At 45.5% G+C, this 72,089-nt stretch overlaps 3 protein-coding genes, 1 long non-coding RNA gene and 1 pseudogene across 4 annotated transcripts; 3 read left to right on the top strand and 2 right to left on the bottom strand.

The window, feature by feature from the left end:
- The first annotated feature begins 3,660 nt into the window (after nt 1-3,660).
- Nucleotides 3,661-6,227, top strand: LOC103628619 (UDP-glycosyltransferase 73D1-like; annotated as a pseudogene).
- A 2,192-nt stretch (nt 6,228-8,419) lies between these two features.
- On the bottom strand, nt 8,420-9,879 carry LOC103628618 (UDP-glycosyltransferase 73E1). The gene is given in 2 exon segments (XM_020537739.1): nt 8,420-9,171; nt 9,174-9,879. Coding segments are annotated over 2 exon segments (1,443 nt in total). The 5' UTR covers nt 9,865-9,879.
- An 871-nt stretch (nt 9,880-10,750) lies between these two features.
- Nucleotides 10,751-11,640, top strand: LOC103627135 (uncharacterized). The gene is made up of 2 exons (XR_553403.1): nt 10,751-11,206; nt 11,294-11,640. It is a non-coding gene; the product is annotated as an uncharacterized lncRNA (long non-coding RNA).
- Nucleotides 11,641-40,785: 29,145 nt separating this feature from the next.
- On the bottom strand, nt 40,786-41,394 carry LOC109939558 (UDP-glycosyltransferase 73C4-like). Its single transcript, XM_023300155.1, has one exon. The coding sequence runs from the start codon at nt 41,392-41,394 to the stop codon at nt 40,879-40,881; it is 516 nt and encodes a 171-aa protein (XP_023155923.1). The 3' UTR covers nt 40,786-40,878.
- A 9,734-nt stretch (nt 41,395-51,128) lies between these two features.
- On the top strand, nt 51,129-51,668 carry LOC111589323 (uncharacterized; the record flags this gene model as incomplete). The annotated part of the gene is made up of 1 exon (XM_023300154.1): nt 51,129-51,668. A coding segment is annotated over one exon (540 nt), but the record flags the coding sequence as incomplete, so codon positions are not given.
- Between the last annotated feature and the right edge of the window lie 20,421 nt (nt 51,669-72,089).

Below are 72,089 nucleotides of genomic sequence, written 5' to 3'. Positions count from 1 at the left end.
GCACAGGTGGGTATGAGGGTGGAGGTGTCCATGTAGGTACATTGGGTCTTGAATGAATATCGTTATGTGCTGACTCCTCCGATTGGTGAAATGACTCAATCGGTCTTACCTGTAGTCGTTCTTCAGTAGGTGAGCAAGCTCGCTTTGCTGGCCGGTCATTTGGGTTGGCCTTCTTTTTCATATATTGAGATAATAACTGATCAAAGGTTAGTCTGGCTTTGACCAGTCGACTGGATGCCTTAAACGTGTTTGCCTTCCACGTAACTATTTCTAGGCATCGATGTTTGAAGGTATGTGGTCGCTGCTCCTGGGCAGTGTCGGACCGTCCGCGACTACGCGCCAGACTGTCCGCGGTGCACTGAACAGGGGGCTGCACCTGGCCTCTTTTGTGCACCTGCCGCCAGTGTTGGAGGTCGTGATGGTGATCTTTAATGTCTCCCCTCCATCAGGGGTCTTTTCTATCACCACTTTCATGCAAGAAATTTTGGCGTTTTCATGGACCTCTCGTGTATCGTCGATGATGATCACTTTGCTCTTTCCCTCATCGGTTGCGCTAGGCCGAACCAAAACTTTTTTATCATTAAAGTTGAACATATATTATTGGAAAGGGTTTAGTGTTCACCTGTATTCCCTAAAAATTCAATCGACCCTCGTTAATGCCCGATTGGACCTGTCATCGAAGCACATTACAATCATTAGTGGCATGAGAGCAAGAATTATGCCACTTACAATAAGCATGACGTTCAAGTTCGTCGACAGATGGAATAGTATGATTTATTTTAATGTTGGCGTTTTTGAGTTATTCATCAAAAATTTTGTCACACTTGCCAACATTAAATGTAAATTTATGCTCTTCTTACCGTTTCTTTTGAACCGGCTACAAAGAGAAACAAACTAAAGATTTAGCTTGTTTCGGCCAAACCAACTCAGCGGCATACACCTCTTGTGGCTCATCATCCGAGTTACTCTGGTTACAATCTAATGTATGGATGTTGTTATGAACTGCTTTAGCTGTGTCTTTGCATCGACTTTCGCAAGACAAAGCTCTCTGGTGTAATTGAGCTAGTGTAAAAAATGAATGCCTTTTAATCTCTCTCTTAAGTAATGAGACATTCCATCAAATGCTAATCCAGCTAGCTGTTTTTAAGGTGAATCTGGAAACATCGGTTCCTTGTGTCCTAGAATCTTCAGATGTAGTCATTAACCGATTCATCCTTCCCTTGTTATAGAGCTACTAGATCTACTAGGGTGTTGTGGGGTGTAACAGGAGGTTTGGTTGAGACGGGTGTAAAGATGAGGGATGATAATTAATATTACATTCTATATATTCCGTGCCGGACTGTTCGGTCTGATATGTAGACCGTTCGGCTGTGTGCGCGGACTATCCGGGGGGTATATCTGGACCGTCCAATGATGTATTCGAACTGTCCGACCATATGCGCGGACGGTCCGAAATGGTCTGTTAGGGTTTGCACAAAATGTGGGGGCCCTGGAGCAGAATTCGGTAACTCGGTTCAAAAAATGGGACCGACCACCACTACTCCGGACGGTCCACACTCAGGCGCGGATGGTCCGACCGTGCGGAGATCGGTGGATTTACCCCAACGCACAAGGTTGTGGTTGTCTAGGATATGTGTCCATCGGCATCCCATAAAGTGGTAGGTATTGGTCTTGCCAATTTGCAATCGATGAATCTCGTGTATTTTCCTAGTCTTACCCTCGTGCGATGGAAAATTAGCAACATCGGATTTATCAAATGCACATGCTAGCCTCTTATAATCCTCTTGCATACCCCCTAGTATTCATTGCATTTGTTCTCATGCTCGTCTACGTAAGATATAAGGGATTGGATTTCGTTTGTTTCACTTACTTTGGGGTAGTTACAATAGGTCGATGCGAAGCCAGAATAGTCGCCCACTGTCATATGACTTTTTGATTTCGGACCACCTTGAAGTTGGCGAGGAACTTCGCCTAGGCCTCCTTGATCAGCTGCGCCTTGTGCTCCTCGAACTCTCGCTGATCCTCAGCCGACAGAGTCTCCATTGTTGGCTCCATAATGTTGTTGGGAGAGATGTTGGAACTATCCTTTGAACCGGCCATCGGGACCGATCTGATAGATCTTTACATCTTGTCCCTAGCAGAGTCACCAAAAATGTGTGTTGGCGCTGATCTGGGCGCCAATCGCTACGATGTGTACCGACAGCGGTACTCTTTGTGGTAGCGCGGACGATCCACGGCCGAGGGCCGGACGATCCACGACATGGCATAGAGGCTAGGGCTTTTGCCGACGAGTTGGACGGTCCGCGCGTGCGCAGAAGCAATAAAATTTGCCAACAACCCCTGGGTATCGCTCTCGGGAGGGACCCCATCAGGGAGGAGAGATCCTAGGATTTGTCTTAGAATCGGCAGGCCACCCGAGATGCCTCTATACGATGTAGACTTAGAGAGGGGTGAAAATTAGAGAGAGAAAGCTATGTTACTGTCTACTCCTAGGGAAAAAGGTAAAGAACATAAGATAAATTGATTGTTGATTCGATTGTTTGTTATTCAATCGGTCGTACCCCTTCAAATATATAGAGGGTCTAGACCCGTTTCTAGGCGTTCTCTAACAGCTCTTCGAGATTAGAGGGATAAACACACGAGGAGATAGGAGTTTCATCGTCTGATCTAATCCTATCACGGACCGTCCGTGTCTATGACCAGACTGTCCGCAGAGCGGAGCGTTCGGGCCTCAATGGTGGACCGTGCAGCCATGTCCAGTGCCTTAAATGTTGTTCCACATATATCTTTTTTTGTCAGTTTCGTAAGCATACCAGAAGCACCTCTATAATATATGGCGTCCTTGGACAAAAGGTAAGTTGACTTCCATCTGAAAGGAGCATCTAGCGAGAGTGGTTGTGTTCAATCCACACTCCTGCACGTTATGATCTTATTTATTACTACCTCATTCTTAAGTATTTATTGTCCACTAGTTTATTTTTATATTAAATTGTGACAAATAGAAAAGAATGAGAGGAGAGAGTATCTCTAAGCCCTTAGTCCTAGAGATGGCCAAACGAGCCGCCCGACCTGGGCCCGGTGAAGCCCAACCCGTTTTGGGCCCGGCCCGGCCCGCCACGCACCGTTAGAAAACCGGGCCGAACCTTCTAAGCACGCGGGCTCAATTTCCTATCTGAGCCCAGCCCACAGCGGGCTTAAACGGGCTGGGCCGGCCCGTTTAGCACGAAAAAAGCGGGCCGAATAACGGGCTATGCGGGCCGGTAAGCACGTTTTAGTGTAAAAAAGCGGGCTTAACGGGCTTAGAGGTAAACGGGTCGTACTGGGCTAGCCCACCGTGCCTAGTTTCCTGTCCAAGCCCGGCCCGCTTATTCATGCCGGGCCGGCCCGGGCCCGCATAGTACCGGGTCGTGTCGGGCTCGGACCGGGCCCAGACAGCGGGCTTCGTGCCGGGCTCGCGGGCCTCGTGCTTATTGGACATCTATAGTCAGTCCCAATCAATGTCCGCATCTCTGTGGGACTAATCGATGATGATTAGCAGCCATCAACATTGCCCATCCAATCTCGCCGTCATAACCCCCATGTCGTCGGCTCCAAAGCAAGACCTTGTTCAGCCACACGCTCTGTCTTGGTCGGTCTAGGTGCTGTCCGCACGGATTCATGATGCCGCACTTCGTGCTGGTGCCTATGCTGGCCGCGGGCCACGCTAGTTCGATGCTCGACATGGCCCGCGCTCTGGCATGCTGAGGCGCGCTGGTCACATTCGTCACCACGCCGCTGAACCTGCTCCGCCTTGGCCACGCCCCCGGTGATGGCGCGCTCCCCATCCGCTTCCCATGCGCCGAGGCCGGTCTACCCGAGGGCTGCGAGAGTGCCGACGTGCTCCCGGGCATCGACTTCCTCAGGAACTTCCACGACGTGTGCACCATGCTCCGCGCGCCGCTCGTTGCGCACCTTAGGGAGGCCGACCCCTCGGCGAGCGACCTCGTTTCCGATACCTGCCACCCATGGACTAGTGCGAGAGCTCGACATGCCGTGTTTCATGTTGGAGACCTTCTGTGCTTTCTCCTCATTCTACATGCGCCAGATGAACATCCACAGCGTCTTCGAGGGAATCGGTGACCAGAAGCACCCCATGCGTGTCCCTAGCTTCCACATACACGTCGAGATGTTGAGGGCGCGATCGCCGGAAAACTTCTCTAGTTTTGGCAAGGTGTTCGCCGACGAGGTCATGGCTGAAAACGCGTGAGCCGATGGCCTGGTGGTCAATAGCTTCGCAGAGCTCGAGCCCCTCTTCGTTGATGTCTATGTGGCGGCGCTCGACAAGTGAAAGGGAAATAGGGTTAAACCTTTTCCTAAATAATTTTGGTGGTTGAATTGCTCAACACAAATAATTGGACTAACTAGTTTGCTCTAGATTATGCATTCTACAGGTGCCAAAGGTTCAACACAAACAAATAAAAAGAACAAGTTAGGGTTCAAAAGATAGGTGCAAAAAGGAAACCGAAGTGTTCCCTGGTCTGGCGCACCGGACTGTCCGGTGCACCAGGGGCCGTACACTCCAAACTCTTCAGCTTCAGGTTTCCAGGCGCAGTGCCGCTATAATTCACCGGACTGTTCGGTGTACCACCGGACTGTCCGGTGTACCAGCAGAGCAACGACTATCTGCGCGCAATGATCGACTCTGACGGATGAACAATGCAGCACAGTGTCGCGGCAGAAGTCAGAGCAGTAGGTCAGAACGGGCACCAGACTGTCCGGTGTGACATCGGACTGTCCGGTACCACATGAGGACAAAGCTTCCAACGGTCGACCAGCTCCAAGCCCTAACGACAGGGTGACGTGGTGGCGCACCGGACACTGTCCGGTGTGCCCATCGCCAGCAGCCTTCTCCAACGGCTATAATTTGGTTGGTGGCCATAAATACCACCCCAACCGGCCACTTCAAAGTGTGAGAGCCCAAGCAACATTCCAAGTCATATAGTTGACATATCCAAGCCCTCCCAACCACCTCTATTCATTGATCCATCCTATACACAAAATCTAGACCACTACAACCAACACAAGTGCCACAAAAGAGAGAGCAAGCAAAAGAAAGCTTCTCGTGTGAGTTTAGCACTAGTGCCTTGTGAGATTCATTGAGAGAAAGTGTGTGCTACATCTTGCGTTCATTTGTGCGTGGAGTTTTGACTCCCATTGAACTTCCTCCAAAGTTTTGGAGGCTTGTAAAGCTAGCAAGAGACATCTAAGAGTGTGGTGATCCTTGCGGGGTCTTAAGTGATCCTTGAGAAGAAGAAGAGCTCGCCGGTCTTGGTGATCGGTGGAGAGAGGGAAAGGGTTGAAAGAGACTCGTCCTTAGTGGACTCCTCAATGGGGACTAGGCCTTCGAGGGCCGAACCTCGGTAAAACAAATCACTCGTGTCTCTTATGTTTATTGCTTGTGATTTGTTTGTTCTCTCCATTTCTAAGTTCTCTTGCGCTACTCCTTGCTAATATTATTTTGTGTTGCTTCAAGTTAAATTCTCATTTAGAGAAGCAACTCCTTGCAAGAAAGAACTTGTGTTTATCTTCTTCTTATCTAAGCCCTCTTGCATTATTCTCCACTAACATTTCTAGTAGTATTGCTATTGATTAAATTCCACACTCTTTGAAAACAATACTCGTTGCAAGTAAAGGACTTAGTTTTATACTCCGATAATTGTGAATCTTGTTCTAACCACTAATCAAGGGATCTAGTTTGGATTTAGAATTATAATTTTCAGGTTTCGCCTATCCACCCCCTCTAGGCGACTTTCAGCAAGAAGATATGGGCCGTGAGGCCTCTCTTCCTCCAGCACAACATGTCGTTGTTTGCGACGTCTGGCTCTGATGACGCGACCGCCGTCCGCTGCGGGAGCTAGCTTGAGCAGAAGAAGCCCCGGTCCGTGGAGCTCTTGAGCTTTGGCAGCCTGGCCCGCTCGTCGCAGCCACAGCTCGTGGAGATCGCCCACGGGCTGGAGGCGAGCAATCACCCGTTCATCTGGGTTGTGAAGCCCACCAACCTCGCCGAGTTCGAGCGGTGGCTGTCCGACTCCGACAACGGCTTCGAGCGCGGCGTTGGGGACAAGGGGCTCGTGGTCACGGGCTAGGCACCGCAGAAGGCAATCCTGTCGCACCCGGCCACGGGCGCCTTTGTGACGCACTGCGGCTGGAACTCCCTGCTCGAGTGCGTCGCCGTGGGGTATGACTGACTGAGAACCCCTGAATACATTCCAATGAAAACAATCTAGTTTATTTACCTTTTCTGCTCTAGGAATAGATGTAGCATAGTTCTAGTTAGCCTTCTGCATATCCACCTCCACCCCTATTCGACTCTACGTCTTCTAGATCCGTCCTGGGTGGCCTGCCGACCCCAGGACGACCCTATGATCTTTACCCCTCCTGAGGGGCAAGATCTACTTCGTCTACTTCAATCAAGATCTCTTCCTCGAATTGATCTCTTAATTTCTAGGTGATTCTACGTCGTCTGAAGATGTCCCGGGTGACCTACTGATCTGGAGCACCCTAAGGTCTCTCCCCCAGGGGCGGATCTAGGTCCTGCGGGGAGAAGAAGATGACCCTACGCCATCACGGACCATCCGGTCTTGAGCGCGAATTGTCTGGACAGCTCGTAGGAAAGGCACCGCTTCTGCCGCCAGGTCACAGATCGTTCGGCCTAGAGCCGCTTACCGTCCGCGCCCCCGCAGTGAGCACCACCAGGCAACTCGGCGACCCAGTGACCCGTCGTGGACCGTCGCGCTGTCCAACTCGCAGAGCCGAACCCAAGGTACTGCTCATCATGAGAAGGCCCCAGGGTTCATTGCTGTTTAGTCCTAAATAGTTGGTGGCCATCATAAATGCGGTGTCCCATCTTCAGGATAACCATGTTAGGTCTTGAGACTCCACGGGCGAAACCTAGGGATCATCCCAAAGGTCTGAACTCACTACAAGGACGACCTAGGGATCGTTAGTGTTTGGTCCAAAAATTTGCCAACACACTTTTTGACGACTCTGCTGGTGAAGAGGTTGGAGATATACAAAATAAGGCTTATATGGCCGATTCTAAAGATCTCAACAGTGCTTCTCCAAATAACGACACAAGGCTGACTAATTTGTTGGCCGCTGAGCATAAAAGATTAAAAGATGACATGAAGAAAATAGACGAGGAGGTCCAGTGACAAAAGGATCAGGTGCTCAAGGTGGCGGAGAAGTGGTTCCTCTCGCACTTCAGGGTAGATTGTTACCAGAAGACCGTCCAAGAGAGGGAAATAAACGCCGAGTACATGTCAACCGTGCTACAATAGCTCGCCACGATAGGTGATGCCAGGTCAGCCGATGATATTCCATCTATTAAAATTTCTTTTGATAATCGGATTAAAAGTATCACAGAGGATATAGAGAGGATGGCACATCCATTAGGAAAAACTCACATGCCTAATTTTTTGTCACATAAATTAGGCACCAAAACAATTGCGCCTTCCCCAGCCATATTCTGGTATGCCGATGGACTCATATCCAGGACGACCATCACTGCCATCTTCGCTAAATGGTGGGTTAACTCTGAGCATGACCGGACCGTCGTCCGCACACGATTTCGTACCGTCGGACCCTCCGTCAGACCATCTGGAGTTATACAGAGCCCACCACAAGGGTCACAGGTATTGCCTGACGCGACCGGGCAGTCCGAGAATAGTACCGGACCATCCGATCCACTCGCAGACCGTTCGACTACATAGGTCGGACCATCCGGAGCACCAGAAGTCACCTGTGATCCGCCTAGTACGGAAGGCCGGCATAAATATAGTCGGTCACCCTACGCCATCGTGGACCGTCTGGACAGCCCGCAAGAAAGGCACCGCTTCTGCCGGCAGGTCACGGACCGTCCGGTCTAGAGCCACGGACCGTCCGCGCCCCTATAATGAGCATCGCCAGGCAACTCGGCGACCCAGCGAACCTCCGCGCCGTCCACCTCGCAGAGCCGAACCCAAAGTATTGCTCATCACGAGAAGGACCTAGGGTTCATTACTGTTTAGTCCCAAATAGGTGGTGTCGATCATAAAGGTGGTGTTCATCTTCAGAATAACCATCTTAGATCTTAACCCTCCGTGGGCAAAATCTAGGGATCATCTAAAGGTTAGAACTCACTACAAGGACGACTAGGGATCGTTTGGTCAAAAAGGCGCCAACAGTAGAGAGGGCCTTGGAGGTGGTGATGGACGGCGGGGAGGTGGGGGAGCAGCACGGCGCCAATAGTTGAGCAGATGAAGACCACCGTGTAACCATGTGAAGAGGACAAGAATATTTTAAATAATACATAATGTTTTTATCAATTGTGTAATACCGTAAAGTAATACGATTATTAATGTGATACTCGCGCGTTAGTGCACGGTACATATATGCACGTTTATCTACGGTCGCTCGGCTTCTTTTCAATCCATGTATTTCTAGTGCTGGTTCGCTGCTGGACGTGTTGTATGAGCAGCGCCACGTTGCGGAACGACGAGCCACCGTGTACCACGGCTTCCCGAGCCTTCCTGCCGAGCTCGGCGGCCCTTGCCCGGCGCGCGGAGCCCTCCTCCCCGCAGTCCATCACCGCAGCCACCGCCCCCTCCACGTCCTGCCTCGTCGCTAGCACACCCTCCGCCTCCACGCACCACTGCGCGGCACCCTTGACGCCGACAGGCACGCCGACCCGCAGCACATCCACCACGAGCTTCTCGTTCATGAACTGCTCGGCAAAGTGCGGGCACGACACCATCGGCAGGCCCACCGTGACGCACTCGAGCACGGAGTTCCAGCCGCAGTGCGTGACAAAGGCTCCCGTTGCCGGGTGCGACAGGATCGCCTTCTGTGGTGCCCAGTCCCTGATCACCAGGCCCGTCTCCCCGACGCGGGACTCGAAGCCATCCTCGGACAGCCACCGCTCGAACTCGGCGAGGTTGCCGGGCTTGACCACCCAGATGAACGGGCGCTTGGTCGCCTCGAGGCCGTGCCCGATTTCGACGAGTTGCGGCAGCGACGAGCGCACTAGGCTGCCGAAGCTCACGAACACCACGGTCCGGAGCTTGTTGGACTCGAGCCAACTCACACACCGGACGGCGTTGGCGTCTTCTGCTGTCGTCGCCAACGGCACGGTGGGGGCCAGGAACAGAGGCCGATGGTCCATACCTTCTTGCTCATGGCCGCCTCGTAGGCGTCAACAAACATGGGCTCCATCTCCGCGAAGCTGTTCACCACCAGGTCGTTGGCCCTCTCGCTCTCGCTCATGATCTCCTCGCCGAACTCCTTCATGCTGGGACCCGTGAAGTTTCCGGGCGACCGCGCCCTCGATATCTCGACATGGATGGGGAAAGCAGGGACGCGCACGGGGCGCGTGTTGTCGTCATCGACGCCCTCGAAGATCCTGTGGAGATTCATCTGGCGCATACACAAGGAGGAGAAGGCGCAGAACCCTTCGAACGAGAAGCGCGGCACGCCGAGCTCCCTCGCCACCCCGCCGGTCCACGGATGGCAGGCGTCGGAGACGACGCAGCTCGCTGGTGGGGCGTCGCCCTCCCTGTCCCTGAGGAGCACGACGAGTGGCCCACGGAGCATGGCGCAGGCGTCGTTGAAGTTGCGGAGGAGGCCGAGGCCTGGGAGCGCGTCGAGGCTCTCGCAGCCCTCGGGGAGGCCTGCCTCGGCGCAGGGGAAGCGGAGCGGCAGGAAGCGGATGGGGAGCGCGCCGTCGCTAGGGGCGCGGCCGAGGCGGGGCAGGTTGAGGGGCGTCGTGACGAACGTGACGAGCGCGCCTCGCCTGGAGAGGGTGCGAGCCATGTCGAGCATCGGGCCGGCGTGGCCCGCGGCCATCATCGGGACCAGCACGAAGTGAGGCGCCAAGTCCATGCCAGACACGGCGGCCGCACTTGCCGCCGACATGGCACTGGCAGACGAGACGACCGGGCCGGGCGAGTACTTGACGGAGCGTAGGAGTCGTTCTCGATTTGGAACTTTTGTCACTATGTGGATAGAGCCTAGATGATGGCTGCTTCTGTTGACGTGCAAGCTCGATTGTTTCTAAATGGTCGTCGACATCGATCTGGTGCGAGAGATAATATTGTTTATACGTGGCTTTGGGTCGGAGCAGGTATTAACACGAGAAGTGTATTTTGTCACTTCTGAGTATGTGTCCTTCACAAAGTTTCAGCAAAAGCTCTTAAAGAGAAGTTCAATGTTTTTCAGTGCCGAACATGCCATGCTCGTGGCTTGGTGGTGCCGAAGTGTGCCGTGACATTGGAATTGGTTGTCTAAAAAACAAGCTCATTAGATTTTTTAAAAAATATTAGAAGTTATTAAAGTAGTAGCATTTTTTAGTATTTAAATTTTTATGTATGTTCCAATTTTCATGTATTGGGAGAAATGTTTTTGAGAATTGTTAAAGATGCTCTAACATCGAACCACGCACGCAAACTATCTTACAACCATCCCGACACGATTTCGACAGTATGTTTTTATGATAGAGTATGGCTACTAAATGCATGCTTAAACGAAATGGGCTTCCTGTGACCGGAGCGCATCAGGCTAGGCTGCTGGGGATTCGCATGACCAGCTGGTGAAGCCAAACACAAATTGTTTCGGCTTCACGCATAAACAGTGTTGGTCAAAATATGTTTTATGAATAGGAGAAAGCAAAAATGGATGAACTCTGGTGTGAGTCTTTTTAGTATATATAAGTAAATGATGAAGCAGCTAGAGAGGCATGCGCTACGGCAGTTTGTAGTTTAGTCTAATCAAGCCATGGTGTTGAAACTTGAACATACTTGTCTCAATGAGACTTTGGAGTGAACCAAATGAGCTTATGTTCTTATATGACTACTAGCTAGAAGTTAGAGCCTAGATGATGGCTGCTTCTGTTGGCGTGAAAGCTCGAGTGCTCCTAAATGGTCGTCGTATTAGCTGATACGACATCGACCCGATGCAATAGATAATATTGTTTACACGCGTGAGTCCAAAATTGTTGGCTTTGGGTCGGAGCAGTTAACGCGAGAAGTGTATTTTATCACTTCCGAGTGCAACCTTTTTTTTATTATTTTTCCGAGCTTCTGCCTCTTGCATATGTTGTAGATTCTCGCCGAGAAGGGAGTAGTAGTATTACCTGATATCTATGCTAATTCAGGTGGTGTGGTCGTTAGCTACTTTAATTGAGTGGGTTCAGGTAAAATGCCTATTCGTCGCTGCTTCATTGCTCGATTGGTTCCTTGCTCTAATCTGCTTTCTTGTGCCATGTTGATTGATCGTGCAGAACATTCAAGGTTTCATGTGGGCCGAGGAGAAAGTGGACGATGAACTAGAAAAGGACATGAGCAGTGCTTTTCAACACATGAAGGCCATGTGCAAATCTTTGGTGCTGCCGAAGTGTGTCGTGACATTGGAACTGCGGGTCTAGAAAAACAAGCTCATTAGATTTCTGAAAAAACATTAGGAGTTATTAGATTGGTAGCATTATTTTAAGATTTAAAATTTTATAGAAGTCATCATTTTCGTTTATTGGAAGAAATATTTTTGGAAGTTGAAAAGATGCTCTAACATCCAACCATGCAAACTATCTTGCAACCACTCTAACACGATTTCGGTAATATGTTTTTATGATACGAGTATATGTTTTTATGAACGAGTGTGCTACCAAATGCATGATTAAACGAAATGGGCTTCCTGTGACCGGAGCGCATCAGGCTAGGCTGTTGGGGATTTGCATGGCCAGCTGGTGAAGCCGAACACAAATTGTTCTGGCTTCATGCATAAATAGTGCTGGTCAAAATATGTTTCATGAATAGGAGAAAGCAAAAATGGATGAACTCTCGTGTGAGTCTTTTTAGTATATATAAGTAAATGATGAAGCAGCTAGAGAGACATGCGCTACGGCGGTTTGTAGTTTAGTCTACTCAAGCCATGGTGTTGAAACTTGACCATACTTGTCTCAATGAGACTTTGGAGTGAACCAAATGAGCTTATATTCCTATATGACTACTAGCTAGAAGTTGAGAGCGCTAATACTATATTAATTGTATAACATATTCATTATTTGCTCATTTGAGGAGAAATTTAAAGTCTTACTAGTGTCACTACTGATATTTTATTTATCCTAAAATAATAATAATAATAATAATAATAATAATAGTATTAAAGGTGTGTCATATAAAACACACTATACTATCTATTTTTAGATGTGTGTTATTAGAGTGGTCTACTGTGTGTTGTTATTGCCGTTAAATCCTGACCATATTGACTCCTCATGCTACAATGGTTGAACGTCAGCGATGTAGTGAAAGGGCAACGTCATCCCCTCCGGCGTGCTCGGCTAGCAGCTTATCTACTCGTGTAGTAGACATCGGGAAAAGTGTTGCAGTGGGTCAAATTGTTGTGTGATGTGTCGGGTAACAGCCAAGGACTACTCTAATATTTTACTCGTGGTGGATGTGTCATACAAATCCTGACTCCTCATATATACTAAATATTTTAAAAAAAATGGAAACGCTGAGTTGTTCGCTCACTTACTTATAATGACTATTTTTATGTAGAATGATTGACACACTAAAATAACTGAGGCTAAAAGATGAAATGATCGAGTTTGTTTACTTCCTTTCCAATAATGCCTGTTTTTAGAACGACTAACTCACTAAATGGCTTCTATATCAATTGTTCTAATTAATGACTAAGACTAAAAATATAGAATGACTGATTTTGTTCACTTCTTTTCTTGCAGTACCTATTTATTTTAGAATGACTGACTCATCAAACGACTCATATCTCAGTTATTCTCATGAACGATCGAGGCTAAAACACATGTATTGTTCTTTTTTATAAATCAAGCGTGTGGATGTTGATGGTTGACCGACACGATATGCGGATAGATGGCCAGGCACGCGCGAGGTCGAAGAGGCCTACCACTACCATATATATATAGTTTGTATATTTGGAGCATTGGGCTGCCAATAACTAGAGGAAGCCCTAGCCCAATGGTGCCATCCGGTCCAACCGCACCAGGTGAAGACGGATATAAAAAGACCCCCAGGTCGCCAGGGATTAGGTTTTAGCAGGGTGGCTGTTCCCTCGGGCGAGCGAGCGGCGGTGGCAGTTTCCTCTGGCGTGCGAGCGGTGGCAATCCCGGGGGCTAGCGGCTGTGGCGCGCCGAGGCGGGCGACCGGCGACGACGCTCCTATGGCGGACGGGCAAGCACCGACGGCGCTCTTGAACCGGACGAGCGGCGATGGTGGCGGTTTCCTCGGGCGTGCGAGCGGCGGCAATCTCGGGGGCTAGCGGCTGTGGGCGCCGAGGCAGGCGACTGGCGGCGACGCTCCTATGGCGGGCGGGCAAGCACCGACGGTGCTCCGGAATCTGACGAGCGGCGGTGGCGCACCCTAGGCCCGATGGTGACGGTGGTTGCGCGAGGCGCGGTAGGCTTCGGCAGCAGAGGCGGCGGATCTTGGAGGAGCGCACACGGCGGCGAATCCCGGAGGCGCGCGCTGTGGTCCCCCCTTCCGCGACGACATCGGCCTTCCCTAGACGCGAGCGACGACGACGACTTTCCTAAGCGGCGAGCGGTGGCAGATCGACATATCTGTTTTTATGCTATTTTGTATACATATTTATGCCAACGTCAATAGGTTTTTATGATATTTCTATTAACATTTTATGTAAACATTTGTTGATTTTTGCATAGTGTACCGTAATGCATAAATACTTTCAACATGTAGCATAATTAGTATCAGTATATATCATAAACTGGTTCTAACGAGCCTAATTGCATGACTATTTGAGAGATCGTATATTTATGGATGAAATAAAATATTGAATATCAGATTTTTGTTTCCATGCATGTCAATCCATTTCCTTTCAACTCACATTCTTGTCATCCTAAATTTGTGCACATGCAATAGTAAACAGATTTTGTACATAGTGTACCGCATTGCATAAATACTTTCGACGTGTAGAATAATTAGTCTCAGCGTATATCATAAACTGGTTCTAACGATCCTAGATGCATGGCTGTTGGAGAGATCCTATATTTATGGAGGAAATTAAGCATTTAAATCAGATTTTTTGTTTTCATGCATGCCAATCTATTTCATTTCAACGCATATTCTTGTCATCCTAAATTTGTGCGTATGTAGTAGGAAACATATTTTTTCGTGCTGTACCGCAGTGCATAAATATCTATATCGTGTAGCATAATTAGTGTTAGTATATATCATAAACCGGTTCCAACGATCCTACCTGCATGGCTGTTGTTAAGATCCTACTTTTATGGATGAAATAAAGTATTTAAATCAGATTTTTTGATCCATGTATGCCAATCTATTTCCTTTGAACCCGCATTCTTATCATGCTAAATTTGTGCACATGCAGCAGGAACACATATTTTTTACGCGGTGTATCACACTACATAAATATCTACACAGTGTAGCATAATTAGTATCAGTATACGTCATAAACTGGTTCCAACGAGCTTAACTGCATTGTTGTTGTAGATATCCCATTTTTATGAACAAAATAAAGCATTAAAATCATATTTTTTATTTCCATGCATGTCAATCCATTTTCTCTCAACGCACATTATTGCCATCCTAAATTGGTGCACATGCAGTAGGGAACTAATTTTTTACGCAGCATACCGTATTGTATAAATACCTACACTGTGTAGCATAGTTAGTACCAGTATATTTCATAAAATGTTTCCAACGGGTCTAGCTGCATGGTTGTTATTGAGATCCTATGTTTATGGAAGGAATAAAGCATTCAAATCAGATTTTTTTTATTTACATGCATGCAACAGTTAACGAATACACTTTCTAATTTCTCGCGCATGTAATTGGAAACAAATTGAGCCCATGCAAGGAATGACTGCATGCGGGGGGTGGGCTGGCGGCCACGCTGCGGTGGTGCATGGCTGGCTGGGGCTTCTTGTATGCTACGACAACTAACGGCCACAGTCACGGTGCTGGCACCGCACCTGCATCAAAGGAGGTCGTCGTGCCTTTGCAGCGTCATCGTTTGCTCATCCCTAGCGGCGGGGAGCAGGACCCAAGGTGGCATCGGCCATCGATGCATCTCGGCGAGTGGGCGAGACAGCCAGGGTAGAGGGGAAATGGTGGCATCCTAAGTAGTACGACAATTTTTATAGTGTGGACTAAAAATTATGGGTTGCGCCTCGAACCATGGGCTAGGTGGCTCAGAGCCTAGGTCCACCCCTGAGTGAAGTGGTGCGGCTAAACCAAAAGGTATCATTAGACCAGGGCTTACTCTAGTTATTGGAAAAACATAGGGATACTAATATACAATCTCTTTCTGTGTATATATATGGCATATTTATTCATCACCTTGGACCATACCTAGCACGCTAACCTCCTCACACCGTCTAAGATAGGAATTATGTGGATCATGGAGTTAGGGGAGGCCTAAGTCCATAATCACACATTTAAGAATTAGTTGCATATTCAAGAATGTGTTTAAATTCTAAATGACCATATATATACCAATTCAGTATCTTATACATCTTGCCTATGCACATGCATCCATATTAAGTAGAGTGCATTTTTCCTTTTGTTATTTAATATTTTCTTGCTTTGGTTATGTTGTCATCCATCACCAAAAAGGTGGAGATTGTAAGGAAAATAGACCCCAGCTCATTTGACTAAGTGATTTTGGTGTTTGATGATTAACATAACCGGTGGACTAATGGTTATGCAAGTGTTTATGTTTTTTTAGTTCACGAGATGCGAAATGGATTGGACTGGGGCCCTGTGGATTCAACACCTCAAAGCAAGACCGAAAAGACTCAGAAGACTTATAAATGCTCGGCATAAGTCCAAGACACAAGTCTAAAAGAGCCTAAGAAATAAAGAAGATAGAAGAAAGAAGAAATGGGTTGTCGGTTGATTCACCGGACCGGTCCGGTGGTGCATAGGACTAGTTACGTATGTAGAGAGCTCTGCAATCACTCTCTGGCTAGCCGGTTATCTGGACCAGTCTAGTGGTGCACTGGACCACGGTCCAATGGCTAGTTTCCAACGGTCATCTGACCTCGCATGCACCAGACTGGGTCCGTGTGCACTGGACACTGCACTATAGCAGGGTTCGTGTTAGAAGCGGCAACGACTAGCTGACATGGAGGGTCTGGACAGGTCCGGTGTGACGCAGAAACTGCTACTTTCCTCCAATGGCTAGTTTTTGATGGGGGCTCTGTATATACTCCCTAGCCAGACATTTGAAATTGTGGGAGCCCAAGCAACATACCAACACATGTGATATACATCTCCAAGGCTTCAAACACCCAAGTGCTTAATAGAATCACTCGATGATTAGCGTAGGTGCTTTGCGAAGTGCATAGGTTAGTTAGATCTCTTATGCGCTTGCCCTGGGTTGTTCTGAGTAAGTTGAGTGAGTTTTAAAAAAACCCACCAAACCCCTCATCTCTTGGGTGAGCTGTTGTAATATAGTACCGAGTGGGGCGAGAGTCTTGCGAGAGCACACCAACCGAGTTTGTGGTGTGGACACCGTGTACCAGAGGGAACGAGGTCCATGATGTTTTGGCAGGAAGCTCGATATTGAAGATGGCGGGGTGCATCCGAGAGGAGGCCAGAAGCGGAGAACCACTTGCGCATGGAGAAGGCCCCGCGTCTCTCTACGGAGTTACTGGACCGGGTGCTTGGCCCTCATGTGGGCTTCCCTTTGCATAGGGGCACCAATGAGAATTAGTTAGAACCTTGTGCGGTTCTAGATACCTCGGTAAAAATACGAGCGCGTCTACGAGAAGTTTGCTTTTTCTACCTTTTCTCTTAAGCTTCTGCATTTATTGTTTACTTAAGTTGTAATCTCTCTATTCTTAGTTTAGAATATAGGATTGGAACTTAGGTTGCTAAACTCATTTTTGCGGTAGAGATAGTAACACTTAGACAAAACCTAGTTTGCACATTATTGCTTAGTTATTTGCATAGATTTTGTTTAGTAGATTTATTTGTGGCCAAGATTAGCGAGAAAAATAGAAGTCATAATTCACCCCCCTCTTTGACGTGTTTAGTCCTTTCAATTGGTATCGAAGCCTGGTTTGGCTCATCAGGAATCTTTTAGCTTAACCGCTAATTCACCCCCTCTTTTTGCCGACACTTTTAGCTTAACTTGTAGGTCACCACACATCGACGACACTAACTTTCCTTATTATAGCGTTAGAATGACTTGCTGCCTAGAAGCTTTTGATATAGGTGTTTGGAGAGTCACTCATGACGGGATGAAACCGCCTAAGAATCTCAAGAAGCTCACAATGAGTGACAAAAAAGAAATTCATCGGAATGCTAGAGCCACAAATTGTTTGTATGAATCACTTAGCATGGAAATTTTCAATTAATTATCCACTTTGAAAACTTCTAATGAGGTTTGGCTAAAATTGCATGAGCTCCATGATGACACATGAAATGTCTGTAAGCAAAAAAATTGCCTAGTTTTAAATGAGTATAATTATTTTACAATGAAACAAAATGATCTTGTTAGGGATATGTATTCAGCTAGGTGATGCGAACATTATGAGGAAGATCATCTCCCTTCTACCACAACAAAAATACGGAAGCATCATCACCATCCTTCACAACTTGTAAAACTCGAGTCAAATTATCCCGACACTTGTGATCAGAAACATTGTGGCATTTGAGATGTCATGAAAGATGGGTCAAGAGGAAGCCACTTCTTCAACGCCATATGCTTTTGTATGTGATGAGAAGAAGAAAGGCAAGAAGAAGGCCCCTAGCTCAAGTTCCTCAAGTGAAGAATAAATGGAATATGAAGAAGGTGATGATGGTGAAGATGGTCAAGCCTTGACTTCATCCTCCGAGGATGAAGAAACGGTCCAATGCATCAGAAAGGTAATGAGGATGATTCACAATATTAATCTAATGGGTGTGCCCCTTGAAGCGTCCCGATCCTTTGGGACTCAAATGTGATACAATTACTAGTCCCAGGAGGCTAGTAAACACATTCCTTACTTCAAATAGTACAGATTTTAAATAGAGGTTATTACAATACCGGGGTACAAGCTCGAGAGAGCCAAAATAAAAAGCGCAGTAGAAAAATATACTAGCCCAAGCCACAGGCAAAACTGGGTGCAGACACAGCCCTCTCAATCAAGCATAGCAGAAAAGAAGTCTTCGGCTGCTAAAAAACATAAATAAATCTGGGTGAATACACTAGATATTCTGCAAGCCCACCCCGCTCCCATAAAGAGAAAGAGACCTATATCATACATGCTTTATTTGGTGGAGTTGAAGTCACTATTCATTTTTTTAGAGAAGGGCAGTTGCTGTAAGGTTTTTCCCAAAGACTTAAAAGTAACAAAATACTCAACCGCCACTGAGCTTCCCGCTCCCGTGGCCTTGTTTTCTTTTCAGTATGAACTTACACACACATTTCCCTGTTCACGGAGGTTATAGGAAATCTCTAATTGTCATACCACACCAGACTCGTCCATACCAGTGGACACGAACTATTCGAATAAGTTTCAACTCTGCGCAGAGGGGTACACTTTACCCACTAGTTCGGTTTCTGCGATCTCACCGTCGCGAGACCCGAATGCCGGATCTCTTTCTTCCCCCGTACGTCCTAACCTTAACGGTTATCCGAAAGGAGTCAGGCCACCGCCATGTCCAAACCGGACAAAACATTCCCCCTCCTTATCCTCCCGGTGCTCCCCAGCCTTCATAACCATGGGGCTGGCCGTACGAGTTCAGATTGAGTGACTGCCCACAGAGTCTTGAGTGGTTGTACTATTAAAGAGTACAGGTAGGGAAGATGACAAACCGGTCCTTATATGAGGGGACAATCCTTCTGCTCACGCCTAAACCAGCTGAGCCAACACCTTAGGCCCTCCCCTAAACCAGGGAGTCCTTGATCATCCCACTCCCGAGGTGATGAGGGTGAGTACCCTTCATCGCACATCCCTTTTTTAAAAGAAACCTTATTTGAAGTATCATATTCCCCTTTCTGCCAACCCACATTTTGTATCTGAAAGATATATGTGAATGCAGGCTATCTCTTTGCTCACAGTGCAAATATTCCACCCTAAAATCCCAGCCTAGGTAGTGGCAGAAAGAATAGGTAATTTATGCATCAAGGGAAGGATGGACTTGCCTTCGTCGAAGCTTTCCTGGCACAAAAGATCTACTTCCGGGAGATCGGGCTCCGGCCCTTCTTCCGGGGCTACGGGTTCCGGATCAACGGTCCCCGCTTCTTCTAGTAGAACAGTCAATAAAACAATACATCAATAGTGGTTTACTAATTGTAGTGTGTCATTTTCTAACATTATTATTACATGTGACTTTAGAAATCATTTTGATAATTTTTGGTGCATAAAATATTGAGAAATACTAATTAGAGGAGAAAAGGCTGAAAAAGGAAAAAGAAAAAGGGATTCCAGCACTGGTGGGCCGGAGGGGAATTTCTGGCCTAGCCAGGCGCAGCGCGCGCGCGAGGGCGCGAGCCCAGCTGCGGCCCAATATAGAGCTGAGGGCAGAGGCTCAACCACATAGTGCTGCTGCCTGCTGAGTGTCCCCCTTTCTCTTTTGTTGTTTTTTCTAAGCATGTAATTTATGGATCCAAGAAAAATATTTATATGTAATGTTAGGGGACTGAATTCTACTTCGAGACAGAGTTATGTTCACAGTTTTATTGACTCCCTGGGAATGGACATTGTTTGTTTGCAAGAGACTAAGATGCAGGAAATTACCAGAATAAAAGTGTTAGCCATTTTGGGAGTAGACTTCAAGCATTTTGTCTACTTACTCTCTTTGGGTGCCAGCGGAGGAATTCTTGTAGCCTAGAAGCGCCATTTGCAAGTCACAGGGCTAAGTAGACTGGACAATTTCAGCATTTCTGTGCAATTCAAAAACTCCAATGGCCAGCACTGGTGGTTAACCAATGTATATGGTCCCCAAAACAATGAAGATAAGATCTCCTTCCTGCTAGAACTCAGACAAATCAGAGCAGAGTGTCAGGGGCCTTGGGTTGTTGTAGGGGACTTCAATCTTATATACAAAGAGGATGACAAAAACAATGTTTTTTGCAATAGAGCCATGATGGGGAGATTCAGGAAATTTATCGATGATACAAGCCTTATTGACCTGCCTCTAATTGGGCGTAAACACACCTGGTCTAATCACCAAGTGTCTCCCACTTTGGTTAGATTAGACAGAGCCCTGTGCTCAAGTGAGTGGGAAGATGTTTTTTCCAATAACCTCCTCCAAAGCGCTGCTTCCGAGGACTCTGATCATTGCCCCCTTGTGCTTGGTCTATAGAGCAACTGCTTTGGCAAGAGGCGGTTCCATTTTGAATCCTTTTGGCCAAAGTTGGATGGATTCTAGGAAACTGTCAATGAAGCATGGATGTCTATCGATGAAGGAGTCTGCCCAACTTCTAAGCTTTGATAGGAGACTAAAAGCCACTTCTAGATCCTTGCAGAAATGGAGTGGGCAAAAGATTGGGCATGTGACCTCATAGTTAGCTTTAGCAAGAGAGATTCTTCACAGACTTGAAATAGCCCAAGATTTCAGGCTTTTGTCCCCTATGGAGGATTGGCTGAGATGTGGACTAAAAAAGCACTCCTTAGCCCTTGCCTCATTTAAGCGCACCATTGCACGCCAGATATAGAAAAAAGAAGAACTTTGTGGCAAAATTGGTCTCTGGAGATAATGTGTTTACTGATCATGCTCACAAAGCCATGCTGGTAGATGATTTCTATAGAAGCCTGCTGGGAACAAGATTGAATAGAACTGTCACTATTAATCTTAACTACTTGGGGCTGCCCTCTCATAATCTGAAGGATTTGGACTTACCAATTACAGAAAAAGAAGTCTTTGAAGCCATTAAAGAGATGCCGTCCGACAAAGCTCCTGGACCTGATGGGTTCATAGAAAGATTTTACAAGGCTTGCTGGCCTACCATTAAGGAAAATGTGATGCAGGTTTTGGCAGCTATTTGGGACAGGAAATTTGGTCACTTTAGCAAATTAAATTCAGCTTTTGTCACCCTTATTCCAAAAAAGGAGGGTGGTGACCAAGTCAAGGACTTTAGGCCTATTAGTTTAGTGCATAGCATGGCCAAGCTAGTCACTAAAATCCTAGCTAACAGAATGGGGGATAAGCTACAATCTATGGTCTCTCAAAGGCAAAGTGCATCCATCAAAGGTCGGTTCATCCAAGACAATTTTATGATTGTGCAACAAACTGCCAGACTTCTCCATCAGCAAAGACAAACAAGAATCCTTTTGAAGCTAGACATTACTAAAGCTTTTGACTCAGTATCCTAGCCTTTCCTCCTCGAAGTTCTTCAAAAACTGGGGTTTGGGCAGATTTGGACGGATGTTCTGTGTGGACTGCTATCTACCTCGTCCACACAAGTAATGCTTAATGGTGTTGCTGGTGAAAAAATTCAACTTAAAAAGGGCTTAAGACAGGGAGACCCCCTCTCACCTATGTTGTTCATAGTTGTCATGGATGTGCTAGGTTGGTTAATCTCAAAAGTTGAGTTGGAAAATCTGCTACAACCATTATCTTCTAGACCTTTGCAACACAGAGTGTCCTTGTATGCTGATGATGTGATCATGTTTTTGCATCCAAAAGAATCTGATATTCAACTGGTTCTCAAAATTTTAGAGATTTTTGGATAAGCTTCAGGGCTGAAAACCAACATCCAAAAAAGCAGTGTGTACCCAATTAGATGTGGGGAAGAGGAAATGGCAACCCTTCATGAGCTTCTCCCTTGTGAGATCTCTTCTTTCCCCTATAAATACCTTGGCATGCCCCTGTCTTTGAGAAAGCTTTCCAGAAATCAAACTCAATGCATAATCAACAAGATTGCTGACTAGCTCCCTGGGTGGAAAGCTGACTTGATGACTAGAGCTGGAAGAAAAGTGCAGGTTCAATATGTTATGACAGGAATGATCATCTACCTTGCAATGGCGGTGTACTTACCTCCAAGAGCTCTCAAGGACATTGATAAAATTAGAAAAGAATTCCTGTGGCGTGGAAGAAAAGAAGTCAGAGGGGGACACTACCTGGTGGCTTGGGGTAAAGTGTGCAGACCAGTTGATATGGGAGGTTTGGGCATTTTCAGCCTTAAAGAGCTTGGATGGGCTCTGAGAATGAGATGGTTGTGGCTGGATAAAGTGGAGCCTGGTAAACCTTGGGCAGGGCTCCCTATGCATTTTCCTTCAAAGGTGGAATCCTTCTTCCATGCTACCATTCACACGGAAATTGACAATGGATGTTCAACACTTTTCTGGAAAAATAGATGGATTCATGGACGAAATGTGATGGACATTGCTACCAGATTGCTGCTAGCTGTGCCAAGGTGAATTCAAAACAGTAGAACTATCCATACAGCTCTAGCAAACAAAAGTTGGCTAAATGACATTCAAGGAGCTCTCACTGTGGAAGTCCTTGCTGATTATCTTGATCTTTGGGATGCTATTCTCACAGTAAACATAAATCTGCATAGAGAGGACAAACACATTTTTAGGTTTGCACATAACGGCAAATACTCTGCCAAAGTAGCCTACGAAAGTCTATTCATTGGTTCAACATATTTTGAGCATTGTGACAGGGTTTGGCCCTCCTGGTCCCCCCCCAAATGCAAAATTTTCCTATGGCTTGTGGCGCTGTAGAGGTGTTGGACAACTGACAGACTTCGAAGGAGGGGGCTAGATCACCCTGAGCAGTGCCCTCTTTGTGACCAGGAAATGGAAACCATTGACCACCTCCTCGTGAGCTATGTGTTTGCAAGAAACTACTGGTTCAAGCTGCTGAGAAAGGTTAACCTCCAGAATTTCACTGCTCAAGTTTATGAAGAGAATACCATGCTCTAGTGGAAAAGATGTAGTGATCAGTTGCATTGAATTGCCAGAAAAGGGCTAAACTCGCTTATCAGTCTCGGCCTATGGATCTTGTGGAACCATCGAAACGACTGTATTTTTGACAGTCTGTCTCCCTGTCTTAATGCAGCCATAAGAGGACCGAGGAGGAGAGGGATCTGTGGGTTAGGAGGGGCTACAAACTTAGATCTCCTAATAGCCCCAATCCCAGGCCTTTAGATCAGAGTTGTTTCTGGTTCTTTTTCTTTATGGATGTATTTTTGTTTCTTTGTTTTCGACCACCGTAATGGGGGTCTTCTTGTACTGATCCATTTTGGATCCTTTTTTCCTCCCTTCTTAATGAAATGATGCGCATGTCTCTTGTGTGTTTGAGAAAAAAGGGATGATTTGTCCACTAGCCACTTGAACTGTGATTGGGTTAACCAGAGGTTGCACGCTAGATAACATCGGTTGCAATTTATCACTAAGAAAAGAATGAGATGATGCGGAGTCAATGAGCACCATAATGTCTTGTTGCTGAATTTGACCTTGTAATTTCAATGTGGTAACTGTCTCAGTACCTGACCAAGCTGGAGCTGACAACACCATCATGAGTTGTTCCATGGGTTCAAATATCACCTCAGCCCCTTCTTCTGCATTCAATAAAAATCCCATACTCCTTCTATGGCATGGAGTTGTACAGTATTGGCACATTTTTGACCTGGGAACCACTTTTCAACACAACAGTCGCATAACCCCTTCGCACGCCGATAGTTTTTGAGTGATGCAACATGATCAGTTGTTGATAAATAGCGAATGTTGTCGGGAATGGCCTTGTCCACAGTCAGAAATGGACCTATGGAACACTCTAGTCTTCCGGTATTCGATCAAGTACTCCCAATCGACCAAGCCATCTTGTTGGAGATAGTCTCGCCACGGCATCGTCGAGTAGACTCCAACGCCTCCTCCTGGGTTGGTTCGTGACTCATAAGTTGCACGCTCATCGACTGTAACACCCAAAATTCTGAATTTGGGATTGATAGAAGAAATCTGAGCAAAATACCATTGATAAATAATTAAACTTTATAATTCACACTTTTTAAAGGTAAATACTCATAATAAAATAAATGAAGAAACACTATGTAGTAATTGTGCATCATGTGAAAGTTTAACTTATGCATAAATTTGAAATCTAGAATTTAAAACTTGGTTTGGTTTGAATTGGAAATTAGGGTTTGAAATAAGAGAAGGGAAGAACTAAGAAAAATATTACATAAAATAAAATAAATAAACATCCTTCACACTTATATTAATAAAATATACCTTTCAAACTAAAGACAAGTTATTCACAAAGTTTGAATTTAAACTTGAACTCAAATTGGATTTGAAAATGGAGAAAAGAAAATAGAAAAGAAAAAGAAAAGGAATAGAACCTTACGTGGGCCATGAACACCAAATTCGGCCCATTAACCCTTAGCCTCCCGCGCGGCCTTGCTCCTGGTGATGGCGCCGACAGGTGGGGCCCACGCTCCAGTCTCTGCCGCGCACAGCTAGCCCTCTCGCACGCTCGCTCCCTTTCACCGCCAGGCGGGCCCCGCGTTGTCAGCATCTTCCCTTACCTGCCATAGCCGGCATCTACGGATCCACCGCAACAAACCTCCGCGAGCTCCGCGCGATCCTCCCCGATTCCATCCTCCTTCGGACCTGCGTCTTCGCGATATAAAACCGGGCACCGCCTCTACTCCCTCCTCCCACCTCCTTGCGCCACCGTGGGCGAATCGAACTGCGCCTGTGCAGAAGAGAGAATTAAGAGCACGGGAGATCCACCATCACCGTCGACAACCGCAATCGCCTCGCTGCGTGTCCGTCGGAGGTGATCGGAGACCTCCTCTGGGTGCTCCGATGTCGGATTGTCGGTCTGGCACCAGGAATTTCCTCGCCAAGCGCTGTTCATCACCGTGTAGTTACCGCAGTACCGCCTGCGCCGCGGCCAAGCTCGCCATCTCCGCCCTGACCTCTGGTAAGCGCACTAGTCCGCTCGTTACATCCGTGGGACCGTGTAACCCCAATAGGACAACAGTCGGGTTGATGGATAGTCGTAGATTGCTCGCCGGATTTTTGTATGCACCGCCGGACCGCCATTCGTGGTGGGAAGCTCCTTAGCGTCGACCGACTTACTGGTTCGGCCTCCAGATTGTTCCTAATTGTCACCAGCTCGGTGTAGCACCTTCTTGTGGTGAGGATTGTGCGTTATGGCGTTGGATTGCCTCACTCCGGCGAGAGGGCGCCGTGATGTTGGGCGGCGCCGCCGTCGCTGGCTGGGAATTTGGGGAGATAAGCGATGACCGTTGGATCGTGATCGTGCGGCCCAGATTAGATCGACGCATAACCCTTCGCGTGATGGATCCTGCGCCGTTGATGCCTGATCGTGTGGTAGTCGGGCGGATCGCGTTTCATTAAATCTCGGCCGTTGATCTCTGATCCGACGCGCAGCAGAGCGTACCGGTTCGAGTGGGAAATGATCTAATCTGAGCCACCCACTTGAGATCGGACGGCCCACATTAAATCGTGCCCTTTCGGCTTGCATGTTTTGCGTATGAACCCCTCGGGTTTCACTAAATCAACCCGCCGTCCATATGTTACTGTGCGCTGTGTCTGGGACGACTTACCCCGAGCCCCCTGACTTTTCTTATAATTGAGGCCCAGTCCAGAACTCGTTTAAATTGAATAAATAAAATAGAAAATGGATTTTTAATATGAAAATAATTGCTAGAACTTAGATAATTCATAGAAAATTCATTTTAGCTCCAAATTGAACCATTCCAGTTTCTAAAATTTTGTAATAATATTCTTCATCATTTTGTGCCTCTGTTTTGGCATGAAAGGCTCATTTAAATTTATCTAATACTTAATCTTGTATTAAACACATAAAACATTAGAAAATCCATAACTTAAAATCTATAACTCCAAAATTAATGATTCCAGTTCCTATGATCTCATTTTAGTGTCTAGTTTATTACTGTGTATTTTATTTACATGTTTGGTGTAATGTTAATTCTTGCTATACAATGTTTGTTTGAATTGCTACGACTAGCAGTGAGGATACGTATCACCTGAGGATCATCCTGGTACCTGGATTCTCAAGGCCCAGGCAAGTTGTGCCCTTGATCACTTCTTTTTACCCACTCATGTTCTGATTAATCATAATGATCTGCATAGGTTAATTTTGATGGGACCCAACAGGTTACCTAGTTTGATTATCTTTATACCTTGTTCACCACTGAACTTTCTGGGTAGTACTTGCTAGTGCTATATGTGGTTTTGGGTATGGAGATACACTATTCATGGTTACACTTTTGTTATCAGTTATTATTTATTGTTCATATTGAGATCATTATGTTAATTGGAACATGGAGAACCACCCGGGAAAACAGTGCTACCACAAGGGTTTAATGGGACGCCCTTGGCTGATTAATTAGGAAAGCTAGTGGAAGACTACCTTACCCGAAAGGGGCAAGGGCAGTAGGGGAGAGGTCAGTGCGGGGAGGCCCTCGGGAGGATTTTGCTGCGATGGCGGTCCTGCAAGGGATTCCTGTACTGGATCTTCCTATAAACTGTAGCGGGTTTTCGGAAGCTAGTGGAACTTTGTAAAGGCCTCGTAGTGGATCCCTAGCCATTCACCTCGGAAGTGTCTAAGGGCCTTGCAAACCCTGGCGACATGGGATACACGACTTGTGGGTAAAGATGCGCAACCTCTGCAGAGTGTAAAACTGGTATACTAGCCGTGCTCACGGTCATGAGCGGCTCGGACACTCACATGATTAAATTATGGAACTAAATTCAATTTGTCATATGCATTGCATCGCAGGTGAAGTTGTTACTTTGGTTCTACTATTTAACTGGGTTGGTATTTACTTATACTTAGTAACTGCTAATAAAATTTTGACCAACTTTAAAAGCAATGCTCAGCTCTAACCATCTTCTTTGGTAAGCCTTACACTTCACGTGAGCTCCCACCTTTGGCGAGTTCATGCACATTATTCCCCACAACTTGCTGAGCGATGAACGTATGTGAGCTCACTCTTGCTGTCTCACATACACCACAGGTCAAGACCAGGTACTGCAGGATGATGCTCATGGAGGATGCTGCGATGTGTTCGTGAGTGGTCTAGGCCGTCGTCTCCCAGTCAACTTTGGGTTGCTGGACCGTTGTCTCCTTATACTGTAATTATTTATTTTGTATAGAACTCCTGTTATATATAAAGATGTGACATTCGATCCTGTGCCACTTTACATCATATGTGTGAGACTTGGTCCCAGCATACCTGGTGTTTATGTTAGCGCCCGGGTTTTGGACCCCTAAAATCCGGGTGTTACAGAAGTGGTATCAGAGGAATGTTGACTGTAGGACGAAACCTAGATAGAACTGGACAACCATTATCTACTTACCTTTGCTACTCTGATTCTTTTCTAAACTTTTCTTAATCCTTTCTCATCTATTTCCGCTTTACTCTGATTATTCTTACCTTTATCTTTCTAAGAACAAATGTGGATTTCACACTTTGAAATCCTGTGCCTAAAGTGACTTTAAGAATAGGAGATCTATTCTTAGGAACAAAAACAAAACTATTTTTTTTTTTTTAAAAAAAACATTTATATGCTTGAATGTTTGTTCTTATGATACTTGCCTGATTTGGATCTTTGTTTGAGTGTGATGAGTTGTGGAGTAATGTCCACAATTGCATCTGCATATACACATATGTATAAAAATATATTTATAAAATAACTAGACAACCTAAATTATCCCCATTGGAACCTATCTAGCTTAAGAGATTTATCTTATCCTAAAAGATCTCATTCTAACCAATTCATCTCATCTTAAAAGATTCTCCCTTATCTTAATAAATCCATCTCATCTTAAAAGATACTCATCTTATCTTGAAAAGATTTTATCTCAGCCTAATAGATCTAACTGACCTCAAAAGATTCATCTTATCCTAATAAAGCATACTTATCCACCCTAGATTAAGCAACCATGACCTAATGCAACTTAATTAGATCCTATTTAGTCAAACTAGTCATACCAGTCTAACCTAGATTCAATCTTGTGTAATAAATCCATCTTATCTTAAAGGATATTCTATTACCTTAATAGATTCATCTTACCTTAAAAAGACTGTATTTGGTCCTAATAGATCTAACTAACTTCTAAAGATTCTAACATATCCTAATAATATTTATCCTACCCTGGTTGATCTAGCTAATCTTAACTAGTTTAATCTAGTCATACCAGCCTAATCTGGATTCTATCTAATCCAATATGATCTAAGCTAGTGTGAGTTACTTAATGCTGGTAGAAAGGATAAGGCCATACTCCTAAATCACTTAAGCCTAATTTGGAGACTTATATCAACCTGGCCATACACAACAACTCGACCTATATAACAAGTTACATAACTTACCCAATCAATAGAGTCTTAATGGATTGCATAATCTATCAACCACCACCTGACATCAAACCAGATTTTGACCTACATCATGTAGTCTATATCAACCATACCTATCTTAACCATATTCTCTAGCCCAATAATATACACTAACCTCGAATCAATGAGACAAGACCGGAGAAGATGATCAACTTCATCAAGAAAGGATGAGCATCAACTCAAGTCTTCAAGGATCAAGTGAGATCACCAAGATGAATCAAGATCCACAAAATCTTGGGGGAAGTCTTTCCTTACCCTACACTTTCTTACCCAAACCTATCTATACTTTAAAGACATCTTCTATCCTACATAATAAAGTGGACATACATATATACACCCATGCTTTCCTAACCACCAGTTCCACCAAGCTACATAAACATATATATAGATTACGACTATTTCTAAGCTCTAAGCGTTACTTTAGTTAGTAGTTGATAAGATACTATTTTAGTGGGAATAATAAGGTCTATTTGACCCCATGTGTTACTAATAAGATATGCATCATGCCGAGATTTTGTTTATGCATATGTGTTGAAACCATATGAACATACATCCTTTTCTTACAAATCTCGAGGACGAGATTATTTTTAAGGGGGGTAGGATTTGTAACACCCAAAATTCTGAATTTGGGATTGATAGAAGAAATCTGAGCAAAATACCATTGATAAATAATTAAACTTTATAATTCACACTTTTTAAAGGTAAATACTCATAATAAAATAAATGAAGAAACACTATGTAGTAATTGTGCATCATGTGAAAGTTTAACTTATGCATAAATTTGAAATCTAGAATTTAAAACTTGGTTTGGTTTGAATTGGAAATTAGGGTTTGAAATAAGAGAAGGGAAGAACTAAGAAAAATATTACATAAAATAAAATAAATAAACATCCTTCACACTTATATTAATAAAATATACCTTTCAAACTAAAGACAAGTTATTCACAAAGTTTGAATTTAAACTTGAACTCAAATTGGATTTGAAAATGGAGAAAAGAAAATAGAAAAGAAAAAGAAAAGGAATAGAACCTTACGTGGGCCATGAACACCAAATTCGGCCCATTAACCCTTAGCCTCCCGCGCGGCCTTGCTCCTGGTGATGGCGCCGACAGGTGGGGCCCACGCTCCAGTCTCTGCCGCGCACAGCTAGCCCTCTCGCACGCTCGCTCCCTTTCACCGCCAGGCGGGCCCCGCGTTGTCAGCATCTTCCCTTACCTGCCATAGCCGGCATCTACGGATCCACCGCAACAAACCTCCGCGAGCTCCGCGCGATCCTCCCCGATTCCATCCTCCTTCGGACCTGCGTCTTCGCGATATAAAACCGGGCACCGCCTCTACTCCCTCCTCCCACCTCCTTGCGCCACCGTGGGCGAATCGAACTGCGCCTGTGCAGAAGAGAGAATTAAGAGCACGGGAGATCCACCATCACCGTCGACAACCGCAATCGCCTCGCTGCGTGTCCGTCGGAGGTGATCGGAGACCTCCTCTGGGTGCTCCGATGTCGGATTGTCGGTCTGGCACCAGGAATTTCCTCGCCAAGCGCTGTTCATCACCGTGTAGTTACCGCAGTACCGCCTGCGCCGCGGCCAAGCTCGCCATCTCCGCCCTGACCTCTGGTAAGCGCACTAGTCCGCTCGTTACATCCGTGGGACCGTGTAACCCCAATAGGACAACAGTCGGGTTGATGGATAGTCGTAGATTGCTCGCCGGATTTTTGTATGCACCGCCGGACCGCCATTCGTGGTGGGAAGCTCCTTAGCGTCGACCGACTTACTGGTTCGGCCTCCAGATTGTTCCTAATTGTCACCAGCTCGGTGTAGCACCTTCTTGTGGTGAGGATTGTGCGTTATGGCGTTGGATTGCCTCACTCCGGCGAGAGGGCGCCGTGATGTTGGGCGGCGCCGCCGTCGCTGGCTGGGAATTTGGGGAGATAAGCGATGACCGTTGGATCGTGATCGTGCGGCCCAGATTAGATCGACGCATAACCCTTCGCGTGATGGATCCTGCGCCGTTGATGCCTGATCGTGTGGTAGTCGGGCGGATCGCGTTTCATTAAATCTCGGCCGTTGATCTCTGATCCGACGCGCAGCAGAGCGTACCGGTTCGAGTGGGAAATGATCTAATCTGAGCCACCCACTTGAGATCGGACGGCCCACATTAAATCGTGCCCTTTCGGCTTGCATGTTTTGCGTATGAACCCCTCGGGTTTCACTAAATCAACCCGCCGTCCATATGTTACTGTGCGCTGTGTCTGGGACGACTTACCCCGAGCCCCCTGACTTTTCTTATAATTGAGGCCCAGTCCAGAACTCGTTTAAATTGAATAAATAAAATAGAAAATGGATTTTTAATATGAAAATAATTGCTAGAACTTAGATAATTCATAGAAAATTCATTTTAGCTCCAAATTGAACCATTCCAGTTTCTAAAATTTTGTAATAATATTCTTCATCATTTTGTGCCTCTGTTTTGGCATGAAAGGCTCATTTAAATTTATCTAATACTTAATCTTGTATTAAACACATAAAACATTAGAAAATCCATAACTTAAAATCTATAACTCCAAAATTAATGATTCCAGTTCCTATGATCTCATTTTAGTGTCTAGTTTATTACTGTGTATTTTATTTACATGTTTGGTGTAATGTTAATTCTTGCTATACAATGTTTGTTTGAATTGCTACGACTAGCAGTGAGGATACGTATCACCTGAGGATCATCCTGGTACCTGGATTCTCAAGGCCCAGGCAAGTTGTGCCCTTGATCACTTCTTTTTACCCACTCATGTTCTGATTAATCATAATGATCTGCATAGGTTAATTTTGATGGGACCCAACAGGTTACCTAGTTTGATTATCTTTATACCTTGTTCACCACTGAACTTTCTGGGTAGTACTTGCTAGTGCTATATGTGGTTTTGGGTATGGAGATACACTATTCATGGTTACACTTTTGTTATCAGTTATTATTTATTGTTCATATTGAGATCATTATGTTAATTGGAACATGGAGAACCACCCGGGAAAACAGTGCTACCACAAGGGTTTAATGGGACGCCCTTGGCTGATTAATTAGGAAAGCTAGTGGAAGACTACCTTACCCGAAAGGGGCAAGGGCAGTAGGGGAGAGGTCAGTGCGGGGAGGCCCTCGGGAGGATTTTGCTGCGATGGCGGTCCTGCAAGGGATTCCTGTACTGGATCTTCCTATAAACTGTAGCGGGTTTTCGGAAGCTAGTGGAACTTTGTAAAGGCCTCGTAGTGGATCCCTAGCCATTCACCTCGGAAGTGTCTAAGGGCCTTGCAAACCCTGGCGACATGGGATACACGACTTGTGGGTAAAGATGCGCAACCTCTGCAGAGTGTAAAACTGGTATACTAGCCGTGCTCACGGTCATGAGCGGCTCGGACACTCACATGATTAAATTATGGAACTAAATTCAATTTGTCATATGCATTGCATCGCAGGTGAAGTTGTTACTTTGGTTCTACTATTTAACTGGGTTGGTATTTACTTATACTTAGTAACTGCTAATAAAATTTTGACCAACTTTAAAAGCAATGCTCAGCTCTAACCATCTTCTTTGGTAAGCCTTACACTTCACGTGAGCTCCCACCTTTGGCGAGTTCATGCACATTATTCCCCACAACTTGCTGAGCGATGAACGTATGTGAGCTCACTCTTGCTGTCTCACATACACCACAGGTCAAGACCAGGTACTGCAGGATGATGCTCATGGAGGATGCTGCGATGTGTTCGTGAGTGGTCTAGGCCGTCGTCTCCCAGTCAACTTTGGGTTGCTGGACCGTTGTCTCCTTATACTGTAATTATTTATTTTGTATAGAACTCCTGTTATATATAAAGATGTGACATTCGATCCTGTGCCACTTTACATCATATGTGTGAGACTTGGTCCCAGCATACCTGGTGTTTATGTTAGCGCCCGGGTTTTGGACCCCTAAAATCCGGGTGTTACATCGACTAAAGGAGCGAACTGCTCCACATACTTTGAAACTGACCCACTTAACGAATTTGACACAACCGCTGAATCAGAGATTCATGCTACTCACGGCCAAAGGGTTCATGGACCAAACTACAAAACTCCTCCTAAGATAATTGACGCGGACGACGTTCAACTGATTGAATCCAACGCGTTGTGCGCCCCTGGAAATGCATTGTAGCCACTTCTACCCACATATAGTATTTGGTTTCATACATTTCAAAATAGCTTTCACACTTAGACTTCCATAATTGAGGTTGGTAACCATTGAACTAGGGAAAATTGAGTTTGGGCAGTCTATCATACGCTGGTCGCGACATCTCACGCATGAACTCTTGTGGGTAATATTGTTCAAGCATAAAACCTGAAAGACGAGAGGGGTGAGGGGTAGACATACCCTTGAGGTCGTGAGCCTAGGCGAAACCACGTCTCGACTCATGCTCCCGGTGATAGTTGTTGACGTGATGGCCAAAAGGCCCACCGGCGAGATGGAATCCGACAGGTGGGCATCTGGTCGCCGACTCGCACAGGACGAATATGCCTAGTTTGCCGAACACAGCTATGTAGTGCTCGCGTTCGCGGAATTTGCCGACGTATGTCACTTCCAAGGCGAGATCATCCACCTTTTTCTCTAGATTAGGTCTCCAGATGTCGATCTCCGTCTTCATCACCTCCAACGCCATCGGTCGTACCCGATTTTTGATATAGGCAGATGACATAGGAAACCATTTGTAACATTAGCAGGAGCGTACATAATACCTAATGAACTGTTGCTAGAAATATATTTTCAAGGACATAAAGCATCTAGGCCCTCTATGGTTTCAATGATTAATGGTAATATAAGATTATTACAACTAAAGCACAATTTGTAAACCAATTATCATGAAAACTCTTATTGTGACCATATATTTCTTTTTTGGGATATGCACGACCTTTTGTTTCACAAGGACCTAACAAGACATACTCCCTTTTTACATCATCCCTAATGTTCGAATGCATTTTCTCAATTGGTTTTTGAAGCCCTAGAACTGCAATGATACCTTCAGGATCAAGCGTGTGATTAGAATCACCCTCCACACAATTAGCATTTCCTCAGGGGTGGAGGAGTCATTATGGTTAGGTATAGCCCAAGGCATACCTACATATGAAAACAAAATTTAGTAGATCAACCCATAGAAACATAAGGTTAGCACAATTTAAGAGGATAGGAAGAAAAAACAAAAGAAAGTCACAAACTCGTAAATTTCAATAGCTATTTTAGTCGGGCATCTAGTAGCACAAATCCAAGTATTTATGGGAGTGGAGTTGGCCAGAAGGCAGACAATCCACCAATAGTAACAGTGGAGGAAGCTATTGAATCTCAATTAGAGGACGATGAAGAGATTCAATGTGAAGATGTCTATGGTAAAGGTATCATCAATGAGTTCCATATAAATCATGTTTCTTAGCAATTTATTCTCATTTAGACAATATTATACTTCTATATATATGTTGTTTATTTTTATTCTACAATTTAATTAGTTATATACTAAATATTGTAGGATGTAGGGCTATACCTAACTTTTTTCTGCGTCGTCCGCCACTACATTTCATCGTTTTACTTCTACAAGAGGTTGGATGTTTTATTTTCTTGCTCTAGACCTTACGCCGGTGGAGGAGGGATGGTTTGCTAAGAAATATGTATTAAATTCCTGGTCGTCTTCATCGAATTGGAATCAAAGTTTAAATCAGTTGAAGTCAAATATAGTACACAACACATTACTTGGGAAAAAAAAAGAAATAACTTCAGAGCTGGTTTGGTTTACGGTTCACTCTTGCTCTGCTTGCCCTGCTCGGGCGTTCGACGATGCGGCAGCCGGCGGCCTGGGACGATGCCCAATGCAGGCATGGTGTCCAACGGGACGACGCGGTGGCCAGCGGGCCAGGACGGCAGCAAAGCCTAGGGCGAGGCTTGGCCCCACGCCGGCTACGGCGGACGCCGGCCGGCCGCAGACTGGAGGCGTGGGGCTGAGCGTGTAAGGTGCCCCGTGTCGGCGCCGGCGAAAGGCAGGAGCAGCGGGCGGCGGTGTGATTAAAAGCGAGCGAGAAGAGAAAGAGAGGAAGAGCCGCGACTCCGCGAGCAGGCGAGGGGCCAGCGACGTTCGGGTTGCGGCCGAGACTGAGCGACGACGACGAGGGCCACGAGCAGCGTCTGCTCTGCTCTTTTTCTTACTGGGCTGTTCTTTCTCAGGTAAAGCCTGAAAACCTGTTCTAAAAAACTTTGGACCGCAACTAGGGCCCTATCCCTGGTCGTCTTAGGTCTTTGCCCACCACTAGCTTAAAACCTCAGTGACAGTGAGCAGGCAGGTTGCACCATAAAAAAGATGACCTCAGCTACGCTTGAATATCAAGTTAGCTTGGCTTGGTTGGATCGAGCTCGAGGTGGCTCGTTAAGATAACGAACTGGCTCGGCTCGACTCGTTTAGCAACCGAGCCAGAGAACTAGCTCGGCTCGGTTTGTTTGCAAGCACGAGCTGGCTCGTTTAACTCGCGAGCCACAACAAAAATCTCTACTACTTATTAGGGCGGTAAGGGGTAGACTGTCATTCCGTGTTCTGTCATTCTCATTCCCCTCCCTGCAAAGCCCATTCACATTCCCATTCTCAGCTGTCATTCCGTGTTCTGTCACTCCCCGTACAAATCGTGGCATATATCGAAGTCTGCATGATACTGATGGTTGCAATGGAGTAGTGAAACAGCTAAATTAAAATAACAAAATTTATGTATGGCTAGGATTACAAATGGATTATGAAATATTTTTTATAACAATATAAGACACATTTTGTATATAAGTTATTATGTTATTATATGTTCCTGTTACAACGCACGGGTACTCACCTATTAATATAAATGTATGTATACAACAATATAATCAATTGCTAGTTAATTTTATACTAATTTAACACTAGAAAACACTAATACTACTCATAATTTCATATATCACATCATTTAAGCCATAAATTAACATAGTTCATCACTTATTAATTCATCCAATACAAGTATAGGCTTTGTTTTGTTGATAAATGATAGCTCATTCGAGCTAACGAGCTAGCTCGAGCTCGTGTCGAGCTGGCTCGTTAACGAACCGAGCTGAGATGTTAGCTCAACTCGTGGCATGCGTCGACTCGACTAGATTTATAAGAGGTCAAGTATGAAAATCAACTGTCTGATAGTGATTTTACTCACTTGACCCATATAAACCTAGGGGTATAATGAAATCGCGAAGGATCTCAAACTTTTCCTTCACAACCAAGATCGTAATAAATTAACATTCACTACTTCATATGATACAACATTCCACTGAAAATAAAATAGATTAGAGTAAATAGAGTTATTACAACTTAGCCGACACGAAGGCCTAAATGTGACATAACAAGTAGCATCACTATGGTGATAAGGTTTAGCGGAAGCATTTGTTCAAGTAGCGCCCACAACACGTGTGGGGTTTTCAAAATACAGTGCCAATATTAGGGCTGTCAACCCACTAAAAGCATGAGAGAAGAATGGAGAAGCCATGTCCATGGCTTAGTTATCTCCCGTAGCCGGGTATAAGCAGTGTTCACAGTATCCATAAAACATCTGGCCATTTGCAACAACATTGGAAATAGAACCCTGAGTACTGGAATGTACTCAGCTAGACTGACCCGTCCAAAACCAGGAAACAAGAAAGTAAAAGACTCCAATGATTATGCAAAGCTTTATCTAGGGTTGGCTCTTTGCTTTGTAGGATTAAAAATAATTAATGTAGTTATTAACATCTTAAAATGGTATCAAGTTTATTAATCCACTTTTAACAGTTCAGTATTAATACCTATTCCGCTGCAAAACTAGATTTGCACCTAATTATCTAAATAACCATTGCCAAATTCATTATAAGTCTAATTGTGACTTTAGTGATGAATCAAGTTAAGGAAAATTATTGATGATTAACTAAACAAGATTAACCTAACCCTTGATTTTAATCATAAGTATCATCATTCTTAATCCCTATCATCCTTCTCATGGAAATCATAGTTCTTACTACTATGAGATAGCTCAAGTCAAGCGCTCACTATCCAGAAGCGATGGCGATTCGAATCGATTACTAACCAGCTAGCGGAGTATTCTTAACACAAACCATACCCACAGTACTTCGTGAGATATGATCACCACCACACATATTCCAGTAGTAGCCCAGCTGCATGTCGTGGATTCCACAGGGGCCACCATACCTAGGGACCGCCCGACTACCAGAGGGTCAGGACGCATCATGCACCATGGGTTTTCTCGTCGTGTCCCCGTCACTCCTCACCCACACCAATAGGTGCATCGCAAGGTCGAATCCAGCTAGGATAGTGCTCTGGCTTCGCGGTCGGAACGAATTATCCGGCCAGCTAAGTGTTTAGGCATAAGTTCAACATGACTCGAGTGACCACAATGGTATGGTCCTTAATCGACACAGGCGGGATCACTATGACCTACATTTTCCCCATAAGACTTCAACTGGTCTCAAATTTAACCTTCACACTAGCATGGATATTACCCGATGACTTTATCCAAACCAAGCATAAGGTAACCACATATATCTCGCAGGTGACAGGAAATCACCCGACTTCTATCGTCTAAGCAGCCTTAAGCATTTAAGCGTACTTAAATTACCTAGGTGACAAGGATAGGGTAAATAAGGGTAATCAAGGATAAATGCAACAATTGTTTCCAAACAACTCCTACAACCTAATGCAACAAACATAGGCAGGTAGTAAATAAATTAATTAATGCAAACCATAGAAAATTAGATGTTGGGGCTCGCCTTTCTCGAAGGAATTGGGGCAGTGATCAGAGCACTCCTAGACTTCGGCTTCCGACTCACCCTCTTCAGCGAGAACCTCTTGCAGTTCCTCGGCAACTCCTACTGTCACTTCACCTACCCTCATACATGGGTGTAGTATGAGGGTAGGTGATGCATAGTGCAAGGAATGCATGATGCTTATGGGTGCACGCGGTTTATAACATCCTTTACGGTATACTTTTTTAGGGTTAGCTACAAATTGGTTCTACAAGATAGTCTACATTGTCCAAGAACTTGTAGCTTGTCTTTTCTTGGTCGCTCCTGATTATTGTTTCAAGAAATCGTACAACCCATCACCATCTCCACTACAAGGTAGTCCTACCTAGCAGGTCAATTACCCTCAAGCAAGCCATTATTCACAAAACATAGTATACTTTCATTTTCTTACCTAACCACTTACTTTCCTACACTTAGCAGGGTTGGAGGGTATCCTTTTATTCCTAATCACACCACACATACATATGCACACACATTCAACATACTTCATATATTTTAAGAGTTGTTCATCACTTAGTGAGAAGGACTTACTAAATGAATTGGACTATTATAACAGTATGTGTTTCTTCATTAAACATGTCTTAACCATATCTAAACCAAGAATCACTTATAATCACTTAAATCCTCACACTACTTATTTGGACTTACATAACAACTACTAATTAGACTCCTCCAAAAATACTACAAAAATTATAGTGAGCAGGGATCATCTACCATACTTCACCACAGAAATATCAACTTATTTTTGACTGCACAAAAATACCAAGAAATTTGACAGAAAAGCACTTTAAATTACTTTGTACTACCAAACTAGCCAAACAACAAATACTATAATTTTACCATGATTTTCATAGCACAAGAACATGGAGCAAAAATTTATACGGACATTTTCTCAAAAAATATTTTCCTGTGTTTTTTAAAGAAAATATTCTTTTCTATTTTTAAATCCTAACTCAAAATCTTTCCATACAACCAATAGCTCATATTTGATTCTGGGGTGACAAATCACATAAGTCATGCTCCTAAAAAGTTTCACACCAACCTTAGAGAGTTTGCTATTTATCTATTAATTTCTAAGAAACCAATAACTTCACTTTTTAATTCACAAAAGCCATTTTCTCAGCAGAACATACCCCTAATATATTTATCACAGAAATACAATTTTATGAGAAATCTAAAAAACTGTAATCATATTTTTATCACCATTATTTAAATTACTATGACTTTTGAAAGAAAAGAAAGTTTCTTTATTTAAATGCAAACCTTATACAAAAATAGCTAGAAATCGACATGCAATATTTTTAAACTATAAATCTATTACAGAGAAGTATCACAAAATTTGTTTCACGATTTTTTGTGTTCTAAAACTCGAGTTATGAATTTCCCAAGGTTTTCTATGGTTTAAATAGAAAGAAAAGAAATGAAAAAGGGAAAACCACTTTGCATGTTAGTCCTCGAGTTTTCACCAATCCTCAAATACTATTCATATGAGTCCCTGATAGTTTTCCAAAAATCCCTTCCCCTTTCTTCTATTCTAGCCTGATGTCCTTCTTCTGGCTTACAAACAGAGGGAGGGAGTTCGACTCGAGGCTCACCAGTGGCAGAGGAACGCTATCGAGGTGGCGAGAAGGCATGAGGGTCGACGACAAACATAGTGGCGTCTTCTGTTCTTCGAACGGTGGGCGACGGTGCTCGGGCCACCCACGCCGACGTGAATCGGGGCGCGGTGATGTCGACGGCGAGGCTCCGACATCCTTCGAGCTCAGGCGGAGGCTTCGGGACTTTGGCACGCGACGATGGAGCTAGTATGGGGCTCGGCTCGAATAGAGGAGGATGGAGGGAGTGCTACCGTGAGAGCTATCCACCGGGCACCCATGGTGGCGTGGCGCGCGGAGTGCAGGAAGAGGAGGGCATCGACGAGATAGGAGGCGCAAGGCGAGAACAGGAGAGCACAAAGGCGATGGCATGCTCGGCGCAAATGGAGTGGGCACGACAATGGGCTTGCCCACGCACGGAGACAAGGCGTGGCACGCGTAGATCTCGACGTCCACGCGTCCAAGTGAGCGCCACTTGGCCAACGCGATCTGCTGAGCTCGCAGACGCAAAAACGACAAGAAAACATGCTCTCAAGCGTCGGCCACTGTAGCAAAGCTGTTCTCCATACTCCTAACTATAATTTCTATACAGTACTTAAGCTAATTAGATGCTCGGTTTAGAAGTTAGTGACCTTCAAACTTTGGTTTGTCACGATTGCGAAAATCAGTGGAAAACCGAAGTCTAGCCATGTCAAAACATGTCAAACGACTTTAAAAGTTTGTCAAATTTTTACAGGGTGTGCCTCAAGTAACTATCGACAACTTTTGTAATTGGAGCCATTCAATTTGAAGATTATCTTTAGATGCGACGTTTGAAGAGAGGTGAATAGTTGAACTTAGAAAAATCAGATTTTTCCTAATTCTTTTAACCCATTTTCCCAAATCTTTATTGCTGTTGAAATTCTTTCTTTTAAAAATTGAGTCCACCTTCTTAGTAGTTTTATGAAGTTAGTTTTACTCCTTAGGTTTTGGTTCTAAGTAACATCCTTACACATTAAGCAAAACTTTTACTAAACCACACCTATCACATACAAGTTAAGAAGATATCATCAGATGAAATCAAAGGTGGAAAAAACTAACCAAACCAAATCTAAATTTCTTCGAGTTGGTTTAGCTACACACACAATTCTTCTTAATAATATAAGATTCTAGAACATAGGCTTCTATTAATGTCAAGCATCAAATCACTTCACACCAAACTGCAAACAATTCAAGATTTTGATGCAAGTGATGAATGATTAATGATGCTTATGATGATGTTTTCATGATGCACATAAGATGTATAAACATACTTAACATAAGAGGTGTTATATAACAAAATTGAAATGAGCCGAATAAAGCTAACTACGAGTCGAGCGCCAGTCGAGCGCACGAGCGTGAGCCACCTTATTTTCGGCTGCGTCACTGAATGTTTGAGGCCGAATCTTGATCCGATCAGCAATAACGTTTTGACAGGAACAAGTAGCTAGTACTTTTTTACTGTCTATTCAAGTCACTCGCACAATGCAGTCATCCATCAAATCATCCTTGTACAAGTTGCCCAGACAAACCACATTATTTTTCTTTCCAATCGAGGAAACGACAGGCGAACGATCTAAAAGTGCTATACATAGATTTGCCTCCAATTGAATACTACTGTAAAATTATTGGTCTAGCTAGTGCTAGTTCCTTTCGACACCTATGGCTATGGGCTAGGATGAAAACGACGAGCTAGCTAGATACGCTCGATCGTTCCAAGAGTGGGCTTAATAACCGACTAGCGTGCGGAGTCGCAGCCGCAGGCCGCAGCCCCGCCGATGTGGTGGTGGTGGTGGAACTGGTGGGCAATAATGCAAAATGATCGAGCGGATGGCTGGCTGTGGGATGGGTGTCCGTGTCCCCTTGTATGTTCACCACGAACAAGAAAGAAAAAAAGACTTACGTAACTGGCATGAGAGATTATAACACACACACTCACTCACTCACTGTAAAGATAAAGATTCTGCACCAGTACTGTGTACTGCCATTCCGATGGTAGTCCACGGCTAGCTCCATGCATGCACTGTTCTAGCCTAAGCCTAACCTTTTCTTGCCTCCACTTGCCCGAAGCTCTCGATGAGCTGCGTCAGGTTCTCATACGAGGAGCCTCCTTTCTCCATGGCCCCGTGAGCTTTCTCCCCGTACTCCCTGGCCCTCCGCCTCCTCTCGCCGGCCTCTTTCCCTTCGCCCATCAGCGCCGACACCGCCCGCGCGACGTCCCCACGCGCCACCGCCACGCTCTCGTCGTCGAACACCATCACGGCCGCCGTCACGCCGATGGGCACGCCCACGCCGAGCACGTCCACCGCCAGCCGCTCGTTCAGGAACTGGTCGGCGAAGTGGGGCCACGTGACCACCGGGACGCCGTGCGCGACGGACTCCAGCAGCGAGTTCCATCCGTAGTGGGTGACGAAGCCCCCCACGGCGCGGTGGGACAGGATGGCGAGCTGCGGCGCCCACCCACGCACCACGAGACCCCGCCCCGCCGCGCGCGCCTCCAGGGCCCCCAGCCACTCCCGCACCTCCGGCGGGGACGCCTCGGCCTGCTTCACCATGTTGGAACCGGACCGCCGACACATGGCGTGTCCGTCGGGGCCGCCCGCACACACGGTGCGCCCACCCAGGCTGTCGGGCCGCGACACACGCGCCCGCACGTATAGCAGCGGGCTTTAGGTCTCTTGGGCCAACACTCCCCCTAAAAAGCTAGCCTAATAGGGGTTGCACCCTCAACCATATAAACCATGCTTTTCCACTCTCACCAGACAATGTGGGACTATTCCCAACAATCTCCCCCTCACACATTGTGAGCCGAGATTTGTCTTGAGAATGCACTGGGCCAACCTGGCTCCGATACCACACCACCCACAGGAACGGCCTGCCGGAGTCCTCCAGGCCATGCCCCACCTCGAACAGCTGCTTCGGGAGCTTCCGCGCGAGGCTGCCGAAGCTGACGAACACGACGGAGCCGGTCTCCTTGGAGTCGAGCCAGGCGGCTACCGCGCTGTGCTGCTGGCCGCCTGAAAGGGAAATGTGCCCTTGGGCCATTTCTATGTATTTTGGTGATTGAGTGCCAACACATGTGCTTAATTGGGAATTTATGTACAAGGATGAACAAAGTGTAAATCACAAGTAAAGGTATGTTTCTAAGCCTTAGTACATTGGTTTTAAGTACTAATATATTTGTCTAAGTGTTAGAAACAGAAAGAAGAAGAATAGAGAAAAGGAGAAGGGACTTGGCTGTGTGCTGCCAAGACCCAGCTCGGTCTGGAGCACCGGACTGTCCGGTGTGCACCGGACAGTGTCCGGTGCGCCAGGCTGGCACGACTCGAACTTGCCGCTCTCGGGAAATTGGCCGGCGGCGTACGGCTAAAATTCACCGGACTGTCCGGTGTGCACCGGACTGTCCGGTGAGCCAACGGTCGGCCGGGCCAACGGTCGGCCGTGCGATCGGCGCGCGACACGTGGCCGAGCCAACGGTCGGAAGGGAGCACCGGACTGTCCGGTGTGCACCGGACTGTCCGGTGCGCCAGATCTGCAACGGTCGGCAACGGTCGGCTTCGCTTTCTATGGAAACAAATCGGGCACCGGACAGTGTCCGGTGTGCACCGGACTGTCCGGTGCGCCACGAGACAGAAGGCAAAGATGGCCTTCCAGATTTGTTCCCAACGGCTCCTAGCTGCCTTGGGGCTATAAAAGGGACCCCTTGGCGCATGGAGGAGAACACCAAGCATTCCTTGAGCACTCTTGATCACTCACACATCAATCTCGCGCACTTGTTCGACATTCTAGTGATTTGAGCTCCGTTCTAGTGTGCTAGTCTTTTGAGCTCAAGTCTGGGTCTTGTGTGTGCGTATTCGCTGTGATCTTTGTGTCGTGTGTGAGTTGCTAATCCCTCCTTTGCTCTGTGATTCTCTGTGAACATCTTTTGTAAGGGCGAGAGGCTCCAAGTTGTGGAGATTCCTCGCAAACGGGATTGAGAAAAGAAAAGCAAGAACACCGTGGTATTCAAGTTGATCATTGGATCACTTGAGAGGAGTTGAGTGCAACTCTCGTCCGTTGGGACGCCACAACGTGGAGTAGGCAAGTTTTGTACTTGGCCGAACCACGGGATAACCACTGTGTCATCTCTATGATTGGATTCTTGTGGTTATTGTGTTTTGACTCCTCTCTAGCCACTTGGCATAAACTGTGCTAACACCTAATCAAGTTTTGTGGCTATAAGTTTAAGTTTTTACAGGATCACCTATTCACCCCCCCCTCTAGGTGCTCTCAATTGGTATCGGAGCCGTTCTCTTCACAAAGGGACTAACCGCCCGAAGAGATGGATCCTAAGGGGAAGGGTATAGTGATCAACGACAAAGAGAAGGAATCCTTCGTCAACGAGCCGAAGGACGATAAGCCTACCGACTCCGGCTCGGGCCAAAGACGGAAGGAAGGGAAGAAGAAGAAGACCAGGCGCATCAAGGAGATCGTCTACTACGACAGCGACGAGTCTACTTCTTCCCAAAAGGACGAGGACCACAACGACTACGAGAGAAGAAAACCGGTTAATTCGAACTTTTCTTTTGATTACTCTCGTATTCCGCAAAGTTCACATTCTCATTTGCTCTCCATTCCACTCGGCAAGCCCCCACACTTTGATGGAGAGGACTACGGATTTTGGAGCCACAAAATGCGTAGTCACCTATTCTCTCTCCATCCTAGTATATGGGAGATTGTAGAGAGTGGAATGCATTTTGATAGTTCGGATAGTCCCATGTTCATTAATGAACAAATTCATAAGAATGCACAAGCTACTACTGTTCTTCTAGCTTCCTTGTGCAGGAATGAATACCATAAGGTGAGCGGCTTGGATAACGCCAAGCAAATCTGGGACACCCTCAAGATTTCTCATGAGGGGAACGACGTCACCTTACTCACCAAGATGGAGTTGGTGGAGGGCGAGCTTGGACGGTTCGCAATGATAAGGGGCGAGGAGCCAACGCAAACATACAATCGGCTCAAGACCCTCATCAACAAGATAAGAAGCTACGGGAGCACGCGATGGACGGACCACGACGTCGTCCGCCTAATGCTAAGGTCATTTACCGTTCTTGATCCTCACTTGGTGAACAATATACGTGAAAATCCCAGGTACACCAAGATGTCGCCCGAAGAAGTTCTTGGGAAATTTGTTAGCGGGCGAATGATGATCAAGGAGGCGAGATATGTGGACGACGCCTTGAATGGTCCGATCAACGAGCCGCAACCTCTCGCTCTCAAGGCAACACGAAGCAAGGAGGCGCTACCTAGCAAGGTGGCACAAATTGAGGCGGCCGGACTCAACGATGAAGAGATGGCTCTCATCATCAAGAGATTCAAGACGACGCTAAATGGTCGCAAGGGGCAGCCAAGCAAGACCAAGACCAAGGGGAAGCGCTCATGCTTCAAATGCGGTAAGCTTGGTCATTTTATCGCTAACTGTCCCGATAATGAAAGTGACCAGGAAAAGGGGAACAAAAGAGAAAAGAAGAAGCAATACAAGAAGGCAAAGGGCGAGGCGCATCTAGGAAAGGAGTGGGACTCGGATTGCTCCTCCTCCGACTCCGACAACGAAGGACTCGCCGCCACTGCCTTCAACAAATCGGCTCTCTTCCCCAACGAGCGTCTCACATGTCTTATGGCAAGGGAGAAGAAGGTGAGTACTCAAGACTCCACTTATGCTTCTTCTAGTGATAGTGAGTCTAGTGATGATGACATAGATTATTCATGCTTGTTCAAGGGCTTAGATAGATCTAAGATAGATAAAATCAATGAATTGATTGATGCATTGAATGAAAAGGATAGGCTTTTAGAAAAGCAGGAGGATTTATTGTATGATGAACATGATAAATTTGTAGAGGCACAAAAATCATATGCTTTAGAAGTAAAAAGAAATGAAATGCTTTCTTATGAACTATCTACTTGTCATGAAACCATTTCTACTTTACAAGGTGTTAACAATGATTTAAATGCTAAGTTAGAAGTAGCAAATAAATCTAATTCTTGTGTAGAACATGTTAAGATTTGCACTAGGTGTAAGGATTTCGATGTTGATGCCTGTAGTGAACATCTAGTTTTAATTTCCAAATTAAATAAGGAAGTGGCTAGTCTTAATGCCCAACTTAAGACTAGCAAGAATGAAGTTGATAAAATAAAATTTGCAAGGGATGCCTATACGGTTGGTAGACACCCCTCAATTAAGGATGGTCTTGGCTTCAAGAGAGAGGCCAAGAACTTAACAAGCCATAAGGCTCCCATCTTCGTCAAGGAGAAAGGGAAGGCCCCTATGGCTAGTAATGCTAAAAAGAACCATGCTTTTATGTATTATGATAGGAGAAATGCTAGAAATGCTTATAATGATTTTGATTCACATGTTTATGATTCTCATGCCATGTTTGCCTCTAGTTCTTCTTATAAGCATGATAGGGATATGCCTAGGAGAAATATTGCTCATGTGCCTAGAAAGAATGTTATTCATGCTCCTAGGAAAGTAGTGAATGAACCTTCTATAATTTATTGTGCTTTAAACACTTCCTTTGCTATTTGTAGAAAGGATAGGAAAATAGTTGCTAGGAAGTTAGGGGCAAAATGCAAGGGAGACAGGACTTGCATTTGGGTCCCTAAGGACATTTGTGCTAACCTTGCAGGACCCAACATGAGTTGGGTACCTAAGACCCAAGCCTAAATTTGCCTTGCAGGTTTATGCATCCGGGGGTTCAAGCTGGATTATTGACAGCGGATGCACAAACCATATGACGGGGGAGAAGAAGATGTTCACCTCCTACGTCAAAAATAAGGATTCCCAAGATTCAATTATATTCGGTGATGGGAATCAAGGCAAGGTAAAAGGGCTAGGTAAAATTGCAATTTCTAATGAGCATTCTATATCAAATGTATTCTTAGTGGAGAGTCTTGGATATAATTTGCTATCTGTCAGTCAATTATGTCAAATGGGATATAATTGTTTATTTACAAATGTAGATGTGTCTGTCTTTAGAAGAAGTGATGGTTCACTAGCTTTTAAGGGTGTATTAGACGGCAAACTTTATTTAGTTGATTTTGCAAAAGAAGAGGCCGGTCTAGATGCATGCTTAATGGCTAAGACTTGCATGGGCTGGCTGTGGCATCGCCGCTTAGCACATGTGGGGATGAAGAACCTCCACAAGCTTCTAAAGGGAGAACATGTGATAGGTCTAACCAATGTTCATTTCGAAAAAGATAGACCTTGTGCAGCTTGTCAAGCAGGGAAACAGGTGGGAGGAGCGCATCACAGCAAGAATGTGATGACCACTTCAAGACCCCTGGAGCTGCTGCATATGGATCTCTTCGGACCCGTCGCCTATCTAAGCATAGGGGGAAGTAAGTATGGTCTAGTTATTGTTGATGACTTTTCCCGCTTCACTTGGGTGTTCTTTTTGCAGGATAAGTCTGAAACCCAAGGGACCCTCAAGCGCTTCCTCAGGAGGGCTCAAAATGAGTTTGAGCTCAAAGTGAAAAAGATAAGAAGCGACAACGGGTCCGAGTTCAAGAACCTTCAAGTGGAGGAGTTCCTTGAAGAGGAAGGGATCAAGCACGAGTTCTCCGCTCCCTACACACCACAGCAAAATGGTGTGGTAGAGAGGAAGAACAGGACGCTCATCGACATGGCGAGGACGATGCTAGGAGAGTTCAAGACCCCCGAGTGCTTTTGGACGGAAGCCGTGAACACGGCGTGCCACGCCATCAACAGGGTCTACCTTCATCGCCTCCTCAAGAAGACGTCGTATGAGCTACTAACCGGTAACAAACCCAATGTATCGTACTTTCGTGTATTTGGGAGTAAATGCTACATTCTAGTAAAGAAGGGTAGAAATTCTAAGTTTGCTCCCAAAGCTGTAGAAGGGTTTTTATTAGGTTATGACTCAAATACAAAGGCGTATAGAGTCTTCAACAAATCATCGGGTTTGGTTGAAGTCTCTAGCGACGTTGTATTTGATGAGACTAATGGCTCTCCAAGAGAGCAAGTTGTTGATTGTGATGATGTAGATGAAGAAGATGTTCCGACGGCCGCTATACGGACCATGGCGATTGGAGAAGTACGGCCACAGGAACAAGATGAACGAGATCAACCTTCTTCCTCAACTATGGTGCATCCCCCAACCAAAGATGACGAACAGGTACCTCAAGTGGAGGCGCTTGATCAAGGGGGAGCACAAGATAATCAAGTGATGGAGGAAGAAGTGCAACCGGCACCTCCAACCCAAGTTCGAGCGATGATTCAAAGGGATCATCCCGTCGACCAAATTCTGGGTGACATTAGCAAGGGAGTAACTACTCGATCTCGATTAGTTAATTTTTGTGAGCATTACTCCTTTGTCTCTTCTATTGAGCCTTTCAGGGTAGAAGAGGCCTTGCTAGATCCGGACTGGGTGTTGGCCATGCAAGAGGAGTTAAACAATTTCAAGCGCAATGAAGTTTGGACACTGGTGCCTCGTCCGAAGCAAAATGTTGTGGGAACCAAGTGGGTGTTCCGCAACAAACAGGACGAGCACGGGGTGGTGACGAGAAACAAGGCTCGACTTGTGGCAAAAGGTTATGCCCAAGTCGCAGGTTTGGATTTCGAGGAGACTTTTGCTCCTGTGGCTAGGCTAGAATCAATTCGTATCTTGCTAGCATATGCCGCTCACCATTCTTTCAGGTTGTTTCAAATGGATGTGAAGAGCGCTTTCCTCAACGGGCCAATCAAGGAGGAGGTGTACGTGGAGCAACCCCCTGGCTTCGAGGATGAACGGTACCCCGACCATGTGTGTAAGCTCTCTAAGGCGCTCTATGGACTTAAGCAAGCCCCAAGAGCATGGTATGAATGCCTTAGAGATTTCTTAATTGCTAATGCTTTCAAGGTTGGGAAAGCCGATCCAACTCTTTTTACTAAGACTTGTAATGGTGATTTGTTTGTGTGCCAAATTTATGTCGATGACATAATATTTGGTTCTACTAACCAAAAGTCTTGTGAAGAGTTTAGCAGGGTGATGACGCAGAAATTCGAGATGTCGATGATGGGCGAGTTGAACTACTTCCTTGGGTTCCAAGTGAAGCAACTCAAGGACGGCACCTTCATCTCCCAAACGAAGTACACGCAAGATCTGCTAAAGCGGTTTGGGATGAAGGACGCCAAGCCCGCAAAGACTCCGATGGGGACCGACGGACACACCGACCTCAACAAAGGAGGTAAGTCCGTTGATCAAAAAGCATACCGGTCAATGATAGGTTCTTTGCTTTACTTATGTGCTAGTAGACCGGATATTATGCTTAGCGTATGCATGTGTGCTAGATTTCAATCCGATCCTAAGGAGTGTCACTTAGTAGCGGTGAAGCGAATTCTTAGATATTTGGTTGCTACGCCTTGCTTCGGGCTCTGGTATCCAAAGGGGTCTACCTTTGACTTAGTTGGATACTCAGACTCCGACTATGCTGGATGTAAGGTCGATAGGAAGAGTACATCGGGGACGTGCCAATTCTTAGGAAGGTCCCTGGTGTCATGGAACTCTAAGAAACAAACTTCCGTTGCCCTATCCACCGCTGAGGCCGAGTATGTTGCCGCAGGACAGTGTTGCGCGCAACTACTTTGGATGAGGCAAACCCTCAGGGACTTTGGCTACAATCTGAGCAAAGTCCCACTCCTATGTGATAATGAGAGTGCTATCCGCATGGCGGAAAATCCTGTTGAACACAGCCGCACAAAGCACATAGACATCCGGCATCACTTTTTGAGAGACCACCAGCAAAAGGGAGATATCGAAGTGTTTCATGTTAGCACCGAGAACCAGCTAGCCGATATCTTCACTAAGCCTCTAGATGAGAAGACCTTTTGCAGGTTGCGTAGTGAGCTAAATGTCTTAGATTCGCGGAACCTGGATTGAATTGTAGCATACATGTAGTTATGTTTTGGTCATGTTCCTTTGTGCATTATGTTGCTTATTATGGTGCTCAAGTTGTACAAACACTCCCTGGACCTCACAAGTCCGTTGCAAAGTGATGCACATGTGTAGGGGGAGATGTGTTACAACTTGACCCTTTGAGACTAACCATGTGCTTGAGTTTGATAATTTAGTCTCGAAGGAGGATTGAAAGGGAAAAGGTGGACTTGGACCATGAAAGACTTCCACTGCACTCCGATGAGAGGGTAACTAATTCCAAGTTCATCTCATGAAATCTTATTGCCATTTGCTCTTAATTGAAGACTTTGGTGAGGCAATGGGGTTAACAGGCCAAGATTGATCCCGTTTTGGTGCTTGATGCCAAAGGGGGAGAAAATAAAGGCCAAAGTGATAAATGGATCAGCTACCACTTGAGAGATTTTGAAAATAGTAGAATAGAGTTTTTGTTTTGTCAAAAGCTTTTATTGTCTCTTATTGTCTCTATTTTCAAAAGTTGGTTTCTTGTGGGGAGAAGTATTGATTATGGGAAATAGGGGGAGTTTTTGAAATCTTTGATCAATCTCTTTTGGAATGACTCTCTTTATATACTTCAACATGTGTGTTTGACTTAGAGATAGAGATTTGAGTTTGATTTGCAAAAACAAACCAAGTGGTGGCAAAGGATGATCCATATATGCCAAAATTGAATAAAACCAATTTGAGTTTTTATTTAAAGTGATTTTGCACTTGTTCTAGTTGCTTTATGTTGTGTTGGCATAAATCACCAAAAAGGGGGAGATTGAAAGGGAAATGTGCCCTTGGGCCATTTCTATGTATTTTGGTGATTGAGTGCCAACACATGTGCTTAATTGGGAATTTATGTACAAGGATGAACAAAGTGTAAATCACAAGTAAAGGTATGTTTCTAAGCCTTAGTACATTGGTTTTAAGTACTAATATATTTGTCTAAGTGTTAGAAACAGAAAGAAGAAGAATAGAGAAAAGGAGAAGGGACTTGGCTGTGTGCTGCCAAGACCCAGCTCGGTCTGGAGCACCGGACTGTCCGGTGTGCACCGGACAGTGTCCGGTGCGCCAGGCTGGCACGACTCGAACTTGCCGCTCTCGGGAAATTGGCCGGCGGCGTACGGCTAAAATTCACCGGACTGTCCGGTGTGCACCAGACTGTCCGGTGAGCCAACGGTCGGCCGGGCCAACGGTCGGCCGCGCGATCGGCGCGCGACACGTGGCCGAGCCAACGGTCGGAAGGGAGCACCGGACTGTCCGGTGTGCACCGGACTGTCCGGTGCGCCAGATCTGCAACGGTCGGCTTCGCTTTCTATGGAAACAAATCAGGCACCGGACAGTGTCCGGTGTGCACCGGACTGTCCGGTGCGCCACGAGACAGAAGGCAAAGATGGCCTTCCAGATTTGTTCCCAACGGCTCCTAGCTGCCTTGGGGCTATAAAAGGGACCCCTTGGCGCATGGAGGAGAACACCAAGCATTCCTTGAGCACTCTTGATCACTCACACATCAATCTCGCGCACTTGTTCGACATTCTAGTGATTTGAGCTCCGTTCTAGTGTGCTAGTCTTTTGAGCTCAAGTCTGGGTCTTGTGTGTGCGTATTCGCTGTGATCTTTGTGTCGTGTGTGAGTTGCTAATCCCTCCTTTGCTCTGTGATTCTCTGTGAACATCTTTTGTAAGGGCGAGAGGCTCCAAGTTGTGGAGATTCCTCGCAAACGGGATTGAGAAAAGAAAAGCAAGAACACCGTGGTATTCAAGTTGATCATTGGATCACTTGAGAGGAGTTGAGTGCAACTCTCGTCCGTTGGGACGCCACAACGTGGAGTAGGCAAGTTTTGTACTTGGCCGAACCACGGGATAACCACTGTGTCATCTCTGTGATTGGATTCTTGTGGTTATTGTGTTTTGACTCCTCTCTAGCCACTTGGCATAAACTGTGCTAACACCTAATCAAGTTTTGTGGCTATAAGTTTAAGTTTTTACAGGATCACCTATTCACCCCCCCCTCTAGGTGCTCTCACCGCCGTCCGCCCCCCCGACGACATGGCGTCGGCGTCCCGGTTGCGGAGGCAGAGCGGCCCCAGCGTCCACACGGGTTTGCCGAGCGCCGCCTCGTAGCACGACACGAACTGGCCCTCGAGGCCCACGAACGTGTTCACCACCGCGCCGTCGGCCGCGCGCATGGCCTCCACGCACTCGCCCTAGAGCGCCTCCCACCCCGGCGAGTTGAAGAAGCCCGGCGCCGTGGCCTTGGTCACCTCTACGTGCACCGGCATGCTCGGCACCACGAACCTCTCCTGCCCGTCGTCGACGTCAGCCGCCGCCGCGCCCGCGGCCAGCTCGCGTAACCCGTGGTCGGTGGCGTTGAGGTCGCAGAGCGAGTAGAAGCACGGCGGCCCGTGGAAGAAGAGGCGACGGATCCCGAGGCTTCTGGCCGCGCCGGCCGCCCACGGGTTGCACCAGTCGGAGACGATGCAGCTCGGCCGCGGCGCCTGCGCTCGCAGGTACGCTTCCAGCGGGCCGGCGAGCTTCCGCAGAGCGTCGAACAGGGGGACGAAGTGGCCGTTGTCCGTGACCTGGTCCATGTTCTCGATGCCCGGGGGCAGGCCGTCCACGTCCGTCGGGAACGGGAGCTCCACGATCTCGAGGGGCAGCTTGGCGCGCGCGGCCTGCTCGGCGACGCCACGCAGCCGTGCGCCGTTCAGCGGTGTCGTCACCAGGCTCGCGCGCGCGCCGCGCTCCGCCAGGAGGAGGGCGAGGTCGACCATGGGGATGGTGTGGCCCTGCGCCACGAGGGGGACGATAACGAAGTGAGGTGGCGGCGGCGGTGGCGCTGGCGTATCAGCAGCCGATTCCTCGGTGGGCACCATGGACGACGTGCGTGCTAAGCTAGCTGCCTGCCAAGGACTTCGGGCGGGCACCGCATGAATGGTCTAGGAAATAGAGTGTGTGGCCTGTGAGTAGAACTGTATAAGTGTCGAGGTGCACATAATTTATATGGCCATGTGAGGGCGCTTTTTTTTTTCTTTCCACAAGTAGGCTCCTCCTAGGTTTTTCAGCTAAAAACTGCCAAACATTTTGGCTGATGTTGTCACTTGTGATGACATTTTTACAAGCTTGTTTTTTTTTCTAGAATAGAACATATGGGTAACCCTATATTTTGATCTCTTCTACGATGCACAATCTCAGCCTCTCTATGCTCATCCACGAGCACCGAACACCAGATGGCAAGGATGCTGGATGCCCAGTGCATTCCTTGGAAAAGTTTGGGTTGGAGATGTCAAGCCATTTTGCAGGAGCCGCCCCATCGGTGCCAGTAATTTTGGCGCCATCGACCTCACCGGAAGATGGCACGGCAGCACGAGATTTCCAATGATCTTGCCTCGTCCGAATTTTTTTATTTTAACCCTACTTTTAAAAAATATTTACGTTTGGACTCCCAGAAATTTTATTTGCAAGTTTGGACCCGATGCTCGGCGCCATAGCCTGTGGCGCCGAGGTAACACAGCTCGGCGCCACAGCCTATGGCGCCAAGTTATGACGTGGCAGTAACGGCTACCTACGACCAGGGCTGACCTGTCCTCGATGTGGCGGCGACGCGGCCTCGTAGCTCGGCGCCACAAATCTTGGCGCCGAGCTACGGACGCCTATAAAACAGCCGCGCTGCTGGCCGAGAGCAGCACAATTCCTCTCATTTCAAAACTTCGTCAAATTTATTTGGATTCAATGATTCGAGGTGGTTTACTTCGTAGACCAAGGTATGGTGCCCAACTAATTTGTTTTGTATATTTGGTTGTTAGTTTCATAGTTGCTCATAGTTTCATAGTTTGATAGTTTGTGTAAACTTATTATATAATCATTTCGATTATTAGTTTCATAGTTGCTCATAATATATATAGTATCATTAATATGATGAGTATATTTTATTTGATAGTTTGTGTAAACCTGTTATAAAGCATATTAGGTATAAATGATAATTATAATCGTTTATTAGATGAAAGACATGTACCGAGAGGCGTTGTGGCAGAAGAGAGGTCGTCCTCGGGAGTTATATCCGGACGTATCTAGTAAGGATGCTCCTGTTCCTCCTGAACTCCCTGTGCCTAACTGTGACTGTGGCAGACTGGCTTGGGTACATCAATCACAACATCCAGACACGGCTGCTCGCTGCTACTACCTTTGTGGCGGTTTGGACGTACGTAGCTTATAACTTGTCACTTAATTTTGTTCGCATTCATTATTTTGTAGATGTGTAATAGTGCTTCTTTCCATTATTTTAGGGGCATCAGAGGTGTTTCTTTTTCCAGTGGATCGACGTCCTGATAAATTTGATCCTCGATATTTTCTTTCGTTAATTGGTTGAGTGGAAGGACTAGTCATGAGCGTTTTAAGCGTTGGGTACCTCCTCCCCCGAATCCTCCACCAATGACGGATGCAGAGAAGGAGGTAGCAACAGAAAGACGGATGGACTCACCGCCTCGATGCGATTGTGGAGACCGTGCTGTCATCGATGAAGACTATGAGAAGCAGTTCTGTTGTCCGAACATTGATTATGTGAGCCCATCGATACGCTAAATGTATGAACTAGTTATTTTTTACAATAAATTACTAATTTTTTCTCCTGCAGCCATACGGGTGGCATAAGTGTCGTTTTAGAGAGTGGTTGTATGGTCCTTTGTCCCATTGGCCAGAGCTAGAGGTAAAGGAAAAGAGATACAATCAGTGGGCGGAAGAAGAGTTGAAATTTGATCCAGTACTCTGCAAATGTGGTATTGAAGCTAAGTATGGATTAGTTTCTTCCGAGCTTGGTGTTGGATATTTTTGTGGACATATGGTCGATTACGATGAGGTTGGTATTTTTTTTGCACTAGCTGTAATGTTATAGCGGGACTTACTATTTTTTGTAGGAGACGAGGAAATGCAGTTGGGAGAGTTACGACGACAAAGGAGAGGTGATGCGCACAATAGAGTCCAAGAGACTAATGGGACAGAAGATGCATTGTGGATCTCAGCTCGTCGATTCGTACATTAATGATCGCATACGCGACATGCATAGGGAAGCAAAATCTGCCTTTTATGATAGCCCAAAGCGTGCAGAGTATAGGAGGTTGAAGGCGGCAGATGAGAAGAGAGCACAGGATGCAAGGGAATGGGAAGCGGCTCAAGCCGAGAAACAGATGTTGGATAATCTTGCTGATTGCCTCAAGGGAAGTGAGTGAGAAAAATGATATTATATTTATGTTAGTACAATTTATTTATCTTGACTTTGCTAACTTATTTTGCTCATTATATTTGCAGAGATTGGATGTGGCATAAACTATTTGGCCGATGAGGCGCATGCAAGATATGTTCAGGATAAAATGGCGACGGTTGAGCTGATGGAGGAGGAGGAGGACGACACATCTAGATTGAGTGAGCTTATCGCTCTCGCAGAGGCAGGATTACATGAAGAAGAGGAGGACGACACATCAAGGTTGAGTGAGCTCATCGCACTAGCTGAGGCAGGATTACGTGCTCAAGAGGAAGAGGATGAGTTTATGTCTCAGGCCGCCGAAGAGGTAGAGGCGGCTTATTACAAGAAGAAGTCTGATAAGGCTGAGGCTGAGGCTGAGGATGAGCTATTCTCCCAAGCTGCAGATGAAGCAGAAGCCAATTATTACAAGAGAACTTTTGACAAGTGTGATGCAGGACAATGCAGCAAGTGGAATGAGGTTGTCGTTGAGGATTGCGCGACGGATGACTCCGAAGATGAGTTACTTATAGATTGTGATTTAGACTGAAGAAACTTGTAGCCTGTTATGTAGTATTTTTGTATCCAAAATAATTTAGAACTCTACTTGAATATCTAAACTATTTTAGAACTCTAAAGATGCGTTACTTATTGCTTGTTATGTTTTTTACAATTCACAAAATTTTTTGCAAGAGTTCCCCTTGTTTTATTAACAACCACAGTTCAAATAATCACATATTATAAGACATGACCAAATTTCAACATATAATACATCACAAAATAACATCGAATATAAAAACATCCACAGAACATAGTTCTTCATACAATGTCCACAAATAAAGTCCAAAATACAATGTCCACAAAACATAGTCCAAAACACATAACATAGTTCACATTACAACGTCTCCAGCATGAGTCCAAATCACAAAGTTTTCAGCATAAGACCAACATCACAAAAGTATTCATTTCCTCCTAGTCTTACCCTTGCCCTTGGCCCCAAGAGCGTCGGTGCCTGGAGTGTAAGGGTCTCGTGGATGCCTTCTGCGTGGTGTCAGCTATGTGGCTGAGTTGTAGGAGCATCCTGCAACTGAGATGGTCCAATCTCCTCCTGACCTGCGGCGCCAGCGCTAGTGTCATCGTCGTCGTCCTCGTCCTCGTCGTCGTGGGCCACGTCCTCAAACGTGTCCCGCGTCGATCGCGAGAAGCTCAGTCCTGCTGTAGATGGTCCAACTGCACAAATGGGAGGCTGAACGTCCTGCTGCATACGAGGCACAGGCAGCTGCATGTCAACGCCCGCTAGAGACCGACATCCACACCGAGCCGCTGCACGACGAAGACGACGTGATACCCTCTGTAATCAAAATATTAGTTACAGACATATGTTACAACATACAAATAAACAAGTTTTCTTTTAAACATTGATACTCACTGATAGTAACGAAAGCGTAGTACTATCTGAAGTTCTCTGTGAGATACGCTCAAGTTCAACAACAGATACGAGCATAGAGTTTCCCTATTCACAAGTTAAAACATTAGGATGCTCAAAACTAGACATAAAGCATTGAATTGAGATCTCTAATTTTAGTAAAGAAATAGTTACCACTCTGTCAAGGATTGGAGCAGCCTCAATTTGGGACCCGTGCCGAGCAGCTATGTCGAAAGTTGTGTCTTCGTCGTCTGACGATTCTTGCTCGGCATAGTCTGCAGCTGTCCACTATCCCTTCAGCTTGCACCTAGTCACACCAGCATACCAAATCAAATACCTCCGGAAGTTGTAGTTTATGTGCGCCTGTTCGTTCTCATAGTTAAGATCCCCCTGCTGTTCCCATTCATCAATGTAATCACGGTGGTGGGTCTCGAAGTCCGTGACCTTCTTCTGTCTCTGTCTGTCGAACCTGCAAAAGTTAGAAACATATATTAGTAACTCATTCAATATTTGAATTATTAGTTATAATAACAAGTGCATGTAGTCACTCACTTATGAAGTTCTATTGAAGTCGAGAATGGCTCCACCGGAAACTCCTGTCGCAATCCGAACTGTCGAGCAACTCTGTGGGGCAAGTGGTACTCAACAGCATAAAAACAGACGAGGGGACACCTCATTAGGTAGAGGTCCTCGTCTATTGAGCACATGCTGCTCAACTGTATGCTAGCGAAATATGGATCAAGATACGGTTGCCAGGTCACCTGCAAAAGTTTTAGAAAGAACATGTAAGTTTATAGTCATTTTACCAACTGTTTAAGGAAAAATATAAAAATAGACAACTCACCATTGAAGGAGTAAGTGCGTCGAGCTCGTTTGAGTACTCCAAGTAAGCACGCTGGTGTCATGCGAATGGCTCCTCGACCTGGTCCCAGCGGTAAGAAGCCGTGGGCTTAAGCCGATGTCTGGCTACCACGAACCACTCACGAGGAGGAAACTCTCTGGGTCGCCCGACGGGTATGTGTGACCACATCCACAGCTGTAGTAGGTAGACACATCCACCTAAGCTAGCGGTCCTCAACGAACGACGACAAGCCTCACAAAGTTGCCTGTACAGGAAGGCCAACACTGCAGAAGCCCAGCTGTAACCTCCTGTCGTATCCCAGTCAGTCAGGCAGGGCAGAAACATCCATGACATGCTGTCGCCTGTCGCGTTTGGAAAAAGAACTGAACCAAATAGGTGGAGAATCCAAGCTCGACAATGGTATCCAACCGTCTGCTCGTCCGCACCAGGTGGACACTGCCCAAAGGCCTGCCTAAGCCAGGTCAGTGGGACTCCGGTGTTGTGGCTACCTCGTAGGTCATCCGGAAGCAGTCTCCCAAGAAAGGCCTCCACCCTCTGCCTCCATCCGCCTGGTGATGCCTGACCGGTCACTGGACGACCAGTAATGCTGAGACCAAGAATCTTCTGGCAATCTTCAAGCGTCACGATCATCTCACCGTAGGGAAGGTGGAAAGTGTGAGTCTCAGGCCGCCACCTATTTGAAGACAAACAAATACAAAATCATTAGTATGCAAAGTAGATTTGATAATTGTTAATATTAAACAACTAGAGAAGTCTTTACCTGTCGACCAGAGCCGTCAACGCCGCTGGGTTGAAAGTGGACAGCCCACGGCGAACCTAGTACGATACGACGTCCAAGCCAGCCCTCTGTAGGAGAGGAGTGTACCTCTCATCGTACCTCATCTCCTCCAGAAACCGGTCGTGGGTCCGGACCCGCAGAACGGGCAACACCTAGCAATCAAAAGAATTTTATTAGTCAAATATACGTCACATATATTAATTCGAAAATTTAATATATGTGCAAAATATTACCTCTCCCTCTGCGGTGAGACGGCCCCTGTGGTGCTCGTCGTAGTGAGGGTCCAGCAAGTGGAACTGCGCCATCCTGCAAATTAAGATATCAACATATTAGAATATAAGTTGTGTACAAAGTGTAACAAAAATATCGACATATTAGAATAAAAGTTGTGTACAATAAAATATTAAAATGTATCACACCTGACTAAGTGACCAAATGCATGTACGTGAGTTGTGGCCAAGTCTACTGCATTTTCCGCATTCATTCTGCTCTGGTTCCACGAGAAAGGGGGACACTCGACCTCTCCTACTGCGACCGAAAACCTGATCCATAACCATGTTGCACCGGCTCCTTTTCCTACTACCACGTTTGTCCCATCGATGCGCTGGATCAACAACGTATATCGGACTGGTGTACGTTGGCCATTGTGACACATCAAGAAATGGCTCAAAACGAGGGCTCCAGGTATGTACTAAGCTCTCTACACTGAACTCAGAAGGTATTCTGCTCTCAAATGCAAAGTTACGATGACGTGCGGCCGCAACATAATGAGAACATGGAAAATGGTATTGTCTAGGTTTACCACAACCGCACGAGAATGCATCAAGTAACACGACATGTGTCCTCGAAGGTCGCACCTCACCATCGGAAGTTATGTCGCCTAGTGTTGTTACCTCGTATTTACCCAACTCCTCATCAAAGCATTGTACCTCATGTCTATGGGCATGTTCCCTTGCATTATTAAGGTGTGATGTTGGTTTAGGTGCCCATCTCTGCCCTCGCGTCTGCATTGCCTTGGCCTGCGCGTGTCTATCATTAAACCAAGCCACAAGCCTATAAAAAGTGAATGTTACTATAGCATTGACTGGCATGCCCCATATACCCTTGAGCACACTGTTAAATGACTCGACCATGTTGCTAGTCTGAAACTCGAACCGCCAGCCACCTTCGTCGTAGGCCCTTGTCCATTTCTGTGGTTCCCTCAGCAATCCAGTTCTTACCTTCAGCATTTGTTGCATCTTTTAGTTCCTTCAACTTATCCTCGAAAAACAAAACCTCCAACTATCGACATACCTCCTCAAAAAGGGGGAAGTTAGCCTTGCTATGATCCTTTTGAAGAAGATTTTCTGCTAGATGTCGAGTGCACCATCTGTGGTGCATGGGTGCGTAGCCAGGAATCTGCTCTTGCACCGCATTAAGAATACCTTGGTGTCTGTCAGATATGATACCAACCTCATGTCCAGGGCCTATGACATGGATGCGTACAAGCCGCAAGAACCAAGACCAACTATCTCTGTTCTCCCTCTCCACCAAAGCAAATGCCAAAGGAACCAGTGCGTTGTCTGCGTCGCATGATATGGCAACCAACAATGTGCCCTTATACTTCCCAAGCAGAAAAGTACCATCAATAGAGAGCACAGGACGACAATGCCTGAAGGCCTCTACGCACTGCGAGGAACACCAGAAAGCACAAAAAAATATCTCTCTGCCATTCCTCCATTCATTAGGTTTGGGGATGTACTCGTAATGCATGCCTGGGTTTTTTTGCTTTGATTGCATTGAACAATGCTGGTAACTTCTCATAACCCTCCTCCCAATCCTCGTATATCATCTTCCATGCTCGCTGCTTTGCCCTCCATGCTTTCGCATATTTGATCCTGTAACCAAACAACTCCAAAGTCATGGTCATAATTGACTTCACCTTCAAGTTTGGCTGACCCTTCAATATCCCCAATATCCTTTTCGCAATCAGGGTAGATGTCAACTGACAATGCTTAGAGCTCAGCTCTGTCTGGGCACAAGTGTGTGGACCTACAATTTTGGTGATCTTAAACTTTCCGGTGTCCTTCTGCCTTCGGGCACATACCCTCCAATTACATTCCGATACCTCGCACACAACAGTGTAACGACGCTGTGCATACGAATGTCTCACCTTGAACGGCCTGTTGCGGTTCACAGAATATTCCTGTAGCCATCGTCTCGGTGTAGGCAGGTCCTTGAAAAGTAAGCCTACCTTAATCTCAATGCTGTCGGCGTTATCCGGAGCCTCTAGCAGTTCATCATCACGTCCTTCAGCATATGCACGGGTGGAATGACTTAGACTGCTAAATTCATGTACTGCAGGGTCACGCTCCGGACACAAACGTCCTATGAGTTCAATTTCTTGCTCGGTCATTTCTTGAACCGGACGGTCATCATCAGAATCTAAGGCCCATGCTGCCTCATATGGCTCCTCCTCATCCTCAATCTGAACATCAACACTATTGGATGCCCTGCATATGTTGTCCATATTATATGACACAGGCACATCAAGATAAGCACCATTATCGATTTGTGGAGATCCTGCATCGGGTCGAAGCAAGAAATACCACATTAAAAAGTCTAATCAAACGAAATAACGATGGATATGAACGTGTCAAAGACACTTACTAGGATGATCCTAAACTGGATCCTGGGTCAATGGGATCTCTTGGGGGGTGCCACCGGATTAGAAGCCCCACAAACGCCAGGAAGAGGACGAGAAATCCCATACTCGTGCGGCCCCGATTGAGCATCGGGCACAACAACCACTTCTTCCGGAAGCTCTACCAAAGGAGCTTGAATACGAGATGCATTGGGAATTTGTGGAGTCAACCCGACTGGAGCATCACGATGAGTAACAGATAACGGCTGAACAACCACATCCAAACATGGTGGAAGCATGGTCTTCACGATTCTTACATATCTCACCCAATCATCTTCTGAGGCAATGGAGATCAACCGTCGGACAACTGTTCCATATGCAATATGGAACAACAAACCCTGAATTGATATTCTAGGGTCGTTTATGTCGCAACTAATCTCCTCACAAGCTCGAGCGAAAATCTTGTCAAAAGATGGTCTTTCATCGAACAACATGGTCACGATCTTCATACCATCAAAAGTAACATTCCCATAAGCATCTATCCCCACGCTTCCTCCATGATATAGTGTCACTAGGGTGTCCATCTCTTGCAAAAATGGATTACTAACTCATTAATGGCTAGGTACTTAAGCCTAAAAACTTACTAAATAATAAATAAATAGTAACTACTTATTAACTAATAACTATATAGTAAATATTAAATGACCACATCAAACGAAATTACATAATCTATGAATAATGTACGAAAACAATGTATACCTGAGATCGCGTACGAGTCCAGCTAACGGTGGAGAAGGTCAAGTCGGAAGAACACCTATGTGCAAAAATACTATTGTCAATAAAAAATTTGGCAGCACCTCCCCTGTAAAGTGATGTTTCGAAAACCTACAAATAAACGATAACACGATGGTTGCCAACACAGAAAACTGCACGATATCTACATAATAAACAATATGCTGAACATGTAATATTAATGTGCTAAACAAAATGCTAACTATATAATCACTAACAATTTACTAAACACTAACAATATGCTAAACAAGAAAATAGCTAACTATTTACTAAACACTAACAAGAAAAATATCTAACTATTTACTAAACACTAAACAAGTGGATATCTAACTAATTACTAAACACTAACAATAGATAACAATTTACTAACTAAGTAACTACCAACAATAAAAAAAATTACCTGGCGACGGGCGGAGGATGCTCTGGCGGGCGCGTGCGGTGTTGGGCGCGTGGCAGCCGGGGCGGGCGAGCGCGGTGGCTGGAGCTGGCGCGCGCGGTGGCCGGGCCGGGGGCGCGCGGCGGCCGGGGCGGGCGAGCGCAGTGGCCGGAGTGGCCGCGCGCGGTGGCCGGGCCGGAGCGGGCGCGCGCGGTGGTCAGGGAGGGTGGCGGGGCGTCTTGCGGCGGCGGCTCGGGCGCGTGGAGGCTGGAAACAGAGAAGAAACGAAGAGAAAACGTGCCTCGCGGTTAAGTCCTAGCTCGGCGCCAAGATCTGTGGCGCCGAGCTAGGTGCCACGCGGACATCCACGTCACCCCTGGCCGCCATGGTCACGTCATCGCTTGGCGCCATAGCCTATGACGCCGAGATGTGTTAGCTCGGCGCCATAGGCTATGGCGCCGAGCTAAGGGTCCAAAATTGAGATTAAAATTTTTTAGGTTTAAACGTGATTTTAATCCTGATAAAGGGCTAAAATGCAAAAAATTCGGTTGCCTCGTGGTATCTGCAATTTCTCGTTTGGAAATATTTTTTTTCTCAAAACAATAATCGCTCGGAGATATTTTTCGTCGCGCCACGTAGATATGAAAAAGGAAAAATTAAGGGACTTACTAAAATTTTGGTACCTGAAATATTAAAATTATATATTAGTTTGTTGTAATTTCTGTAGACATAATTTACAATTTCTCAGTTCTAAGAATGAAAACCCCTTTAAACAAAACTATAATCTGATTTATGTTAGTACAAATACAATTAACAATCTATAATTGTTTTTATAGTCGGACAAGGACAAAAAACGATATCAAAATAAATAACAAATTATAAAATAAATATTATACTTACTAGTTAATGATCTGATACTGTTGTATAAAATTAAAATTTTATAGGCTATAACGACATGTTAGTTTGTAGAAAGCTTTTAGAGGCTATTCATCACCCTCTAGCTATCTAGGTCCTTTCAGTATACCAGCATCGGGATACATCTAAATTGTCAATAGGTATGCACGACACATGCATTGAAGAGGACAACCTAGATGGGATACACTAGTAAAAGGTGCTAACATTCGGAGTTTTGATCAATAGAAACCCTCCAACCAATTTTCCAAATCGTAAGAAGGTTCGGGGGCTAGTGTCAATGACATGTAGCTATGGTACTTCACCACATGGAAAATATCCGGTATGAGATGAGGTACACCAAGCTAGCCATGTAAGGAGCCCAACCTAGATGGGATATCTCATCTACTTAAGACAAGACATAACTATATATAGAGAGATACAAACTCTATCTGATAGTTTTCCTTGAAGCAAATTAGGAAACCCATATGTAAACTAGTCAAGACACTACCTATAACCCCACCTCTATACTATATAATGAGTAGGGAGCCCCTAATTGGTACCTCTATATCACATCTTCTCACATCTCTAAACATCTCTACTCTGCTAGGTAACTATGAGAGCACCTAGAGAGGGGGTGAATAGGTGATCCTAAAAAAATACAACTCAAACCACAAATTTGGTCTAAACTCAGGAGTTAGCGTAAAACTTGTGCTCGGATCAAGCCTGTAATGTATAAATTAGACTAAAGAGAAGAGAGAAAGTCCTCTTCACTTGATTGTTCTTTGAATGTATAAATTAGACTAAGAGAAATATTTCAAGTGAATTTAGAGAACATAGGAAGAGCGAGAAAATTACAAAGAAATAAGCATGCTAGACACAATTATTTTTCCTGTGGTTCGGTCAAGCCTGAAATGCTTGCCTACTCCACGTTGTGGTGTCCCAGCGGACAAGGGTTGCACTCAACCCATCTCAAGTGATACAATGATCAAACTTGAGTGTCAAGGTCTTCCTTATATCAATATGAATCCCCTAGCAAGGAATCTCCACAAATTGGAGTCTCTTTGTAGCCGTACATAATATCAGAGTTACAACTTAGCACAAGAGAGGGGAGAGAGTACATACACGAGAGACAAAACCAACACAACACAAGAACAAGATCGCAAGAGCGCAAAACACACAGAGTTACATGAACAAATCAAACTTGTGCTCGGATCTCACTAGAATTGTTGAACGTGTTGTGGCAGAGTGTGAGAGTGTAGAGTAGCTCTTAGTATGCTTAGGTGCAGAAGAGGTGCGCCATGGGTGTCTTTTATAGCCCCAAAAGATCCCATAGCCATTGCCCCTTCTTCTCAAAAGATGCTGAAATCTGGCTATTTGTGGGGGCACCCAGTCGTGGACTAACTCTGGTATCTGACAGACGCCTTCCTTCTGGGGGAGCACCGGACCGAGTCCTTGCACCATCGAACCTAAAACATGTTGCCTCCCTATGAAGTAGCCATTGGCGCCCGGAGCTAGCCATTACTGGGCAGTCCAGTGCGCCATCGGGCTGTGCACAGTACCGGTCTGGTGAATTTTATAAATAAAATTTCCGAGACCTCACTGTTTAACCATACATGTGATTCGGTGCACACATACTCAGTCTAGTGCACTAGGACACCAAAGTGCATGAGTCTGGATGCATCACAGACTCAGTCCGGTGCACCACCAGACCGGTCTGATGCTGCCCAGACTAGAGCACCTAAGTCATTTCCTTCGCAAACTTAGTCGCTTTGACTTGGACTTTCTTGTGAGCATTTCCAACACTTAGACAAATATAGTTAGTCTAAGTTTGTGATGTGCTTCAGGGAGAGATGTTTTTGTCAGAGGGATTTTCTGAGCCACAGAGAGCTTTCGCAAGTTGTGTTGAGCCTTTACCCTTTTCTGGAGGGACTAGCTTTGATTTTAGTTTCTGTGCTGTTTTTGTGCTTTGATTTGGCTTTGTATGTTGGATAGTGGTGTTGAGCCCCTTTTAAGTGTCTTCTTTAGGACTAGCCACTTTCTCACTTGGTCATGTCGAGTCGTTGCCCATTTCTTTGGGGACCAAGCTTTGCTCACTCTAGATGATCTATTTTGGATTTTGTCTGTCTTTTGGTCACCTAATTGAGTTTCTCTTTTTCTTGCTTCTTTTGTTGACATATGTTCGATGGTGGTGTTGACAATGTACTCATCAAGGGGGAGATTGCGAACACAAGGTTGACTTGTCCCTTGTGGTTCGGGTTGACATGAGTGATTGTCAATGGGTAGTGCTTTGGTGTGAGTCTTGGACTAATTAGAGTATGAGAGCTTGTGTTGTGCAACCATGTTTGTCGGCTTGTGGTGTGCAGGTGTGGAGCCAAGGGACAGTGGTTGACAGCAAAGATGAATGTCATGTGGGTTCGTGCCAATAGACCTAGAGCGGTAAAGAACGAGTGTTGGGACTTGGCTGAGGGACCAGAAAAGGCGGGCGACTAGCCGTGGTGGCTGACACCTAGGACACGCACGGGCATGAGGATGTGGCAGAGTGGATCATGTCACCGGCGCGGTCGAGGACTGGCGGGACACGTGTCTAGGACGTGGGGGACACGCATGCGATGCACTACTCACGATAGTTTCAGTGGTTGAGCCTGAAAACCATCTAGTTGCTGGTTTTACTAAGTTTGGGCCTTAAAACTCGGCGGTGCGGTTCCCGCGGGAATCGGAGGCGACATGTGGCGTCATCGCGAAGTGTGTGTCGATGCGAAGCAACTTCGTGTAGAGCGAGTGGCCATCAGATCAAAATCCTAGGAGTTGGTCCATTTTGCCCCAGCTAAGTGGATATGTTCTATGTATCTACGGATAGTTGAAACTAGTGAAATAACCATGTATATATAGATGAGCGGGCTATTGTGAACAATCATCTCTTTGGCTAGCTATATTGTATTTTGTTTAGAAAAATCTAGTTTCTATTTCCCTAGTTTTAGCCTGAGATACACAGATGCTTTCAACTCGACGTATGTGCTTTTGTATTCTTCATCGCATCATTCAAAGGAAGAGTGGCTAGATCATCCATAAGGTTTTCGAACCGCATGCTCATTTTTGTACGTGATGAAGTTTCTGATTTGATTTTGTCTCCGCGCTCGTTTCCTCTCCTCTCCTTTAGATTTTGAAGAATCCTTGATTTATTGAGTTGGGATTGTTTTGGGGATTGCCTTGGGGGTGAAGATAACTCTCTAGATTACTAAGAACCTCTGGTTTACACAGTTTTGGGTTGTGGATTGATCTGAACTCGTTTTTGATAAAAAAGGAAAAACTTGCGTGATAGGTTTTTACATGGTGGTAACGAAAATTGATAGTCGCCTAGGGGGGGGTGAATAGGCGAAACCTGAAATTTATAAACTTTAAACACGCACTAAGGTCGGGGTTAGCGTTAGAATTAAATCGGAGTACAGAAGATAGTTCTCCTTGCTTAGAGTTGCTTAATTAATGCGGATAACGTTTGGGAGCAAACTCAAAAGCAATGTGAGCAAGGGAACTCTTTGAGAGAGAGGAAAGAGGGGAAACAAATCAAGTGAAAATCAACAAGTGGTCATAGTGATTTGTTTACCGAGGTTTGGTTCCAAAGAACCTAGTCCCCGTTGAGGAGGCCACAAAGGCCGGGTCTATTCCAACCCTTTCCCTCTCTCAATCGGTCACACAGACCGGTCGAGGCTTCTCCTTAATCACTTGGGTCACTAAGACCCCGCAAGGATCACCACACACTTAGGTGTCTCTTGCTAGCTTTACAAGGCACTTATAAGAATAAAAATGGAGAAGGAGAAATCAATCCAAGCAACAAGAACAACAAAAGAACACAAAACACCCTCTCTCAAGTCACTAGGCAATTGAGTTGATTTGGAGGCTTGGAGAGGATTTGATCTATTGATTGTGTCTTGGAGCGTAGTCTTTTGCTCTTGTATTGAATGTTGAGTTCAGAAAACTTGGATGGATTGAATGGAGGTGGTTGGGGGTATTTATAGCCCCAACCACTATTCTAGCCGTTACTGTCGATGGCGCACCGGACAGTCCGATGGTGCACCGGACAGTCCGGTGGTGCATCAGACAGTACACTATTTAGTGTTCGGTGCGTGCCACGTCAGCGGCCCATTGGGGTTTGGAGAGGTTGACCGTTGAAGTTCTTTGTCCTGTAGCTGCACCGGACAGTCTGGTGGCACACCGAACATGTCCGGTGCGTTCTGACTTTGCAGCCTGACATCTGACTTCTGCACTATGCGCTTTCACTGTAAACGCAGTCGACCGTTGAGTGCCAGGTTACCGTTGCTCCGTTGGCTCACCGGACATGTCCGGTGCACACCGGACAGTCCGGTGAATTATAGCGGAGCACGTCTCTGGAAAACCCGAGAGTGGCCTGTTTGAGTGGTGCCTGGCCTGGGGCACCGGACACTGTCCGGTGCGCCACTTGGCAGCACTATTCCAACTCTTTGCTCCACACTTGATTGAATCCCCAATTTAATTTCTTTCTTGGTTTATGTTGAACCTTATGCACCTGAGATAGAAGACATCTAGGCAAACTAGTTAATCCACGTGGTTTGTGATGGACGTCAACCACCAAAATCGATTATAGGAAATGATTAAGCCCATTTCCCTTTCAATCTCCCCTTTTTGGTTATTGATGCCAACACAAACCAAAGCAAATATAAAGTGTAAAATGTAACTAGTTTGCAATTATGATAGATGTGCATAGGTTACTTAGATTTGAACTAATTGAAAGACTTTCTTCATGAGTCTAAAATGAATGCGATTACTTTCTTCTATTTAACATTTTGGACCACATTTGCACCACTTGCTTGTTTTTGCAAATCTTTTTGAAAAGTATTTTCAAATTCTTTTGCGAATAGCCAAAGGTATAGGAATATGATTTCAAGAAGCATTTTCAAGTTTTGAAAATCCTCCCCCTGTTTCAAATGCTTTTTCCTTTGACTAAATAAAAGCTCCCCCTGAAGAAATTCTCCCCTTAGCTTATCAAGAGGGGTTTTGAAAGAAATATCTGTTGAAATTAGACCAATTGAGTTTTTGAAACCAAATGAAATACCAATAGAAATTATGATACCAATTGAAATAATTTCTTCCTTTTTGTGAAATAGTTTTTGAATTTTGAAAATGTGGTGGTGCGGTCCTTTGGCTTTGGGTCTAATACTTTCTCCCCCTTTGGCATTAATTGCCAAATACGAAGTATCTTGAGGGCCCTTTGAATTCTCCCCCCTTTGGGGCCTATTTTCTCCCCCTTTGGTAAAAGAAATATGAATGAAGATATATACCAATTGAGAGTTTCCTGAGTAACGACAAAGGATAAACGATACCGTCAGAGTTGGAGTGGAAGCCTTGTCTTTGCCAAAAACTACATTTCCCTTTCAATGTGAGACTAAACATAGAAGTATACTTGAAAACACATTAGTCTTAGCGTTGGTACAAAAAGAATAAAAAATATGCATTTGTACCATATGAAAGAGATATGATCAAAGGTATATTCATGAGCTATGTGTGCAATGCTTCAATCAAAGTTCCGAGAATTAAGTATATTTAGCTCATTCCTAAGTTTGCTAAAAGTCTTTTCATATAGTGGCTTGGTAAAGATATCGTCTAATTGGTTATGGGTGCTAACATAAGCAATTTCAATATCCCCTTTTGTTGGTGATCTCTCAAAAAGTGATACCGGATGTCTATGTGCTTAGTGTGGCTGTGTTCAACAGGATTATCTGCCATGCGGATTGCACTCTCATTATCACACAGGAAAGGGACTTTACTCAACTTGTAGCCAGTCCCTAAGGGTTTGCCTCATCCAGAGTAATTGTGCACAACAATGGCCTGCAGCAATATACTCGGTTTTGGCAGTGGAAAGAGCTACTGAGTTTTGTTTCTTTGAAGCCCAAGACACGAGGGATCTCCCCAAAAACTAACAAGTTCATGATGTGCTCTTCCTATCAATTTTACATCCAGCATAATCGGCATCAGAATACCCAATTAAATCAATGGTAGATCCCTTGGGGTACCATAGGCCAAACTTAGGAGTGTATACTACATATCTCATGATTCTTTTCATAGCCCTAAGGTGAACTTCCTTAGGATTTGCCTGGAACCTTGCACACATGCATACAGAAAGCATAATATCCGGTCGTGAAGCACATAAATAGAGTAAAGAACCTGTCGTAGACCGGTATACCTTTTGATCTACGGATTTACCTCCCGTTCTATTCATCTTAATGTTTATTATTAGTATATATGCCCCTTTGTTTAGGGGATTCTATTCCTAATTATTCAAAAAATTGGATTGATTGATACGAGTTGATTTCCTGTTATGATGGATGGAAGAAAGAATGGATAGTCCAATAGCTGCTTCAGCAGCCGCAAGGGCTATAACAAAAATGGCGAAAATGTAGTTGTGGAAGTAGTCTTGCCCACTTTGCCTTACGCTCATAGAGATCTATAAGTATCCCTCTTGTCTAAGTAGGTAAGTACGCTCTGCCCAGTACTTTGGCATTAAAGCCTGAGTCCTTTGACCTTCTTTCTTGAATGTTCTGGAATCCCAAAGTTAGAATTGAATGCCATGCCCTAAAGAAAGAAAGTAAATTCCAAGTGAATCACGAAAGAAGCAAAGCCGTAACTCGCTTCCGCCTGCAAGTAGGCATGAAAATTAAACAATGGTGACCCCTCTTGCATCCCCTCCTTCAAAACCCTATCCTCGATCAATGGTATTGGAATTTGAGCCCAGACAAAGCTTTTCTCCTCAGGAATTTGATTAATGAATTTTATTATCTTGATAGACCGATGAGCTATAATGTCTCTGGGTAGGGGGGCCTGCCTGGATCTATGATCATCAATATTGGGGTGCTATCATAAGGTGGTTAGATATCAACCCTTTGATGCCTATTTGTTCCCATGGGTGTCTTGATGGGTTTGGCATTCTTCATCCCAAACTTCTTAAGTATATCTTGAATGTACTTAGTTTGGCTGATGAAGGTGCCCTATTGGAGTTGCTTGATTTGAAATCCAAGGAAATATTTGAACTCCCCCATCATAGAAATCTTGAATTTCGGTATCAATATCCTACTAAACTCTTCACAGACTTGTTAGTAGACCCAAATATAATATAATAACATAAATTTGGCATATAAATAAGTCTTTAGCAATTGTTTTGGTGAAGAGAGTAGGGCCAGCTTTTCCAACTTTAAAGCCATTAGTGATAAGAAAGTCTCTCAGGCATTCATACCATGCTCTTGGGGCTTGCTTGAGCCCATAAAGCGCCTTTGAGAGCTTATAAACATGGTTAGGATACTCACTATCTTCAAAGCCGGGAGGTTGCTCAACATATACCTCTTCCTTGATAGGGCCATTGAGGAAGACACTCTTCACGTCCATTTGATATAACTTAAAGCCATGGTAAGTAGCATAGGCAAGTAATATACGAATTGACTCAAGCCTAGCTACGGGTGCATAGGTTTCATCGAAATCCAAACCTTCGACTTGCGAATAACCTTTTGCAACAAGTCGGGCTTTGTTCCTTGTCACCACACCATGCTCATCCTGTTTGTTGCGGAATACCCACTTGGTACCTACAACATTTTGGTTAGAACGTGGAACTAAATGCCATACCTCATTCCTCGTGAAGTTGTTGAGCTCCTCTTGCATTGCCACCACCCAGTCCAGATCTCTTAGTGCATCTTCTATCCTGTACGGCTCAATAGAAGACACAAAAGAGTAATGTTCACAAAAATGAGCAACTCGAGATCTAGTGGTTACCCCTTGTGAATGTCACCAAGTATGGAGTTGACGGGGTGATCTCTTTGATTTTCTTGGTGGACTCTTGGGTGTGGTGGTCTTTTATCTCTAATCTCTTGATCATCTTCCTTGTTGAAAGGATCACGATGCCCAAGAGGGGGGTGAATTGGGCTTTTCTAAAATTCAACAACAATTAAACCCTAAACAAGACACCAACTTCACCCCAACAACTAGTAATAAAGGAATATTACTAGAAATACAACAAAGCTAAGACAATACTTCAAATACTCGCTAAACAAATACACAATGTAGAATGCTTGAATTAAGTGCGGAATGTAAAGTAAGGTTTAGAAGACTCCTCCAATTTTTCCCGAGGTATCAAAGAGTCGACACTCTCCCCTAGTCCTCGTTGGAGCACCCGCGCAAGGGTAACACTCCCCCTTGGTCCTCGCAAGAACCAAGTGCTCACTATGAGATGATCCTTTGCCACTCCGACGCGATGGATCCCTCACGATCGCTTACAATCTTGAGCCGGGTCACCCACAAAATCTCCAAGGTGATCACCGAGCTCCCAACACCACCAAGCCGTCTAGGTGATGCCGATCACCAAGAGTAACAAGTCGTAGACTTTCACTTGACCAAGAGAAGCCTAATGCATGCGGTGTGTGCTCTAGGTGGCCTTCGCTAGCGCTAATGAGGTCCAAATGCGGGATTAAGATTCTCAAATCACCTCACTAGGCTTTGTGGTGCTTGCAATGCTCTAACAATGTGTAGGAGTAAATGTGGGCAGCAAGACAATCAATATGGTGGGTGGAGGGGGTATAAATAGCCCTCACCCACCAACTAGCCGTTACAGGAATTCTGCTGTGCATGGGCGCACCGGACAGTCCGGTGCGCCATCGGTGCGCCAACGGTCGACTCCAACGGCTAGTTCTGACAGATAGCCATTGGGAAGATGGCACACCGGGTAGTGAACAATCACTGTCCGGTGCGCACTGGACAGTCCGGTGTGCTGTCCGGTGGCCAGCTATAATTCAACTTCTGAACTCTGCGCTCTCGGGTTTCTGCGCAGGGGGAGAGCCTTCGCCGGGCCAACCTAGCCCCACTTGACAGAGGGCGCACCGGACAGTCTGGTGCCCCAAAGCCAGAAACCCTAGTTTCGGTTTTCTTCTGTTTTTCAAATCGGTTTTCGTTCTAACTCGTGAGTATGTTCTAGAGTGACACCTAGCATTATATGTGAGTGTGAATATGCTACAACACTACACTAGAACTGTCTTGGTCAAACTACTCATCGACAACCCCTCTTTATAGTACGGCTAAAACAAAATAAAAGACCTAACTATAGAACGAGTGTTCGCAACTCCTTGACACTCAGAATACGAAGACCTTCACTTTTTGTTTCGTCGCTTTAGCCATCGGTTCAAGTTCTTATCTCCGGGATTGTTTTCACCGTTGTAGTACATCTACCTGTAATGCGACCTAACTCACCATTTGTCTCTGCAAAACACACGTTAGTCACATACAATATTACGTTGTCATTAATCACTAAAACCATCCAGGGGCCTAGATGCTTTCAGTCTCCCCCTTCTTGGTGATTGATGACAACACTACAAGATTGTGAGAGTAGTTTGTTTGAAATTTCTGTCAATAGAGAAGATGGTTAGTTATACTTAATAATTTTTGACAGAAAGAGTGTGTAACATAATAATAAGAATGAGCGCATACACAACATAAGTTTCTTGTTCATATAAAAGTGAAATGAAATCGATGAACAGGAACTAGAAGACTGGTGATAACACATTAGGTGAAAACACAATACACACACAGTCAACATAAGCATCGAGAGCATATAATAGAGTTTGTGAGCCAAAATTGTCATAAAAAAGTGGAGCTAGTACAGAGAGTATCAAGCACATATATTACATCAAAATACACAAGACTCTCTACTAACTCCCTAACTCCCCCTAGCTTTCACAACTCTCATATCTATCCCCCTTTGGCGTCAAACACCAAAAGGGAACCCGAACCTACAGACTAGAAGAGGAAGGAGGAGGAGGGGGCGCATCCGGTCGTGGTCGTGGCAGAAGAGCAAACACCAGCTGAGGGTCAGAGTCAGTCTCGGATCCAGGATCTACCGTAGAAGCTGGAGCTGGTACTGACTCAGACGGAGGCTACGCTGCAGGAGCTGCCAGAGCTGAAGGGGTCACAGACACCACTACAGCAGTAGTGGTAACAGCAAGCATTGGTGGCACTGGCAGATGAGCACTAACGGATCTGATAACCGGCGACGAGAAGTCCAGGGTGACCGACCGGATTGGAGAGGAAGAAGGACCGAAAGAAGGTAGAGGAGGTCCTGCCAGAATTGCTGGAACAACAACTGCCTGAAGAGCTGGAGGGGGTGCAGACTGAACATGAGGGATCTGAACACCGTTATGCTGAAGAATGTGAGTCATGAAGGCTCGGTGCTTAGCCCTTTCTACCAAAAACTGCTGCCGCAGAGTGTCCTTTCTGTCCTGAATAGTCTAAAACAGGGAAAGCATCCTCTCAGACATCTACTG

Source organism: Zea mays, chromosome 5 (genome assembly GCF_902167145.1).
Source record: "Zea mays cultivar B73 chromosome 5, Zm-B73-REFERENCE-NAM-5.0, whole genome shotgun sequence".
In the NCBI taxonomy this organism is placed as follows: domain Eukaryota; kingdom Viridiplantae; phylum Streptophyta; class Magnoliopsida; order Poales; family Poaceae; genus Zea; species Zea mays.
The sequence above is the reverse complement of the archived record's forward strand: the minus strand, read 5'-3'. Positions and strand labels throughout refer to the sequence as shown.

Coding starts and splice junctions, on each gene's coding strand:
- LOC109939558 (XM_023300155.1), bottom strand. CDS start 41,394: ATGGTGAAGCAGGCCGAGGCGTCCCCGCCGGAGGTGCGGGAGTGGCTG.